Raw genomic sequence first — 72,089 nt, 5'->3', positions numbered from 1 at the left:
CTTGACATGACTTTCGAGTGTGTCTAGTCTTGAGAAGACCTATAATCCAAAAAAGATAAATTCCAAGCACATATTTTAGGGTTTAAAAGTAACGGCGATGATTCGTAGCTCGAATTCGAGGCTCGAATTTGGCTCGAATTCGTCGTCGTCGTCGGAGGAGGAGGAGGAGGAGGAGGAGGAGGGAGGAGGAGGAGGAGGAAGGGGGAGGGAGGGAGGGGAGGGGGCCATAAAAATGGCTGGAGGAGGAGTCGGGGCCGGAGGCGGGGCTGCGGCGTGCTGCGACATGCTGCGACGTCGGAGCTTCTGCGACGATCGGCGGCGTGCTGCGACGGGGACGGCGGGCGGAGGCAGCGGAGGAGACGAGCTCCTGGCGACGAGGACGGCGGCGGAGGCGGGGGAGCTCCCTCTCTCCTCTTCCCCTCTGTTCCTGGTTTCAACGAAGAAGACGAAGAAGAAAAGCAGAAAAGAAAGAAAGAAAAGGAAGAAAAAGAAAGGAAAAAAAAAAAAAAAAAAAAAAAAAAAAATGTAAAACGACGTCGTTTTACAGATTCGAGCCAAAAGTTGAGCCAATTATTCGAGCTACAAGGAATTATCCTAAAAGTAATGATTGGTGGCTATAAATTTTGTGATTTAAATGGTATAAAAATACTAAAATAATATCGTTTTGAGTACAAAACAACTCCGAAAATGCCAAAACGATATCGTTTTGGCATTTTCAGACCATTTGAGCCACAGAATTTGTGGCCACCAAACATTTTCCTTTGTTTAAAGTATATATTATATTTTATGATTTATAAAATTATAAATTTTTTTATCATATATAAATATTTATTTATCAATTTTTTTTATTTAGCATAATTAATTAAGAAAATAAAATTTATAATTATTTTTCAATACAATAATAAAATTACTTAAATTATTAATTGAAACATATTTTAAATATTATTAAAAACTGTAAATTAATTTATTAACAAAAGATACGCTTTGTTATGAAATTAAAAATTTCAAGAGTAAAAAGTAATTTTTAAAATCACAAAAAATTATTCCTATTTTAATCAAACCTAAGGAGTGTAATTATAATTACCCAAAGAAAAATGAATCTTGGGTCATACCATACCATACACCTTCACTCAAGTTTATCCAAGACAAAAAATAAATTAATAAAATAACAACGATAAGAAATAATAATTAAATCATAATTAATGCCGCAAAGAATTTATACATAATCTCCTATTTTATGGGTTTATTAAAAATTTATTATGATTTCTTAAATATGTGAGATGTTTTTTTGTGCCAGTTTACAAAGGACTTAAATGCTATTTAGGGGGGGGGGGGGGAGTTGTGGTGTGCTAAAGCGTGTAGTTAGAAAATTGACTTTTTATGACTAGGATTGGTAATATAAACTATAAAATATAAAATTAAAAAGATAAATGAATCGTAGAAATTACACGCACACAAGAAATTCAAAAATTTACGTGATTCATTCCTAAATAGGGTTACGTTCACGTCTGCTGCGATTTTCATTATAATAAGAAATTATTACAACTTTCTACCATACATGACATATCCCCTCATCTATTTATACGCATATAAATTAGAGTAACACAAAAGTAACAAGAAATTATCAAAGTATCCTCTGGAACCGTCATCCCTTGAGAGAGGCTCCTAAACCCCCCCTCCCCCATTAGACTTTGTATTCAAAGTTATTTTGAGAATTGACTATTTTGGTTGAATTTTTAACTTTTTAAAAAAGACATATAGAAAAGCAGATAAACAAGTTTACTATTTTGGTAGTAACTTATCGACTTTTTGGGTAAAATAGTAGGTTCCCAAAATAGGCCTTAGTGTACAATACTAATTAAAGTCCACAAAACCTAACACCTGTCTCCTTAAGCTGTGACGGGTTACAAAAAGGCAATCTCTGGATTACGTGAGGTTGTTGCGTCTCTGACATACTATTGAGAGTTCTTACTAGTCTCCATCTAGGTTTGAGAACCTTATGGACAGTGAAATCGAAGGCAATTAGTGTTGACACTATGCATCATATCGTAGCGAGAGATTTAGGCACACATTTGCTATGCCGCCCATTGTAGCATATTGTGGTGTCGTTCTAGATTGAATAGATTGGGCTATCAGTAAGTCATAATAAAATAATCCCAAAAATCATAATTAGGACATTGGTACACATATTTTTCAAAACTTAATTGCAAAATGAAAATGAGATTCACACTTTGTGAGATTTATAATCCAAAATTTAAGTGTTTGTGTTACTTATTTATTTATTTGTTTATTTATTGAAAGTAACCCTTACTTGGCACGACACGTTGTTTGGAAACTACCATTTGTATTCCAAACAATTTCAAACTCACATCTAGTAATGTGTTGACTTTGGGATTATAGATTTTCAAAGTTATGGTTACCTTTGGGCTTTGTGTTAGTTTAGGTAGAACTAAACTTATGGAGTGATAGATAATATACAAATAAAAAAGGATGTTCAAGTGATAAATTCAATTTCAGATTTTCTTTGTTCAAAAATCTAAGCATTAAAATAGTATGTCTATGAGGACATCATTCTACAAAATGACCAATTTACCCTCAAAAGTGCACGGGGCTTATTTGATTGAAACAACTGTGTTTATATGTTCAAATTATATTTCTCAAAATTCAATCTCTCTCTCTCTCTCTCTCTCTCTTCCCTCTAAATCCTAAGAAATGCCTCTTCTCTCTCTATTACCACCGCTACATCTACCTCCACCATCGGCATCACCAGAGATTAATCTAGAGTGCTGCTATTAACACCCCATCAATTATTTTGGACCTCCTACTTTTTAGCTTTTTTTTATTATTATTACAATAATAACCTCAAATGAAATTACTAAAAACGATATCAATAATTTTGGGACACCCTATCTCACAGTTAAGCTCACACACCCATTACATCATGAGTTAAGGTTTATGAGAGTACCCACCTCCATCACCACCCATCTATCTTCCTCAAATCCCACCTTTAACATCTACCCACCCTCAAAACCTTGAAAATCGTTTGGCGGCAATGGTGGCAACCATTTGATTACATACATTTCTTCGGCAATGACAATAAGTGAATTTTTTTTGGCAACCACAACTCCATGATACGAGAGGAGTACAATAATAAAAACTCAGAGAAGGTTCGTAACTTTGATGGTATTCTTAGCTCAGAGGAGATTGATCTTATAAGGGTAAGTTTCTTGAAAAAAAAAAATGACAAAAATAATAAAAATTGTTCGCCATTTTTTCGGGACTAAACGCCCGAACATATGACCAAAATTCAGGCCCGAACATTGTTTATTTGTTCAAGAACAGATAATCGAACATTGCTTATTTGTTTAGGAACATATAACCAAACATTATTCATATGTTCGGACTTGTTTTACCGATCACATTTTGAAATTTAATTTGAAAAGAGGTAACAGAAAAAAAAAATCAAATACATTCACAAACCTCGTAAAGTGGGTGAGGTTTTCAGTGCAGTTCAATTGTTTGTAAAATTCACGAGATGGGTATTGCTGTTAAGTTGCATAGGAAGACGTTGAAAAGGATTAGCAAGGCGAATGTGCTTACTTGTAGCATGATCATTGATTCACTATGAATCATTGATTCATTGATTCACTATGAAGCAGAGCAAATGTGAATAGGAAGATGTTTAAACACCCAAATTTTTTCCATTGGTTTTGGGAGGTTTCACTATCATAGATTTTGTTAGAGTTTTGGAAGAGAAGCTTTTAGGGGTATGAAGGGTGTGAGGGTGCATTTAAATGGATAAAATATTTTTACAAGGATAATTTTGGTATTATTTGGGAGGAGAAAATAAATTTTAAGGGTATCAGAATTTATAAATGGAGGTCCAGAGAAATGGGGGGTCTAAAATAATTGATAGATTGCTAATAGTAGCACTCTTAATCTATGGTTAATCTCGTATCTCTCTTAATGCTCTATCTCTCTTCTCTGCCGCCACTGTTTTGAGTCCCAATGACTCTTGCCACCAAAAGGAAAGATTTTGGCAGCGCCGTCGGCAATGAGGTGGTACACAGGATAGTTATACGTTAGAGCTTTATCAAGACGACAAGTCAAGTAGTCCTTACGGTTTACTTTGACGATCCATGGTCTTTTCACAATCTAGTTCACGATCTTCAATCACTAGTTTCGAAACAAGTCATAGTTGTTGATGAACTACTGGAGAAACGAACTAGCGATAATTGGATCGTTGGTGGAAAAGTAGAACACCACACTATGCTGGTCTCAGACGAGGACTTTGAGATTGACTGGGAGTATTGGTCAGAAGATGTTAGGGTTTTGAAGCTACTTATAGTGAATTTTTGATTTTTGATTGCAATGCTTGTGGCTTTGGATCTAAAAAGTTAAGATTTGGAAAGATTTTATGGTAGATTTGGAAGTAAATGTTCTTGAGCACGCTGGATCTAACTATTTTCTTATGATTTTTGTTTTGTACAAACATATATTAGAAGCTTAAGAGAGCTTCAAGCACAAATTGTTTTGTACAAACTCAAATCTGTCGATCGCACCTCTCTCTTTATATATATATATATATATATATATTTGAGCTCAAATCTACATTAGATCTGCTGTTGATGAAGATGATGACAATGATATGTTTTTCTTTTTTTCTTCTTTATTATCTATTGTTGATGGTTGATTGTTGGTTGTTGTGATTGTTATTGCTATTGTTATTGATGATGCTGATGCTGATGCTGATGATGATAATGAAGCATATTGGAACAGATAGGAGGTGAGAGAAAATGATTCTAATAGATAGTGAATTCATATGATAAATATATTGCAACAGGTAGGGGGAGGAAGAAAAAGATTCCAACAGATAGTGGTAGGGATGCAACTTGGACGGGCTCAACCCGAGTAACTAGAACCTAGCCTAAATTTTTTTAGGGCTTGGACAAGATATTTTCAAATTCGGTATGGGCTTAGGCAAAAATTCAGAAGCCCAAATTAAATTTGGACAGGCTTAGGCATAGACATCAAACAACCCGAATTATACATATATATATATATATATATAAATATTAAATATATATATATATATATATTATTAGTCATTGCATGATATTAAAGTAATTTAGATTATTAAATCATATTGCATATATATTATATATACAAATAACATAAAATCTTTTTTTTTTTTTTATTTTCACTCATAACTTGTAAAGACTACTATAGCAGCATCTCTCTTACATCATATAAATTATTTATTTTGATGGCATTAATGATTTTCTATATACATATAAAAAATGTAAATAAAGTCAAATTTTAATAATTTAATAATGTAGCTGCAAAAAAAAAGTACAATTTGGGCAATTCGGGCAACTCGGGTTTAACTCAGGTTGAGTTTGGGCATGCAACCTCGGATTACAATTCGGGCTTGGGCGGGCCTAGGCATATGTCAGCACAACTTGGGCTGAGCTTGGACAACCTCCTAACCCGACCGAACCCGCCCGAGTTGCACCCCTAGATAGTGGATTCATAAACAAATATTTTTGACAGATACAAAAAAAATAATAATAAAATTAACCAAATAATTGTTTTTGAATAGTATATATCATTTGTTCAAAATGAAAATTTAAATAGATAAATTTAAAATTAGAATTTCAACTGTGAGAGAGAGAGAGAGAGAGGGGGTGTAATAATTGAACAGATAGCAAAGTTTTATATAGATCATGGGAAAATTTGAACAGATTGTTAAAAAACAGTCAACAAATTCATTAAGAGGTAAAATTGAAAATAAAATATCTTCTAAAACTAACAAAAGAATTTCTCATCAAATTATTTTATAAATTATAAAATTTTCACCAATAAAAAATATTCACTAGACCTAAAATCTTATATCATTACAAAGTCATTTTTGTAAAATCCTTTTTTTAAAAAAAAAAAAAAAAAAATTTCTATGTATAAACCATTTTCAAAACTGATATATATTGCCGTGTGACTTCCATGATAGTTACACCCTAAGTCAAAGTCAAGCCATCTTTGTCCGCTTACGTAGACTTCCATTGGGCCATACAAAGAAATGCCTGCTAGTAAATTTATTTCAAGACCAAGACACCTTGGCCTAACGTAAAAAACGTTTGTCACCCTCCCAAAATGCAACTCTCACTCTTTTTAATATATTACTATTAAAAATATAAAAAAAAAATTAAATATAACAATAGTCAATATATCAGTCGGAGTCGTGAAAGTCCTCCTTTGTAAGAGTCTTAATCATTTTCCTATATATTAGTTTAAAAAGGTCTGTGCGAGACACGAGTTATTATTACAATATATTTAAGTTTTGTATTTTAATAATTTTTTAAAAATTAAAATATTATTCTATAAAATTGAATAGAATAAATTATTAGATATATAATAGAATTATATATATTTTTTTTATCGACAAAGAAAATCTTTATTGATAAAATAAAAGCATACAAATAAGATACAGAACATCAATAAAGAGGAACTTGGAGCTAATTATGTGGTATGATATGTATTATTTTTTGATTTATTATACACTTAATGATGTAGATACTAATTCTATTACCATATTATTTTGAGTGAATTTATGAGTATTTAACATTTTTCTTAATTTATAAAATATATATATATATATATATGGTGTATAACTTTTCTTAACCGATAAATATAAAACATAGACTAAGGCCTCGTTTGAGAGTAAGCTTTTTGAATAACTTTTTGGCTAAAATATGATATAAAAAAAGCTAATATGTTTGTGATGACTTTTTGATTTTTTACGCAAAAATGTGCAAAAAGTAGAGTGAAAATAGAATCTTTGACTTTTTTGTATAAGTTGTTGGCTTTTAAGTTTTTTTAGTAACTTTTTGACTTTTTGACTAAAATCACCACTTGCCAAACGAGGCTTAAGATAATTCTCCTATCTAAAAAAAACTTTTAAAATAATTTATTGAATTAATAAAGAAGCAGAAGAAAATATATATATATACAAATGACTAATTTTATTAATACATAAATCATACTCGCATAACAAATGACCAATTTTATTAGTAAGTAAATTAATAATTTTTAATGATATGAAAAATATTTTTTAGTTAACTATTTTGTTAATAAATAAATTATTAAGTCAATTAACAGTTTTTAATGATATGAGAAATATTTTTCAGTAAACAATTTTGATGATTAATTATTGTATAGGAGAATAGCTTTTTTTTCTTGCGTACTGTGTTAAATTACAATTTATAACAAAAGATAGTTGTAATTTCTAATATTATAAAACCGATTAATATTTTAAACAAACCTTATAGGTGTATTTGTAATTTATTAAAAAATAAAAAATTATATTTTATAATTGACTAAGAATGTTTGTATAATTACGGAAAAATCTATTTCATAATTGATCAAGAATGTTTATATAATTACAAAAATTCTTGTTTCATAATTGACCAATAATATTTGCGTAATTATGAAAAAATCTTCACTCAACATATAGGCCACCATTAATAAATTATTCAAAATAAAAGGACAAAATCAAAAATAAAAAAATAAAAAAAAAATTCAAGCAGCTAAACTGTTCTTATATATATATATATATTTATATATATATAATGTTTTTCTATTTTGTAAGTAGCACATTCTAAGATTTTTCTTTTTTTTTTTAAAAAAAAAGTCACATCAGTGTTTATTTTTCATTTATATATAGAGTTCCACATAAATTCAAACCCAATTTAAATTATATTAACTTTACTTGGATTTTAATTGAGAAATACTTCTTTTTCAGATATTTTTCATCATGAATTGAGATAATTCACAAATCCGATACCAATTTCTTTTGAAGTCTATTTGAGAAATATTTCTTTTACAAACCCAATTTGACTTTTATATGAAATTTAACTACAAATTTTATATGGATTATACTTTGATTGTGCAAAATCTATGCTATATTATTTTATATAATCACAATTCACAGGAGAAAAATCTTGCACAACAATAATACTCTTGAAGAATCTCTGAAGTTTGGATTTACTACATTAGTTACTTTTTCAATTACTAAATAGTAAGTTCTTATATATTTTAACATCATATTATAAATAGTTAATCTCTTCACGCATTGAGATATATTTATCGTTTGGATGTTTTCATTTATTTTTCTTTTTGAGTTTAGACATTGTTATGAGATTCTTTATTGGTTAGTCATTGTTGAATTTATTTATATAGTTTATATTTTAATTTAATTAAGAGTTTTTATTTCATAATTTTATATTTTGAATATATATCATATAAAATCATTACATGATCATTCAATTGCAACATATTTATATTTAATTTTTGCAATAAATTTTATATAGTTTGTATTTCTACATATTTTTTATTTCCCAAATGAATATAAAAGAAAAATAAATAGTTAGAATTACTTTTAATTTTATGTTACTAATTTTTCTTCTAACTTAATTGTTATTTTTAATATCAAAATGAGTATTTATTTTACTATTTTATAATTTAATATATATCATACAAAATTATTATATGATAATTACACTTTTATAATACAACAAAACTAAAATTATCAAAATACACAAAGAATTTAACTAAAATTAATATATATAAGTATTGAAGTAACACTTTTATAGAATGATAGTGCCAATCAAAATAAATAATTAAAATTATACTCTAATTTTAATTTTAAATTAAATTTAAAATGAAAATTATTCTTTTATAACACAAACCGTACCATCATATTTTTTTTTTTATTTTTAATTTTTAAATAACATATGCTTTGCACATGTCAACTGTCAGTAGAATAATTAAGGCTAAGTTTGGCATATTGTAAAAAAGTCAAAAAGTCAAAAAGTTACTCAAAAAGTTAAAAAGTTAACACTATTCACCAAAGGTCAATAATTACGGCTGCACAACTCTCAATCCTAATTTTTCCCTATAAATCAATTTTTACAATTTTTTATTACACATTTTTCCATAAAAAGTCAAAAAGTTAACCCAAATATCCATATTTTCTTCCTCAATTTTTTAGTCCAAAAAGGCAAAAAGTACACTTATTTAGGACACCCCAAACAACCCCTTAGTATGTTCTAAAAAGTATATAAGCCCTTCAATGATATAATTAAGATATGTGCTAGTTGAATAATATGTATTTGGGTAAATTATACTCACTTTTATTAAGATTTATAAAAAAATACATTTAATCACACACATTTGACAAAATTATATAAACTTCTCTTTTAGTATGATTAATATAGTTGTATAAAGAAAAAGAAAAGAGATAGAGAATAGAAAATTTCTGTTCATTAAGGCCTCGTTTGGGAAAAAAATTTTTTAGTAATTTTTTAACTTTTTGACTAAAATCTGATGTAATAAAAACTACTATGTTTAGGCTGATTTTTTGATTTTTTACCAAAAGATATGTAAAAAGTAGAGAAAAAAAAAATCTTGGACTTTTTGATATAGGTTGTTGACTTTTTGATTTTTTTAATGACTTTTTGACTTTTTAGTTAAAAAAGTCACTTGCCAAACGAGACTTAAATAATATTGTGTTACAATACAATAAAAGCCCTATGGTTCGTTTGGGATGTGAATTGACTTTTTGACTATTTTAACTTAGGATTAAAAAGTCTCGTTTGTGATTATTTTTTTTGGCTTTTTGATTTTTGTGAGGGAAAAAATGAAATGATTATAATTTGAATGTGAAATTTTGTCTTATTATTTCTTTTAGTCTATTTTGGTTTTTTTGGCTAAAAGTCCCAATTTTTTTCTTCCCCAAACGAGCTCTATATATGGTGAATAAAAGTAGGCAACAAGAAGAAAAAAGATTGAGAGTTTTAAATCAAGAGGTCTAATCAGTGTGTTTAGTTTGAGTTTTTTGAAATAAATTTTTTAAAAATTAAATTTTTTGATTTTCATATTTTTTTGTTTTTAGTGAATATTTTTGAAATTTTAAACATTTTTGAAATTTTTTTAGATGCACCTTATTTAGATGTATCTAAAAAGTAAAAAAATTTTGAAAAAATATTTTAAAAAACTAATAAATACATAAATATATAAAAAAAATACTGAATTCTCGTTTTTTTTTTTTTTTTTTGTATTTTGGGTATTTAGTAATTTTTTAAAAGGTTTTTCCATAAAGTTTTTACTTTTTAGATACATTTAAGTTAGGTATCTCTAAAAATTAAAAAAATTGCTTAAAATATTAAAAAATTCTGTAAAAACAAAAAAAAAAAACACGAAAAATAAGAAAGTATAATTTTCTTAAAAGCGTTTTTAGAAAAGTAGAATTTAATTGATGTGTGGATTTTATGTGATGTGATATTTTGGCATTTATTTTTATTTTTTTTTAAAAAAAAATTCTACATTATTAATATTCTTTTAAAATTTCCAAATTAAAAGGATATATCATTTCTGTAAAGAGAAATATAATAACAACCTTAGATCTGATGTCAAATAAATGCCACTCAATCTAATGATAATGGTAATGGTAATGGTAATTGTGGGGATATATTTTCTGAGTATCAACACGTGGCCAAGGTGACGCCGACGTGTCAGCCGAGGTGCCACGTATCTTGGTTATTATGCCGAGATCATCTCGGATAGGCCGAGGTTACCTCCGAAGATATAGGAATCCGAGATAAGCGGATGAGGGACAAGAGTCCTAGAATGGGAGAAGACTTCAGTTTGGGTAAAGATGAGACTCTTAGAAAGTTTATCCTAATCTTACTAGGAGTCTAAGATTAGCAGTAATCCTGAGTCCATAGAAGTTAGGCTTCTATTGGGACTAGGTTTATGTTGGCTATAAAAGAGAGGCACCCCCATGGGTCTAAGGTATGCTTTTGATACTCAAGCTTGTGAGTTTAGCACTTGATTTATCTTTGAGAGATATATTGACTTGATCGTCGGAGTGCCCCCGGGCGGACGAACCACCGCCGGAATCTTCTCTTTTTGTTGCAGGTCAACCAGGTGCCATCTATTCTGCCGGTGCTCTCCAGCTGGTTACTAAACGGGCAGTGTGGTCAGAAAATCACCCACACAATTTGGCGCCGTCTGTGGGAAAAAAAGAAGAATAGATGGCCAATGACAGACAGAAGGATCAGATTGGGGACAACGCTCTTACTGGGAGTGGGAGACCTATCAACCTCGACGTTGAAGGGGACGACCGCAACACAAAAACTAGTGACCAGAGTCATAGAGTGAAAGACGCCGGCCAGAAAGGTGACGTACCAAAGACAACAGATCGAAGCGGATACTACAACGAAGATGACCTCCAAGTATGGAAGGATAGATACCTGCGGAGGAACGAAGACCCTACCAGAAGAGATGCAAAGACAGGGGGCATGAGCACTCCCAAGGAGATAACATTCAAGTATAGAAGAACTCATCCTAAGTGAGCAGATCTCGGATTCCAGATCCTGGATCCCGGATCCTAAAAGACATGATCTCGGGCTAGATGAGTAGGTCTGAGAAGAGAAGAGCTCAACCTGAGTGAGTAGATCCAAGATTCTAGCAGACAAGATCTCGACACTTAAGTTCGAAAAGAGAAGAGCTCAGTGAGCAGATCTCAGATCCCAGAAGATAAAAAAAGAAAACACACAAGGTTGGACTGCAGTTAGCCAGGTTGAAGACCTTTTATAAGGTTCGCAAAGGAGTATGTGGAAGCTATGCAGGGGGCAGAGAGAAGAAGAATATGTTTACCACTTGTTGAAATTTGCAGCAATTTACAAGTTAGTTAAACCGATATGATGTTTATCACTTGTTGAAATTTGTAGCAATTTACAAGTTGGCTAAACCGATATGATGTTTACCACTTGTTAAAATTTGTAGCAATTTACAAGTTGGCTAAACCGATATGATGTTTACCACTTGTTGAAATTTGTAACAATTTACAAGTTGGTTAAACCGATATGATGTTTAACACTTGTTGAAATTCTGTGTGAATTTACAAGTTGAAGTTAAACCAAGATGATATTTAACACTTGTTGAAATTCTGTGTGAATTTACAAGTTGAAGTTAAACAGATGTGATATTTAACACTTGTTAAAATTCTGTGTGAATTTACAAGTTGAAGTTAAACCGATGTGATATTTGACACTTGTTGAAATTCTATGTGAATTTATAAGTTGGTTAAACCGATATGATATTTAACACTTGTTGAAATTCTGTGTGAATTTACAAGTTGAAGTTAAACCGATAGTTGAAGTTAAACCGATGTGATATTTAACACTTGTTGAAATTCTGTGTAAATTTACAAGTTGAAGTTAAACCGATGTGATATTTAACACTTGTTGAAATTCTGTGTGAATTTACAAGTTATAGTTAAACCGAGGTCATATCGAAAGGAAGATGGTTTAACACTTGTTAAAATTTTGAGAAAAATTTACAAGCTGAAGTTAAGCCGAGGTTATGATAAAGGGTGATGGTTAAAACACTTGTTGAAATTCTTGAGAAAAATTTACAAGTTAAAGTCAAGCTCAAGCAATATCTGCGTACTTGCCGAGACTACCAGGTTGTCAAAACTTGAAATATGGAAAACTGAAGTCTTGATAGAAGACATTGAGAAAGTGACCAGTCCTAAGCAACACTTGTGAAAATATTTGTTACAACATTTTCAAGTGTTAGGACAAGGCCAAGATGAGCAAGATTAGAAGTTGTGACAGAAGTATTTTACCCGAAGAGATTGCACAGTCAAGGTGTACTTTGAGGACATGCAAATTATTCTAAGTGTAGAATCATACAAGAGCAGAAAAAAGAAGACATTTATTTAAAGAAGAAATTAGAGAAATGCATTTAAAGAAGAAGAAGGCACTTCGGCCTGAATATTGAAAAATAAATTATTCAGACTACAAAAATGGCACGTCGGCCGGATTAAAAGCATACAAAGAAGGACAAAGTACAAGGTACAAGGTACAATGTACAAGGTACAAGGAGTAAAAGAAGGAAACAAACTACTCGGCATCAATGGCAGGATATAGAAGACAGTTGAGAAGACTTCTCAGCAGCCTTCTCGGCCTCGAGCTCAACATCGATCTCCCGAAGAGTTTGATAAAAGCTCTTCTCGGCGATTGGCACCTCGAAGTTTGAAGGCAAGGATTGAAAGCAAGAATCTAGAAAAAGACACAGAAAACAGAAACAAGAATGTAATTCGTAATCAAGAATGGTGATGAAGCTATCAGGAAATCAAGACAAAAATATTGCATAGGTGTGTCAAGCCAAGAATAGTGGCAAAAATCAACAGATGTGTGAATAGTGTGTATTCAAGAAGATAATTTGGAAAACAACGAGTAAAACAGCAATGGTGATTAACAATGAAGTAGAGCTTCTTGGAAAGCAACAAGAAATAAAACCAGGAGGAACAGTGGCTTACCAGAAAGAGGGAAGCCGGAATGAGAATTGCCGAAGTCTGACGACGGATGCAAAAATGACAGAATGACATAAGCTTCACCGGAAGAGAGGAACGAAAATAGTTGCAGAGCTTGAAAGCTTGGAACAATGACGGATTTAAGCAAAAGAGCTAAAAAGAGAAAAAACCAGAGGATTGAATGAAAAAAGAGAAAAATTAGAGTCAAGAAGGCGACAAAGTTCAAGAATAAAGCCACGTACACAGGCACTAAGTAAGTATGTGAAGAGCAAGAAAGTAATGACCTAGACACGATGCTAGCAACAGAAAGCGGATATGGCAAGAACAGTGCCAGGCGTTCAAACAATTCAAAACTTGAAAACAGACGAAAATAGAAGACAACAGAGGGCAAGTAAACGGATTCAGAAGAGTTATGAAAGATTGAACTTAATAAAAGAGTTTATGAACCTACCAAGAGAAATGAACGCCGATATGAAGATCGCCGGAGTCAAATAGATGACTGGAAGTCGGGAACCCACCGAAGAATGTGAGTGGAGCAGTTGCAAAGCTCTTGGAGTTTACGAATTAATGGAACAAGAACCTCGGCTAGGAGGTATGATCTCGAGCAGCTTGGAAAGCATGAAGCTTGATACTTGACAGAAGTGGACAGTAAAGACCAGGGAACTTTGAGGTCGGCGAGTTTGATCTCGGACAGAGGGGCACAGATGAACGAACAGTGTACGTTCCATCACCTCAGAATGCCGAGGTAATTGAACCTAGGGGCAGTTGTGGGGATATATTTTCTGAGTACCAACACGTGACCAAGGTGACATCGACGTGTCAGTCGAGGTGCCACGTGTCCTGGTTGTTATGCTATAAACGTCCTCGAACGTCCCGGGAGGATGAATCCCGTTCTGTTCGTTTTGGGCTCACTACAGTTCGGACTTTCAAATCGTCATGGTTCTTAATCTAAACCAAAGAGTCCAAATCCGACAAATCGTTTTGAAAAACAGATTTTTGTAAAGAAGTGCCAAACATGGACTGCTTTTCCAGATACAGAGTCGCCACCTAAATATTTTATTTTGAAAGAATTTAGGAAACCCTGACTCGTTTGCCTAAGGCCACGTGTTCGTCATCACCAGAGTTGCCTCGGCTCGGGAACTTGGGTACGATTGGGGAAGGTCAGCTATGAGCACCCCTTCTCGCCCGATCCGATGATCGGCCTCTACTAACCATGATATCTAGTTTTGAAAACATTATGCGTTCTTATTCCGGTTATTAGCCTAGATTTACTACGTGATGCGCACAGCAAACAAGTATAGACTAAGTTGCCTAAATTGGAACGAAACATGTCATGTTTGTTTATTTGAAAATGGTTTGATGGTGTTACCCACAAGTAGGCTTAAGACATGAATTTTGCCACCCTCAAGTGGGCTTAGAAAATATAATTTTGCTACTCTCAAGTAGGCTTAAAACTTGTATTCAATGCATTGTTCCAATTTAAGTAACCCAACCTCCACCCACAGGCATTCAGGCAGTTATAACACGTAAGCACATAGCCTCATGGTAAGCATGCTATCATGGCAACACTCACACTCATGCAAGGATGCTAAAGCATAAACACTTACCGAGTACTCTAAGCCAAAACAGAAACTAGTTAGTAATCAATGCATGATCCTAATTCATGTTAAGATGGCTAATGCAACACGTGCAAAATGCTACTAAGATATAGGCTCGACTATTCTAAGATGGCATATGAGATGCATAGATAACATGTGTTTAATTTGGAATTGAAGTACAATGCAGTTAGTATGATGCGCCGAGCCCGGTGCATGCAAGACAAATGAATGATGCAAACATGCGAGCATAAGTATGCTAATTGAAACATGCCCTAATACTAACCATTGAAAGCAGGTAAGTAAAAGGGAGAAAGAAGTGGGGGTTGGAAGACATGCACATACGCACCCACACTTATTACAAATTCGCCCTCGCTCGGAGGAACCAAAAGAATATACAAATTAATTAACCTACAAACTAATTAATTATTACAGACCACCTAACTGGTAGAAAGCAATAAACAGCCTCGGGAAGAGGGTCCGATGCATGCGTGCTCGGGTTTGCTCAGAAATCCGTCGCCATGCACAAACTGCCTCTGTTTTCCTTGCTCTGCTCCTATGAAAATTGCACAAGTCCTAGGGTACACTCCATGGACACTGTGGAACACCACTGACTAAGGGGAATCACCACCGGCCAAAGGGAGTTGGTCATCGACCAATTATGGAGCTATCGGCCACAAATATTTGGTCGATCGGCAGTATAGATGGTCGGCCGGCCAAAGATTCCTGCAGAAACCTGTTTTGACAGCAGCAGAGGACAAACAAGGCATGACAAAGTATTTTCAAAGCAATGTTTGCACCAACACCCTCATTATCATGTTCGTGACTCAAAGGAGGATGGTCCTCGACCCTCGGACCACCAATCGCGCATTTCAATGCGTGATGGCCCAAGAAGCCAAAGCATGCAATTCAATATTGGAATGAAATGCATACAAACAAATAAGGGGCCCAACCTCAATCATGGTTAATCAAAAGGCAAGGCATGCATGCCAAATGCAACCTAAGCATGTGAGCTAAGTATGCAACATGAGCATGGGCGCAAGCAATGTATACTAGGCACAAAACCTAAGCTAACAAGCATGCAAGGCACGGAACCAAGCCCAAGTACTTAAACTATGGTCATGTGACACATGAAGCAAATGACCAAAGTGAAACAAAACAGCCCCAAATCATGCCAAAACAAGGTCAAAGACACACCTAGATGGCATCTAAATGGCCTAATTCTAAAGGCATGCAAAAGGGCAACACATGGAGCATAAGACACCAACCTCTTAAAGTATTAAAGGAGCATCAAATGCAAACATACAAGCATGCCATAAGGACTGAAATGATATGGCAAGTGGTTCCAAACCACTAAAATAATGCAAATAGAGCATGCTAGAGGGTTCAACATTCAAGGCCTACAAGGGAGATTACATGGTAGCTATACAAAGCAAAGCATGGATGACCCAAGCAACCAAAAACAGTCCTCAAGCACACTAAAACATGCATAAAAGCTTCACAAAGCCAAGCCAAAACAAGTAAGCATAGTGGTCTAAATGCTAGATACATGTTAAGGTAATTTCATGGCATTACAAGACAAGTATGCAAAGAAAGCATGGTGTGTCTAAACCAACTTAAAATAGAGGTAAAACATGGCAAAATACTACCAAATACCTACTAAGACATGGTCAACATGAACTTAAGAATGATGCTCACACATGAGGCAAAAATGGCCAATATTGAAGGCAACAAGGAGAGGGGACCCTCTCCTTCTTAGGACCTTAAACCACCATCCTCACCACTAAAATCCCTCAATATTTCAGTGGTGAGGAGGCCCAAACAAGATGGTCCCGGAACTCACCAAAATAGCACAAAATGGGGCCAAATAAGGCCTAAGAGGGGGTAAACAATCCCAAACACAAAAGTGGTCTTAAACAAACTTCAAAATCATGTAAAAATAGAGCTTTTATCAGTTATACACTAAGCTCAAAACAGTGTTCAAGATAGGCTAAAAACTTGTGCAAAAACGGGGAATAAAAGAGGGAGAAACTCACCCTTGAAGACCTTCTTCAAAATCAGCACTCCAGTAGGTTTTTTTGAGTCAAAACCAAGTCTTGAGTCCCCACAAGACCCTCCAAGAACCTTAGATGAGTGGTGGAGGTGTGTGCTTAGGAGTTGTGGTGCAAAGGGGCCAAGAACTATGGACTTTGGAGCTTGGAATGTAGAGATATAGAGGGAAGTGTATGGTTTTTTCCTTAAACAAATTTCTTGGAACCCTTGCAATGGAAGAGGAGCTCTTCTTTTATAGAGGAAGAAGGGTCCAAGCTTCTCTTAGAAGCTTGGAGCAAAAGGGCCAAGAGGGCCAAGCTTCTTGGAGAAGCCAGGCAAAAGGGCCAAGTTTCTTGGAGAAGCTAGACAAAGGGTTCAAACTTCTTGGAGAAGCTAGACAAGGGTTCAAGCTTCTTGGAGAAGCTAGAGGAAAAGTGCAAAAGGTTCAAGCTTCTGGGAGAAGCTAAACCAAGGGTTCAAAAGGTTCAAGCTTCCTCAAGAAGCTAAAATAGGGGGTTCAAAAGGTTCAAACTTTCTCAAGAAGCTAAAATAGGGGTTCAAAAGGTTCAAAACCCCTCAAGAAAAGGTCTCGGCCAGAAAAAATGGCTAATCGGCCAACAAAGTTGGCCGACCGACCACAAAATGTGCCGACCGACCATCAATAGTGCTGACCAACCATCACCAGTGGCCGGTGGCAAGGAAACAAGGCCGGTGGCCTCAAGCCATGGCCGGTGAGGTGTGGGGATGGCTTACAAGCTATTTCCCACCTTCAGAAGCAAAACAATAAGTGTTTGATGCAAAACCAAACACAAAACAAACAAGTCGAGAGGCCTTGAGGCAAGGCGCATAGCCGAAACCTCCGAGAACTCAAGACGAACACGAACAGGGATGATCATCGAGTGTTCAAACGATGATGTCCAAGTCTTGAGGACGGTCAAAAATGGGGTGTCTACATATGCCGAGGTCATCTCGGATAGGCCGAGGTTACCTCCGAAGATATCGGAATCCGAGATAAGCGGATGAGGGGCAAGAGTCCTGGAATGGGAGAAGACTTCAGTTTGGATAAAGATGAGACTCTTAGAGAGTTTATCCTAATCTTACTGGGAGTCCAAGATTAGTAGTAATCCTGAGTCTATAGAAGTTAGGCTTCTATTGGGACTAGGTTTATGTTGGCTATAAAAGAGAGGCACCCCATGGGTCTAAGGTATGCTTTTGATACTCAAGCTTGTGAGTTTAGCACTTGATTTATCTTTGAGAGATATACTGACTTGATCGTCGGAGTGCCTCCGGGTGGACGAACCACCGCCGAAATCTTCTCTTTCTGTTGCAGGTTAGCCAGGTGCCATCTATTCTGCCGGTGCTCTCCAGCTGATTACTAAGTGGGCAGTGTAGTCAAAAAATCACCCACACAGTAATGGTGATAATGGTAATGGTGCGGATACACAACATAAACAAAGATAAATATATATATTTTAATACAAAATAGATGATGGTATTATTTTTTTTTTACTTGGACCATTAACAGATTATTAATAAAAAAAATTCAATGCCATGTAAATTAAAATATTCAAAAAAATCAATATTATTATATCAAAATATAAAATTAATTATATTTTTTTCAAAATTCAAACGCAATTAATGTAATTTAACACTATTTATTTATCTAAGTTGACGTGGACTCCACTAATTTCTCATCTTTGTTTTTCCTTTTTCACATTTTCTCCTTTCACACACACTCTCTCCCATGCAATAGAGGTTGGACCTTTGCTCTCTCTCTCTCTCTCTCTCTCTCTTATATTGATCTCGTTTGATAGAGTTGTAGGAAAGTGATTATAATTTATAACCTAACAGCTTATAGCTTATAACTGTGAACATAAGCTGATTTTTAACTTATAAATTAAGCTTCACCTCTCCCACTCAAAGAATAAGTTGATTTTTGACTTACAAAAAGTTATAAGTTGTATTGTTAAGCTGAATCAAACACATCAAAATAACTTAAATTAAGCTAAAAGCTGAAAAAAAAACTGGAAATAAGCCCTATCAAATAGGGCCATTAATATACGCTCTTTAGAGCTAACACATCAATTAATAAACTTCATTTTTGAGTCATTTTAACAATCCCAATTGTACAAAATAATCCTCCATTATTGTTGTTCTTAACCGCCAATCGTAGTTATTATTCTATTTAAATCATATTATTTTATTTAAATCACATCATTGTTTTATCACATCACTTCAAATTCAACCCGTACCTAACCCATATTTTATAAAAAGTCAAAAAATACACTTATTAAGATCATCCCAAACCACCCCTTAGTATGACTCTCTTTCATATTTTATCCTTTATATTTTTTTTATATTTTAGTTTTTAAGTTCCATTGTGAACTTATATTGATAATCTAAATCATTGATTTTGTAATCTCAACAATTTAGATGGTTATGCAAAAAAATGAGTTCCATCAGATATCACTAAATATATGAATAAATTGCATATTATTTTTTAAAATGGACAGTAATTGTTAATTCACTACTAAAAAAGGTATTTTTTGTGATCGTTATAAGCCGTCGCAAATAATAGAAATACAGTCACAAAAGATTTTTTTGCGACGGCCCATGCAACAACAAATGGGGGTTTCGAATGTGGAGTGGCAAATACTTTATGAGACCGCAAAACAGCAGTAGCAAATTATTTGCGACTGCCTAACCTACTTATGGCGACTGATGTTTTGTCGTCACAAAAAAGAAAAAAAATGTCAACGTATTAGCGATCATCTTATTACTGTCGCAAATAATTTTCAATAATATTTTATAAATAGTACAATAATAACTTTTAGCAATTAATATTTTGAAACAAATCTACGAAATAAAATCTGAAAATAATAGCACAAAACTATTTATTTGAAACAAATTTGACAAAACCATCTTTAATTTTAGGTTTTAAAAAATGCTCTTGAAGCTGCAATTCCTTGTAAAAATACATAGTCCAAGAAGCTAGCTACAGAAAGTGTCAATAACTAATTGTTCTTGCCAAATAATGATACAATTAGCGACGCAATGCGCTCTTCCAACTCCTCTTTGTAGCCTTTTTTTTCTTGTTCTTGTTCATGAGAATCTGGACAATAAGGACAAAACAAAAAAAATAAAAAACAAAAAACAAAAAACAAAACAAAATAAAACAAAACAAAAAGGATAAGAACAGTGAAACACACTAAGGTTATCACTTTTAACATGACTGAGGGGTATTTAACTTCTTAGAAACTTCTTTGTTTCAGGAAGTAGGCTTTGACACATTTACAATAGACTAAGTAAGAACCACTTACATCTCGATATAATAGCTCTGTTTTACTCAACTTTTAGAAACCCAATCCATCTTCCTTCACCATATTAAGCTTACAAGCTGCAAGATGGAGAAAAAAATGGAGAGAAACTAGTTAGCATCCATCATTAAACATACAATTAAAGTTGGAATGTTTCATAATTCTAACAGCATGCTAGCAATGATTTAACTGCAATCATAAAGCTATAAAGTTTCTGAGTTTTGCTTTTATTTACAATTGAAAAGTTGTAACATGAAGGTTTGAACTTATTCAGCTAAGCAAATGATACAGTCACAAAATGAAAATCACTCAAGGAACTACTTCTCTACCAGAATTCTACAAATGATGAGACTAAGAATTTTGTTTAATTCCACAATTTATGGCAAGTAAAACTAGGTGACAAAAATATCTTTAAATGGGACAATAGAAAAATGATAGATAATATCAAAATCACATGAACGAATATCATAGATAATAAGACAAATAGAATATAAAAATCACAGATCATGCTTTTAACTGTTATACTAAGCAACAATTTTAGTACATTTTATAGTATAACTTGAAAAATCATATAGTAATATGCAACCAGGCAGCATAGCAAATAGCATAAGACCACAGCAGTAAGGAATAGATAGAGCAGCAGCTGGTAGTAAAGCATATAGCATCAAGATACAACAAAAGGAGCAGAAAAATCCTGCCGGGATAGGCTTCAAAAACAGACCATATGTAATAATCATCCACTCAATACAACATCCAAAATTAGATATCCATAAAGGTAAGCTAAGTACAAAATTAGCATAAATTAAAAACAGCAACTTTCCTTTCTGAGGACCACTCAAAGAACTGGTGCAATTTTGCAGCCTTAATGTCCTCCGGCCCTCATATGATGAAATGTTTAATAAATTAAAATTTGACAAGTGTCGGACACATGTAGGGTTATTTGAAATGATTTAAATAAGTATAATTTTTTAATTTTTATAAAAAGATATGTAAATAATAATAATAATAATAATAATAATAATATGACAAAAAAAAAATATAAATATAAATAAGTACATTTTGTAGTTCTAGCCAAACAATGACAGCAATGCAATTTTAAGTCAGAAGTACTTCTCTGGCTTTGTTTATGTTGCAATGTGCCTGTTTGGCAGAAATTATTTACAGCTTATTTCAGCTTTCAGTTTAATTTAAGCTATTTTGATGTGTTTGGTTTAGCTTATAGCTTATAGCTTTGTGGAAGTCAGAAATCAGCTTATTCTTTGAGTGGGGCAGGAGATGCTTTAAGAATAAGTTGGAAATCAGCTTAAGCTGAAAGTTATAAGCTATAAACTGTTTAGGCATAAGCTATAAGCACTTTCCCACAGCTCTACCAAACAGGGCTAATGTGCACTGGGTGTAAATCACGTGTCGAATTATCATTGAATTTTTTTTAATGTTTTTATTTATAAAAAAATATAGTTTGTTTGGCATCATCTATCATAGGATATTTTATTTTTTATTTTTTAGATCATATTATTTTTTTATATATCTTTTCATAAAAAGTTAAAAAATATATTTATTTATATCAATCCTAACAATCTCTTAATCTCTTATATTTTTAATAAGATTTCTAATAAGAGTGTTAGGTCCATTATGCAACCTGTAATAAACCCCTTTGCATCACATTTTTGTTCTATTAAATACATTGTCAGCATCAAAATATGTGCTTTTATATCATTTTTGTTTCAAATATCTTAATTGTGACAATTTAATCTTAATTTATTCAAATTTTTTTAATAGTCTAAATTGCTGTTCAGATTTTGTCCAAATTTGAACAAAAATACCCATCCCTTTTGTTGAACATAAATAAATAATTAGGGACCAAATTAACAAAATTAAAATTTTGAATACTAAAATGACATAAAACATATGCTTTGAGATTAACAATGTATTTAACCTTTATATACGGCTATGATCTTCAAAGTATATCTTCTTGTCACATTAGTCTGCTAAATTTTAATTTTGTTAATTTCATCCCATAAAATTTTAATTTAAACCAAATTGATCCAATGACAAACGACTGTCTAAGATCATTAACAAAATAAGTATGAAGCTCATCAATGATTCTAAAGTGTGCATTTTGTGTAACTTTAATCTAAGGCCAAGTTTGGCAACCCAAAAATAATTTATCTTTTTATCTTTTTTTCATCACATCACCTCTCTACTTTTCCGCACATCTTTTCGTAAAAAGATAAAAAGTACACTTATTTAGGTCATCCCAAACAAGAGTAATATTATAAACTCATTCTTATCCACTCAGAAATTACTTAAAAATTAATTTCTAGCACACCTCACATGAATTTTACACTATACAAATTAATCTTTACTACACAATCATTCACATAGAAAATTCTGGGTGGATAAATTTGGGTTTCTAGACTTTTTTTTTTTGATCGGCAAAAAAGAAACTTTATTGATGGAATAAAAGTACAAGTTAATAGGCACATTACATCAATAAAGGGAATGAGAGTGCGCCGCATCACAATGGGCTAATTGATCCTAACTAGGTTGGCACCAAAGGCTCATCTTATCATTTGCTAGCACCCTCAGAGTTGGTAAGAGACCAACAAAAAGACAACACAAAACAAACACCAAACAGCTATACAGATTGCAAATTTGATCCAGCTTGCATATTAGATCCAAACCAAACATAGAAGTCCATCATATTTGATCCAGATTGCAGACCCAAACCAAACAGACTTGCAGCCTTAACAAACTATTAAGGCTCACTTAACCAAACATAGCTGCAACACACACAAGCTTCAGGGCACCATCTAATCACAGCTAATCAACAGACCAGATCCAGCTCAACTAGTGACAATAGCCACCAGACCATATAAATAGAGCAGGCAGGCAGCATACAGAGCAGACCATCAGCTACACCTAAATTGTCCCCAATTGAACCTCAGCATTGACCCTCTGATGCAGGCCAGCTGATTTGATCCAGACTAGTCCACCTCCATGACTGAAGCAATACTTCACCATGAACACCACCTGCAGAACACAATGCACAAAACTGCAGCTGCTACACACACTTGCTACAGGATATCAGTAAGACAACAAAACTGTTAAGGCTCACTTAACAGTCCTATAAGGCACCAAATTGTCCTCAATTGAACCTCAAGTAATGAACCTCCGATGCAGGCCAGCAGATTTGATCCAGACTGGTCCACCTCCATGACTGAAGCAAAACTTCACCATGAAGACCACCAGCAGAACACAATGCACAAAACTGCAGCTGCCACACACACTCATCTAACCCAAGCAGACACCCAAATCACAGCTGAGGAAAAGATTAGCAGCCTTGAGACAAGACCAACCAGATCATCATGCAAGCAGTGAACCTCAGAGTCCAGCCAGCAGAATTCACCCTTCCCCTCCACCATATACTAACCATTTCCAAGCCGAATCTCCTGAATGTTGCAGATAATCTGTTGCACTGAGTAACAGCAATCCTGGATGTAAAATTTGGCCCACAATGCAATCCTTGTTTTGATTAATTCACATAGCTCCTCCAAGTGCATTTGTCTTTCACAAAAAACTTTCTCATTCCTGAATTTCCATAACGACCACAATACCGCAAATGGTATAATTCGCCAGATCATATTCAGATTACTTCTCCACTTGAAGCCCCTCCACCAATTAAGAATCCCTTCCACTATTTGTGGGATTACCCAAGTCAATCCCCACCACTGCATCAGATCACACCAAATTCTCCAAGCAAATGGGCACCATATAAGGAGACGAAATACGGATTCAAGCCCTTCATTACATAACACACACATAGCTGAGGCTTTTGGCCCCAACACACCAATCCTCTGTAGAAAACCAGTTGTTTTTAATCTCCCCTTCCACGCTAGCCAAACTAGACTTTACCTAATTCTAATGTTTAAATTTTATCAATTTTATCCCTCACACTTTAAAGTTATTCTTCTTCTCATCATTTGTCTTTAGGGTAGTAATGTCACAAATTTCATAGTTACAAAGGGGTAAATTACACTCACCTCCTCTAATATTTAAAGAAAATACTGATAGTTTCTACTTTTGAAATTGTTTGGGACAAATATCAACCTATGTGAAGTAGGCCCACCTATGCTTACATGAAATAAGAATTAAAAAATTAAATTACTAATTAGTAATGCAATTTACCCACTTGCCAAGTTGTTCTAATATGTGTACATTTGCATGAGTTTTCTTCCAAATGTGACTTATGCTCATTTAATAAAATAGGTGGCTTTCATTAGGTGAAACAAGTAGCATATTAACCCATATAAAGACATGTAGTTTTCATTAGAAGGGAGGCAACCCCTATTCGATACATTTATTTGTATAGTCTTATTTATATTTTTACTCCCTATCTAAATTGATAGTTAGAGTGCCCTCTGATTGAAAACCGCCGGTCAGGTGGCACTACCAGTTTATTCATTTGCAGACCCAGAACAATGTGATTTGCCTCTTCTTTAAATCTCTCGATTAATTAGTTTGAGGCAAAAATACTCTCCACATATGTAATTTATATCATATAATTACATCAGCCTCTTTCAATATTTTAATTCATATAACACTTTAATCATTATAATTGAAAAGATGACATTATCATTTATTTTCTACTAAAATGTATATTTACCATTTTTATCTTATATGTTTACCCATTATATGCATTAGTTTTAATTACTTTAACCTTACCAAATGGAAGTTAGTGTAATCACACTAAACTTATGAGATTAAATATATTTTTCTCAAATCTGAAGAAATATAAGTGTAATTTACCCTTATAAATTATATATGTATTTCACTATAATTCTTATAATGATTTGATTTTTTACTTAAAATAAATATTTTATAGACAAAATTGATTTATTTAAAAAAAAAAAAACCCGTAAACACACATTTTAATGGTGCATTGAAATGCACTTAAAATTTCAATTATAATGATTTATAATTTTCATCAATTTGAGTTATAACCAAAATCAATTAGTTGGTTACAAAAAAACCACAAGATCTCATAAACAAAGCCACTTTGATTAGGGTAAGGTTAGTGGACTACTGGAGGTAGATGTTGGGCCTTGTGGATATCATTACAAGACTCATTTTGACGATTTAAATCGTTGATTTTATTAGGTTTTATGTGTACCTTATTCACACAAAAAAAATCTTATTGATTCAATAATCAATAGTTATATGCTTTTATTATAGTCCAATTCAAAAAATGAATGATAATTATAATTTTAAAAATAGACTATTTATATTTTTTTAAGGCAAATATAATAAAATTATATAGTTATGATTATTTGATCAAATTTTTTTTTTTTTTTCTTTTTTGGGGGCAAATTATACCCGTGGTCTTGACATTTTACGGTTTAAACTCTAAGGAAGATTGTTACATGTTTTACGTTTTTTCATTTTTTTTTTTAAAATGGAAAGCTCATTATACTTACTATTAGATGATATAGTAAAACCTATCTATTACAAATTGCAATCGCTAAGGTTGTGTTTGGAGTATGGATTTGAGTAAGAATTCGGAAAGAAAAATAAAAAAGATAGATGAAATGTGAATGGAATATAACTACATTTGACATATATTCCACACATTTTTTTTTGGTTTTCATTTTCAAATCATTATCCAAATTCATATTTCAAACATGGCCTAAAGGACCTCATAAGTGAACACCACATAACTCATAACTAAAATCACACATTTTTATAACTATGATATATATGGTACACACATTTTAAAAGGAATATACTTTCCAATTTTTTATTGTAAGAAACAAAAAATTATGCATAGTTAGGAGTGTAAAAATGGCTCGCGGCCCGTGGGCGGCCTGAGGTGGGCCCGACCTATTTAGACTCTTTTGGGCCTGGGCCCAAGCACCTATACTTGGGCCTGAGCCATCATTTTGAAGCCTGTCTCGGCCTATGGCCCAGCCCATTGGCCCGCTTAAGGCTTACTCAAGGCCTAGCTCAAGGGCCGGCCCGCTCGAGGCTTAGTGTCTTTTTTAGTGAAAAATAATAAAATTTTGATAGAAATAATTTAAAAAAAAAAAAAAAAAGAGTCAGGTCCGGCCCATTGGTCCGCCCAAGGCCTGAATATTCCTGGGCTTGGGCTTGGGCCTGGGCCTAATTTTTTGGCCCGTGAGTCGGCCCGGCCTGGCCTGAATTTTGGCAGGAACCTGCGAGGCCGGATATGGGCTAGGCTGGGCCAGATTTACACCCCTATGCATAGTGCATACCAATTACAAACCATTATGACTCATGCTATTTCCCATCAAGTAATGTTACAAATTCAGAAAAATTTACTTAGAAATTACTTAAAAACACTAACATGTGGTTTAGATTAATTCTGCTGCACATGAACCTCACAATACACACTTTTTAATCTCCGCCACATGCTCTATTCTTGATCAAAATTTGGGACAGTAAGGCCTTGTTTGACATTTTTTTAAAAAGTCAAAAAGTCACTATCCTATTTAAGTCACATCATCTTATTTAAGTCACATCATCTCTCTACCATATCATTTCAAACCCAATACATATTTCATAAAAAGTTAAAAAGTACACTTATTTAGAACATACCAAACAACCCCTAAATCTAGATTCCTAAATTTACCTGTTTTCTATCACCTAACACAGATTTGTAAGCGACACACTCTTCACCAATCAGCCAAGCTATGTGGCACCACATGATCGTGCTGTTGCAGCACCAAATAATTGCTCATAAAAAAAAAATTGGACACCTTGTGATGTGTAAATGATGTGTAAAGGTGTACTATATTTCGTGCAACTTTCCACAACTTAACGAACCGGACGACCTGGACCTGACTCTCTCTCTCTCTCCGTTCCTTTTTGGGCCTTATAAATATTCTCTCTTCTCATCTACATGAAAAATATTAGACTGCTTGAGCCAGGAAATACATATCAAGAACAGTTGGATATAAAAAAACTGGTTAGTTGTTCTTGATAGGCATATATATATATATAGATAGATAGTATAATTAATGAGATATGGATTCAAGTTATGTAGTAGACACATCTCTCGGCATCAATCTCAATGTTAACCCACTTCCACTACACGAGGACAAGACTCATTCTTTTCCCAGTTTGAAGCACACTGGAGGGTTTGATGGAGATTTTGACACCAAATTACCTATGAAACAAGAGGTGCGTTTTGCTCTCTCTCTCTCTCTCTCTCTCTCTCTCTCTCTCTCTCTCTCTCTCTCTCTCTCTATCTCCTATGCTTTTTTAATTTCTGTGTAATTGTTGGATCTTGATGCATGGTTGGGCAGTTGTTTTCTGGGGGTTAGTCTTGAGAGGTTTGCTTTGGATTTCTCCCCTTATTCGTGGTCGTAATTGGGTTTTAAAAGCGCTAGAAAATACGAAAATTAAATCAAATTTCCTCCTTTTTGGTACGCCTTTAAACATATCGTTAAAATTTTCACCGGAAAAAGGACGACTTTAGGGTAAATTATACTGATCACCTTTGAAATTTGAAAACAAATATAGACTTTTTTTTATAATTTTGAAATAATTATATTATGCTTTTTTTTTTTAAATTTTAATTTATATAACATTTTACCTCTTTTTAATAATAATTTATCAATTGTATAAATAAAAAAAATAATATTGTCATATATTTTTTATTGAAATATATATATTTTTATTTTTATATATTCACATAGTATTTTATTAGTTTTGGTATATTTGAATTTATTAAAAAAATTAATATAATTATGTCAAAATTATAGTGTCTTAATAAATAAAAACAAAAAATGAATTATGAATAAATTTTCATTAAAAGTTTGAATACATAATATTAGTGCAAAAAGAAAGGGAAAAATTACATTTTAGTGGAGTAGAGACCAAAAAAAATTAGGTTTTTAAGATGGTGCAATTTTATTGTGTGTATAGTGCAAATTTATTCTTATGTTTGGTATATTTTTTTCTGTGTATCATGATTACATAAAAAAAAATATCATTTATAATACAATTATTTTGTATAATTTATAAAACTATTATTGTGTTTGGTTTGGATTTTCTGGATTAAGTTTTTTGAAAACTGAATTTTTTGATTTTCGTATTTTTTTGTTTTTAGTGAATATTTTTAAAATTTTAAATATTTTTTTAACTTTTTTAGATGCACCTTACTTAAATGTGTCTAAAAAGCAAAAAAATTGTGAAAAAATATTTTAAAAAATTAAGAAATACATAAAAATATAAAAAATATACTAAATTCTTGTATTTTTTTTTATATTTTTGGTATTTAGTGAATTTTTAAAAGATTTTTTTTATAATTTTTTTACTTTTTAAGTGTATTAATGTTGTGTGTGTCTAAAAAGTAAAAAATTTATATAAAATATTAAAAAAATTTAATAAAATAAAAAAATACGAAAAATAAAAATATAAAATTTTTTAAAAATTATTTTTAAAAAATAGGAACCGAGCAAGCCATTATTTCGTGATTGTCTCTTATATTTATAATTTTCCCAAAAGAAGGTCGTTGTGTTGCGTTTCGTTTACTTTTGATGATAGTAGGTAGTCTTGTCTGAAAATGACTTTTTTGCCGCATAGATTGTCATGTTTACGCGTATTTTTAGTACACAGCTTTTGATTTTGTCATTTTATATGCACACTATTAATTTGAAGTGATATTTAGTCCTGATTTTGAATTTTTAAAAATAATTTTTTAATTTTAAATTTTAAATTTTTTTTTTTTTTCATTTACCATCTTAATTTCAAATAGCGTTTGAAGTTAGTAACGGTTTGTGTAGGATATGGGTTAGTGTTTTGGTTTTTTAATTTTTTTTGATTATTTTAATTTAAGGTTAAAAAGTCTCGTTTGGAATAAATTTTTTGATTTTTTAATTTTTGTAAAAGAAAAAAAATAAAATGGTTATGCTTTGAATGTGATATTTTGTCTTATTAGATTAAAAATTTTATTTTGTCTTTGTGTGGTTGTTTTAGTAAAAAACAAATCTCACTTTAGCTTATGCCAAACGAAGATTTAGTTTATTTTTAGACTGATTTTGGTAATTGGAAAAGTATATTTTTTCGAACTCATTGAGTATAATATTAATGTAAAAAATTAAAATGATCGAATATTAGTAATTATATATTTGAATAAAATTTATATTACAAAAAATAGATTGACATTTTTAAGATTATATTTGTCGGTCATTTTTTTAAAATAAATATAATTCAAACATATAATTACTAATATTTAATCATCTTATTTTTTATATTAATATTCTACTCAACAAGTCTTAAATAGTGAACGGTTCAAATCACAGAAATCAGTTCTAAAATGGGTCTGCCAAATGCCAAACTGTTTTATTTTTTTGTAATTTTTTAATAATTTAATCATCTTTTTAACTTTTTAGATCCCCTTAATAAATACAAAAAATAAAAATAAAAAAAAATATATTGAAATTTAGTATTTTTTAAAAATATTTTTTCACAAATTTTATACCTTTTAAATGTATCAAGACTAAAAGTGGATCTAAAAAGTAAAAAAATTAATAATTTAAATGAAAAACTTTCACTAAAAAAAAAATATGAATTAAAAAAAATTATTTTTAAAAATTCTAAACCAAACAAATTTATTGGAACTTACCTTCACACTCTTAACAATATTTTTCTTCCAAGATTATGTTATGTGATGCCTAGAAGCACTTTCTAAGGATTCGTTTGTTAACGGGTTTTATTTATTTATTTATTTTTATTTTTTTAAATTAAAAACAAAATTTTGTTTGATATATTATTTATGTTTTCAAAAAAAAAAAAAATGAATTAAATTAAAAAAATTTGAAAACGTAAAAAAGCTGTTTTATCTAATTTTTTGAAACAAGTGTTCACTTCCACCTTTCTCCTCCACCACTTCTGGCAGCCACCACCACCTCCACCACCACTTCCGGCCACGGCCACCACCTCCACCTCCACCTCCACCTCCACCTCCACTGGCCAGCTGACGTTGATCTCCAACACTTTAAAGTGATTCTTTGACCACCAACTAGTCATTACCATAACCTCGGGCCACCTTGTGACCTCTGGTCATAGCCATGACCTCACACCCACACGGATGATTATCACATCCATCCATTCTCCATCGTTGGCCACCACTTCTAACAATATGCCAAACATGTTTTTCTATTTTCATTTTTGTTTATTTTTTTAACATTTTTATATCCCAAACAAGTTATCTATTTTTTAAAAACACAAAAACAAGAAACTAACAATATTTTTGTAGCAATAATTTTATTTTATTTTTATACTCTTACTCAAGGATGATTTTGAAAAAACTTGAAAAAATTATGCCATATTATATCAAAGGGCAAAAATTTATTTTATTTCCTTTTGATTTGAGCGCAAAACACTTTACTCCTATATGGTTCAAATATAGTATATATATATAAAAAAAATAAAAAAATTCTCTCTATAGTTTTGAACCAAAGTGCAATCATTAACGCCATTAATCATAAATGTGAAATCTATACTATATATTAAGCAAAAAGGGATTTTTAGCTCTGAACTTTGTGGGAGTTTCAATCTCCCAATCTAAATTTTTTGATTTAAAAAAAAAAAATCTTAGCATTTATTAACTTCTCCCAACTTCCAAGTCTTACCCTCATAATAACACTTTAATGCATTAAGAACAAACATAAAAAAAAAATCTTTGAAATCCAACACATATGAATTCCTTGAAAAGTCCCAACACATATGATTATTATCCCTCATAATAACACTCTAATGCATTAAGAACAAGCATAAAAAAAATTTCTTAAAAAGTCCAACACATATAATTATTATCAAACTATTAAATTTTAATATAATCTATACTATACATTAAGCAAAATGAGGTTTTTAGTCTCAAGCTTTGTGGGAGCTCCAATCTCCCAATCTAAATTTTTTGATTTTTTGATTTAAAAAAAAAATCTTAGCATTTATTAACTTCTCTCAAGTCTTACCCTCATAATAACACTTTAATGCATTAAGAACAAGCATAAAAAAAATTCTTTGAAATCCAATATATATGAATTCCTTGAAAAGTCCCAACACATATAATTATTATCCCTCATAATAATACTTTAATCCATTAAGAATAAGCATAAAATAAATTTCTTGAAAAGTCCAACACATATGATTATTATCAAAATATTAAATTTTAATATAATATAATTAAAAAAAAGACATTTAATTCCTTGAAAAGTCCAACACATATGATTATTATCAAAATATTAAACTTTAATATAATATAAAAAAGGAAAAAAAGAAGACATTAAAAAAAAAAAAACATTTAAAAATCACAATTCACATATATAGATAATTGTAAACTCAATCCGTGCATAACACATGTAATATGCTAGTGACTATAATACTCTAAAGTTCTATGTCCTTTTGTTATTTTTTTCTTTCTTCTCTCATAATCCTAATTCGTAAAATTAGATCAAAATTAATCGTAAATCCTTAATTATTTACTATAATTTCTAAATAGTTAATATAATTCTCAATCCTTAATTATTATTGTAATTACTAATTTTTTAATCTAATTTTAATTTAATTATATTTTAGATCAATCCTTAATTAGTGTTTATTTTATATTTTAGAACAATATTTAATTATATTTCATATTTTAAATCAATTCTTAATTATATTGTAATGGGAGCTCAAGTATATTTCAGACTTATTTGGCAATACCTACAGGTGTTTAAGTATTAAGGCCATAAGGACGTGCATTTTTTGTTAGATAGATTTACCGTTGTATGTATTTTGTGCTAAACAATTTAACATCTCATAACTTGAGTTTTACAAGTCTGTTTAACCGTTGTTAGATAGATTTAACATCTCATAAACAATTTAACCGTTGTTAGATAGATTTACCGTTGTATGTATTTTGTGCTAAACAATTTAACATCTCATAACTTGAGTTTTACAAGTCTGTTTTTAATAAAATTGATTTTTTTTTAAAAAAAAAAGAATAATATGAATATAATTTTTTTTATTATAAAAAAAGGGAATAAAATGATTTTTCAGGCAATCAAAACAAAAACTAACATTTTTTGAGAAAGGAAGCATTTGAAACCAAGTTTAGATGGATAGATCTCGAAAAAACACATGAAATCAAAAAAATAATTTGTCCAAAACGCACTATCGAGCGTAAAGTTATGATAAGTTGAAATTTAACATCATAAACAGTTAAGGTACAGGAAATTCTATTTCCACACACTTGATTAACTCAGTGTATATTTTTTCTCTAAATTTTTTTATTACATTTCTATCCTTCAATCAAATTACCAACACACCCCTTCCTTTCTCCCTCCCTCCCTCTCAACTTAACCCTAACCTTTGCCATTGCCAACCACCGGCAGTCACCTCCCTCCCTTCCGATCATCACCACCTTCATAGACGTCTGTATACTATGCAAAATCTTCATATCATTTTAATTGTCAATGTCAAAATTTCAAACAGGCGCATAGTATAGCCATTAAACTTCCACAAAATATTTAAAGGAAAAAAAAATATATTAATTTGCTACAGAGCCTTCAATTATTAGCTTCAATTTTCTTAATTAAAACTGTAAAACTGTCACTTTTAAACAATCATCCTAAAAATTGTGCAAAACAATCATAAAATTTCAGGTAAAGAGGAGGGTGAGGCTCAGATTTGCTATGATATCAGGCTGATGATGGAGTTAAACTCCACCATGGCTGCAACAATGGTTGCTTAGTGAGAAAGAGAAAACCAGATCTAGTCTCTCTCCCCCTTATTCTCTCTCTCAATGGCCTTCTGGGTTGCCCTGCCATGAAAAAGATCCAAATCTCAAGGCTTGATTTGAAAACCTAGAAAAAGCTATCACCACAGCCTTTTACAAAGAAGATAGTACAGTTGGTTGTTATGGGGTTGATGATGATGATGATGATGCAGCAAAAGGGTTGAATTACTCTAGAGGATCTGGATTCGATGAACCAAACCGAACCAAACCCAACCCAACTCAAAACCAAACAGAGCTATGCATACATATATATATATATATATAGATACACGGTATAGAGTACTGAGTACATACATACTCACGCACCCAAAGAGTTGTTGAAATTTAGAGATGAAGATGAAATCCTGGGCTTCTTTTTCTGTATTGAACAGATTATAGAGAAGGGCAACCACCCTCAGAAACTTCTCATCTCTCTGCTTGAAGAAACCTCATTTCATCATCTGGGTTTCAATCTCCTAGAGGAAGAAGCAGTAGCGGGAAGGGAAGAAGGCTGGGGAGGGGCGACAGCCGTGGGAAGTTGAGAGAGGCTGAGAAGGGAACGGCGCCGGTGGGAGGTGGTGGTTGCCGGCAATGGTTAGTGCTAGGATTTGTTAGAGAAGATGAGGGCAGTTTAATATTATCTAAAAATTATTGATATGTATTGAGATAAAATTAAAAGTTTTAATTTGTGTATAGTGTAAACTGAGTAAATGGTGTATACTAAGATAAGTGAGGATCTGTAGATAGAATTACCCTTAAGGTACCTGTATGTCCAAAGTAAGGTACCTATCTGTCCAAATTCAAGTACTTATTTACATAAGTAGGCCAAAATATTGGCATACATAGATTGAAATAATTTAGACAAATAGGTTCAAATATGGAGACAAATATGTTCAAAAAAATTTGAATAGATATGTAAAAATATTGACATACATGGGTTAAAATAATTTTGATAGATAGGTTAAAAAAATTGGGACATATAAATTAAAATAATTTGGACAAATATGTTGAAATATGGGGACAAATAGGTTCAAAAAATATGCACAAATAAGTAAAAATACTGGCATACATAGGTTAAAAATAATTGGGACAAATAGGTTCAAAAAAATTGTACAGATGGATAAAAAATATTGGCAGACATGTGGTAAAATAATTTTTACAGATACGTTAAAATAATTTGGACAAAAAGGTTCAAATATGGGAAAATAGATTCAAAAAATTTGCAGATATGGGTAAAAATATTGCCATGCATAGGTTAAAACAATTTAGACAGATAAGTTAAAATAATTTGAACAGATAACTATCTTAAGGTGTAAAAAAAAATTATGCTATTAAAACTTCAATAGGTCATAACTTTATACGTAGTACTCTGTTTTGGACGATGTTTTTTATTCTTTGTATTTTTTCAAGATTTATCCATCCAAAATTGTTGAAAATAATTTTGAGGGCTTACTTTCTCAAGAAATGTTTTGCTATTTTGATTAGCCAAAAAATCAATCCATTAATTTTTTTTTTAAATTTCATAATCAATATTGATCTTGTTTGAAAAATCTCGAAATTACAAATCTACAAATATCAATTTCATTAAAAACCGGTATGTAGAACTCAAGTTATGAGATTTTAAAATATTTTAGCACAAAATACACTTAAGGGGCAAATATTGGAGCAAATATATTAAAATTACTGGGACAAATATGTTAAAATAATTTGAAAAGATAAGTTCAAATATGGGGATAAATAGGTTAAAAAAATTTGCAAGGTAAAAGGATTGGCATACCTAGGTTAAAATAATTTGGACAGATAGGTTCAAAAATTTACGAAAATTTTAGGTTCAAAAAATTTACAAATATTCGTAAAAACTTTCGTATATATGTGGTAAAATAATTTGTATAGATATGTTGAAATAATTTAAGAGATATGTTAAAAGAACTTGGACAGATATGTTCAAATATGGGGGGACAAATAGATTCAATACATTTGTCATACATAGGTTAAAATAATTTGAACAAGGAACTATTGGAAGGCCTAAAAAAAAATCGTTTATGGTTTTAAAACTTCAATAGATCAAAATTTTACGCCCGATAGTCCATTATGGATGACTTTTTTTATTTTATTTTATGTATTTTTTTCAAATCTATCCTTCCAAAATTGCTGAAAGAAATTTTGAGCAATTACTTTCTCAAAAATATTGTTTCGTTATTTTGACTAACCGAAAAATCAATCTATTAATATTTTTTTTTCTAAAATTTCATATTCAACATTAATTTTGTTTGAAAGCTCTCGGGAAAATAAATTCATAGATATTAATTTTTTTTAAAGCAAATTTGTAGAACTCATGTTATAAGATTTTAAATTTTTTTAGCTCAAAATACACATGAAGGACAAAAATTTGAACAAATAGGTTAAAATTATTGGGACAAAATGTTAAAATAATTTGAACAAATAGATTCAAATATGAGGACAAATAGGTTTAAAAAATCTGTATAGATAGGTAAAATATTGACATACATAGGTTAAAATAACTTGAATAAATAGTTATTCGAGGGTGTAAAAAAAATCGTGTTAAAACTTCAATAGGTCATAAATTTACGCTCGGTAGTCCATTTTGAACTTCTTGATGATTTTGAACTAAAGAGTTACCGTCAATTTTTTTGGTAAAAGTAATTGAAAGTTTGTGACACTCTTCCAAATTGAGAGTCGCAATGTAAAAATCCAACACCAAAGTAAAAAGAAATTGAATCAAATGTCAAAAACACACTAATCATCATCTTCTTTTCCAAATTAAATCATAATCCTAACCAAACGGCAACCTTAACCCTAAATATCATCTTCTATCAACAATTAATTCAATTATTTTAAAATTTTATTAAATGAAAAGTTAGGTTAAAAATTAAAAGTTAGATTAAAGTAATTTTCTAGTAATAAATCAGGGTGTTTAAGTTAATTTATAATTTGATTTGTTAAATATATATATATATATATATGTACATGTTTAATTTAAAATATTATTAAATAATAAATTGGGTTAAAAATTAAAAATTAAATTATGGTACTTTTAGGATTTAATTTTGTAGTAATAAATTAAAGTATTTAGGTTAATTTATTTTTAATTTGATGTATATATAAGAAAAAATATTATTGAGAGGTCTTAACAAATAAGAAAAAATATATTAGACATATACTACATAAAGTTAGAGAGGGATATGTTTCAGTAAGAAAAATGCTTTGGACGATCAATTTTGGATCCCTAAACCAACCACAAGTGATGTGTCATAAGTCTCATCACTGAGTAACCTCACTAAAATATAAAAATTATTCAATAAATGTTTTCCATGTAATTAGGGGTTAGTTTTGGAAAACCAAAATTGGTGGGATATAGCATTACTTGTTTCATTAATTTTCCCTAAATTATCCAATACAAGCATGAGCCTAGCAACATAACCGAAACTTAAAAGGCCCAACAATGCCTGCTTGCCCATGCTAGAACCGTAATGTCCAGCTTGTTATATTCATACCGGACAATTTATATCACTGTTAAAAAAATGGAATCAATGAACATACATATCAATCCATGGTTACAACTTGAAAAATTGGCCCAAGAAAAAAATTGCCCGTGAAAATTGGTATGCTGCCAATAATTTTAGTTTTGTTCTGCAAGCCCAACATCTTTATGTAAAATTATCACAGCTACTATATATAACAAGGTTGTTTATAGGTTATTAAGAGGCGGTGTTCTTTATTGGTACACAAAATATGAGATCAATTAGGTGGGTTTTACATAGTTTTGGGATCAATCAGCCCATCACAATGTGATTCATAACTAGGGTCCCATTTGGAGACAGATTTTTTTAAGTCAAAAAATCACTACAAATTTTCACATTATTCTCTTTATTTTTTTGCATGTCTTTTTTTATTTAATTTTATTTTTTATATATAAATAAATTAAAATAGCAATTCTTAAACCACCCCTAAGAAGACAATCTGCATAACTCATGTATACACCTTTTGAGGGATTGTATCATAGAATTTTGTAAATTTTAAGACACAGGAGCCAGAAATCAAATCCTTATCAACTACAAATTTTTGAACTCAAATGACACTTAAAGTTGGCTGTCAAGTTTTGAACTACAAATAAATTGAAGTCCCAAAAATCTGCAGGTTGATGTGATGGTTGAAGAGCTAAAAAGGGTCAGCACTGAGAATAGAAAGTTAACTGAAATGTTAACAGACATTTGCGACAAGTACAATGGTCTACGATGCTGTTTAATGGAATATTACACTAGCAACAATAATAATAATAATCTTGGGAAGAGAAAGGTTGAAGATGACAGTTTTGGCCATACCATCAAAGTTAACGGAGATAGTGATGAATGTTCATGCAAGAAGCCAAACAAAAGCAACATTACAACTGTTTCGCGAGTTTGTGTAAAGACAGATGCATCTGATAGAAGCCTAGTAAGCATTAACTACTGCCCTATTTGTTTGACAATTTATTTATTTTCGTTTAACTTTAAAATGCTTTCCACTTTTATGTCAAGTTTGACTGCGGAATTAAATTGAATATGATTATAATTACAACAAGATTAAGTAATAAGATTATTATTGTTAGAAATTAAAAATAAGTTATGTTTATTTGTATTAAATTTGCAAATAGAGTGCTCTACTCACAAACCCTACCTCTTTATTTTGGATCTATAAAGCACGGGTATAGATACGAATACTGATACAATACATATATGTCGATATGGTAAAATAAAAAAAAAGTAAGGTACGGATACGGCTATGTATGTTTGTAAAAAAATATTTATTTTTAATTTAGAATAATGTAAAAATTAGTTAAATGATTTAATTTGTTAACATCCAATCTACAATTCATATTTAATGCCAAAAGTAACGGTATAAATAAAAATTAAATGTCATTATATTAAATAATTTACAAACTATAGCTTCATTTTAGAATTATGCTAAGCATAAATAAATAAAAAAGAAGTTTAATGAAATTAATTTTGTCTTTGTATTACAAAAAAAATATTATTTTGACCGAGTTATGGTATAACTTTTGTATATATTAGATATGTCTGGTTATGTAAAAAATTAAGAATAAAAAATTTGAGTACGTTTTTGTGTACTCAATTCATATATAGAAGTACAATAAAAGATACCAACAATTAATAAGAACCCAATAAGGGCATGTTTGATTGGGTGGATTGGAGCATGGGATTAGGATTATTAATCCGTGGGCCTAATTATCCTATGTTTGTTTTAACATTTTGATTTAGGATTAATAATCCAATGGATAATTAATCCAACAAATTTGTAGGATTATTAGTAATGGGGTAGGGGTGAGATTATTAATCCAATGGATATTAATCCAATTGGATAGTGAATACCACACTAATTTAATAGGATTATTAATACTTCACTATTAGTATTGTGAATCAAACATGACCTAAGAGTACTATATGTTTGTCAAAATACCAATACTTCATAGTTTTGGATCTTTCGGACTCTTTCACCTACAAAAATTGCTCTCTACTTTGTTTTTTTTCTTTGAACACCCATCATTATTCCAACAATTTTTTTTTTTTTTTGACTAATACTAGAGATCATGAAAAAAATATCATGAAAATGATCATGAAATATTTTATACCTTTAGATTGTAAAATAAAATACTACATACTAATCAAAAATGAAAAATGTTCATGATGAATTTCATGATATTTCTTTTATTTCCTTAACTCATTTCTCCATCAGCCTTCCTTCCTTGCCGTTCAACCTCTAGTACCCCATTTTCCTTTTTGCACACCACCACCAAGATCCTCATCATTCTCTTTTCCTTGTGACTGCAACCACTTTCTCTTCTAATTCCGGCAACTGCAGTCGCTTTCTTTTGTAAAACTCTAGTCACGTCCACCCCCGCTATGACCCAAATCCTCCTCCTCCAAAACCTACCCCCCTACGAAACCCTCATCATCTTCCTCCTCTATATCCTGTTACCTCCTTACATTCTTCATTTCTCCTCATCTATCTTCTTCTCCCTCATCATGATCTCTCTCTCTCTCTCTCTCTCTCTCTTACACACACACTTGTGAAACTGCTAGAGAGTTGGGGTGGTGTGCAGAGGGTAGGGGGTTGCAAGGGTTGCGGGAGGGGCTAAAGGAGGCTGGAGGAGGGATGGGACGACGGTGGATGGGCTGTGGAGGGTTGCTGGAGCTGGGGATGGCAAGGAAAGGTTTCTAGCCAGATTTGGTGGCCGTTGTAGTGCGGTTAGGATTAAGGTTAGAATTAAGATTTGAGTGATTAGAATTAGATAAAATTTGAATTTTAAGTTAAAGAGTAAAATTCTAAAACAAATAATAATAATAATTAAAAAAAATAAAATGAATAGGGTGTGTGAGGACTATTTACAACACTTGTGGTGATATTAGTTGGTGGAAATTTATGAAATTACGTGAAATCATTATATAAAAAGTGATTTTATTATTTTATAAAGTGCAAGTAAAGTGGTATTTGCATTTCTAATCATATGAGATTGGATTGTGAACCCAAACCTCTCATGGAAAAGCTAGTCCCACCTTTTAGGGGATTAGCAATTCTACTAGACTCATACTCGTAGTCTCATGTTATTTTTATCATTGGTCATTACAAAAATACATTTTAATATTTTTTTAAAATATTAACTTATTTAAAAGTTTAAGTTATTAGAGAGATGGATAAATTTATTATTTATATTATATTTTTAACACACCTCATCACTTGTGGCCGGAACTCTCTTCCATAAGCATGCCAAACATATGTAAATATTTTAATTTTTGGATAGGTTTTGAGATTTGAACACAAGACCTATTGTTTGCTTTAATTTTTTTGATCGGTAAAGAAAAATTCCATTAAAAACATGAAATTTACAGGTACAAGGAAATAAAATGCATTGAGAGAGATTTGAAGAGTAAACACTCACTCTCCTACTACTGCTACTCGCATTCTAACAACCAACCCCTAGCTTCACGATTTTAAATTTTAAAATACAACTAAAAAATAAAATACACCATACACTTGAGCCCCACCTAAACCACAGCTACACACAGAAACACCCCACCTAAACCACAGCTACTCCCTCTTGGAACACCCCACGCCTGACTCATACTCTTGATACACTCTTGAGCCCCACGCCTGATACACACTCGATGCATTGCTACACACTTGATACACTCAACCACCATACTAGCCGGACACACAGACTCCTATTGTTTGCTTTAATATCATCATTAATAACAAACTCATCTAAAAGCTTAAATAATTGGAAATTAAAGAATGTAACTGTATTATTTTTATTATATTTTTAACATAATCGAATCAATATTCTCTACTGTGAACCGATCATACTGATTGTGATTCAATAAGTTATGAACTGATTATAAATGAATATGTATCCCAAATCAATTGATATGCATATTCATCCACACAAATATACAAACTTGAATGGGTATAAAAAAAAATAAAATCAATCGATTGATGTATTTCAATTGATGTTTAGAATCATTATCACACTGAGGTTATGTTTGATTGTCAAATCAAGTTGACTTGTACTATGAGTATGGTAAAATTAAATAATAAGATTAGTATAGTGGTATTAGATTAAAGATGTAAGATTAATTGTGTTCGTTTGTGCACTAGCGTGATGGTATTAGGTTGGCTATTTATTTATTTTAATTGATAGGACACCCCACCTAACAACTAAGTCCAAGCCCAAGTCCCACTACTAGTGGCATACAACCCTTAACACTACAAATATCAGACTCTTATCCAAATAATTTGAATCCGTAATCTCACATACAAGTGATGTTATATAATCACTAAGCCAAAGAACCTGATTGTGTGATGATATTAATTAGTTGAGATTAAATTTATGATATTAAGGGAAAGCCCTCATTATACAAAAAGTTTGTTTTTGATTAGGTGGGAGCAAACTAATCCTTCCATTTCCAATTCTGTGGTATGAGCTGGAAATGCAACATTCTATGAGATAATCCCACCCTTTGAGTGAATTTATATTTTGATGGGACTCTTAATGATGTAGAGGGAGATTGAGATAATAATGATATTAGAGTTCCTTGATTCAAATATAAATATCGGAAGAAAATCTTTTTTTATACTCGTTGATTCAAAAGGAATACTGAGAATAAAGAATCAACAATAGTTGATTTGAAATGAATATCCAAGATTGGAAAAGTGAGTGAAAGCTTGGTAGTGTATTAATTTTCTAAACTAATCAGCTGTAAATCTTACAATAATTATTTATAACGAAAAGGAAACCTAACGAACTAAGAAATAATTAAAATTGGCAGTTCCCTGACTAACAAAGAAAAAAAATAAGGAAATACAACAACATCGGCAGTTCCCTAATCAGAATGACATTTTCTATCAACTTACCAAATTTCACTTGATTCTAAGCACCAGTTGCTTGATTCCTACTAGTCCCTTTTACCTTGTTTGGCCACATGCCTATCCATTTAGTTTAAGAATTATATTACCAAATACATTGTGTCACATAATCTCATACAATTCATCACAATTAAGCATGATTTATATAGGACATTACTAATACAATCTCCCTAACCCCAAACAAGCAATCAAACATGGAATGAAGGATGACAAAAGATTCTACACTTCCTCAGTGCATGAGTTATATATATATGATTCACAAATGTAATAGTGACAATCTTAAAAATATAATTTATTTTTAAAATAATAAGATTAAGATTGTAACATCATTCTGAATATTCTGCATAAATTTTATGTTTGAATAACTTACATTCCAAGTACTAATTTACCATATATTTCCTTGGATTACGTCATAGTTGCTGAAGGATGGATATCAATGGAGAAAGTATGGACAAAAGGTTACTAGAGATAACCCATCTCCTAGAGCTTACTACAAGTGCTCTTTTGCTCCAAGCTGCCCTGTTAAGAAAAAGGTGAGCCAAAACTTTCACTTTCTTCCTTGTTACAAACTCATAAATAAGAAATTTTAATTTGTTTCAATCACTCATCAATTCTCTGAACTTCAGGTGCAAAGAAATGCAGAAAATCCATCTGTTTTAGTAGCCACCTATGAGGGAGAGCACAATCATCTTCACCCTTTGCAAACTGAGTTGACGTTGAGCATGAAAGAAGTTATAAATCCTGGTTGCAGTTCAACCTCAGTCATCTCTTCAAGCCCCACATCCATTCTTGATTGTATTGAACTGGATTGTGCGATACTGAAGAACAAGTCCGTCCTAGATAAAGAAAAACCAATCACTACAACTGGTTTTGCTCGACCAAATGGCTTCAACTTCTTTGACAATTGGGAGAATCGATTTTAATGTAGTATTTTTTTTTTTTTCTGGTTTTTTGTGGGTTTGTGTTGTCTTTTACCGTTGTCAAATATTTGTTTAGATATTTTGTTATTCTGTTAAATACGAATGTGTGTATTGTCATTAAAAAAGAAAAAGAAAAATAATAGAGAGTGAAAATGGAAAATAATAGGCACATGAAAGTAGGGAAAACATGGTCACAAAATATATGAGAAATGAGAAGCAGAGAAATGTTGGAGAATTGAATAAGAAACTTGTGTTGGAAAAAATTTATCCACACCAAATGAGCAGATGAGAACAGCAACATCAACGTCAGTGTGGTTTCTTATCACTTATCACTTACAACAATTGTTAGTAATGGGCGCTCATGTGGCATGACCATTTGAATTTGAATTTGAATTTGAATTTGAATTTGAATTTGAATCTTATCTAAATAGGTTTTGAAATTGAATTCAAACCTATTTAGGATAATCACTCAGGATACAGATATTATTTCCATTACTGATATAGATAGATAATAATAACACATTATATATCTGGTATATGGGTTATGGGTGATTAAGAGAGAAACAACGTATGATCTGAGTTTTACCCATATACTGACTCTCTCCCCAAAACAACGATCAAGTCATTTGCACTGTGATTTGTGTGGGTGATATTCATTCTGTAATATCACTTCACTGCTGGGTTGGTTTATCAGATTCTGGAAGCACGTGATTTACTCACGAGATCCTTCAATTCAGACTCTGTTTATAAGGTATGACCATAATTTTTATTCCGCTGCGTTATACTTTGTTTAACATTGGTATCAGAGCAAGTTGATGGATATTTTCGTGTTTCCTTTAATAATGTATATATTTTTATATGTATATGTATACATTATATACATGAATATTTGTAGAGGAGAAAAAAAAAATCTACTTTTATCAGATTAGGAGCATAAATATATTTTTTATGTTCATTAATGTCTTTCTTCATACGATAAATGGTTTTATTTTGAAAAAAGGAGTCCGGCAGTAAAAAATCGGACCAGAAAACATCCTGGAAGGCGGCGCGTGGTCTGCACGCGCCACCTGACGTCGTGAGCCGCTCCCACGCGCTCCTACGTGCCAGATGCTCTGCTGACGCGCCTGCACGCGCGCGTCCGCGGCGTTGTCCACGCGCGCCGTGCCCTGAGCCGCGGGCTGAACCGCGCTCCGAGCCACGTGCTGAGCCGGTCTCGCTGAGCCACGCCGTTTTCCTCCGCCGGCTCGACTGGCTTGGCTGCTGATGTGTTAGGCACTGTTTGTTTTGTTTTTAATTCTGAATCGCATTAAATGGTCATAATTAATTCGTTACATATTTATTTTATGCGTGGCTTGTACTGTTAGACTCAGAATTAATTTTTCTACATTCTGTAAAATTTTGAAAATTTTACGAAAATATAAAATATTTTTTCTGTGTTAATAATTCATGTTTTATGCTTTAAAATGCTTCTGGTATTGCATAAATAATTTTCTGGGGTTGAAATTTTTATTGTAGACTTCTGAAAGGTTTTACTATTTACTGGTAATATTGTTTCTATTTATCATTTTCTGAATTTTTTATTTCTAATTTTATGTGTGTTTATTAGTTATTTAAAATTCCAGAAAATTTTAAAAAATTCCAGAAAATTTCAAAATGTTGTACACTTTAATTATGGCATAATCTGAATATTGAATACAACATATTTTTTGGGTTTGTAATATGTTGTAATTAGAGGAGCATGATTATTTATTTATTTATTTATTAGAATTCCATTATTAAATGAATATAGCATGAGTTATTTGTAAATTTACATTAAGATGCTATTGTATGGAATTTATCATGCTTTGTATATGCCATAGTTAATGGGGGGTTATTCGGTTGAGAGAAATCTTTGTAGATTAACTCCCGAAAACCAATATTTTGCGCATAAATTAAATTAAATTTTGGATAATTGTCACCTGTGGCGCAAGAGATGATTACGAGCATAGCGGATTTTCGATCTTGCGACTTGTGTAATATTGTCACTATTTAATTTAGATTTTTTGGGCAAAATTATATTATGCTAATCAAATTAATCCTAATGCGAATTTGTCTCTAAATTGATTTAGCTTATGGAAGTTAATTTGGTTGACCTAGACTTAGTAGAGATGTTCAAATGTGAACAAACTAATCCCATTCTTTAGATGAGCAAAAGTCTTAGAGACTTTAGGTCAAGTCTTAATTGAGCCAAAGTAAGGAAACATGACTCAAAGTCGCCGTGGTTTTGTTGCCTTGTTTGGCATAATAAAAACTAATGTGTGTGCTATGGCTAGCGGCACGCTACGTAGTTTTGGTTGGCAAGTTTTGGAGTTATGAAATTAGTAAGCCCTCAATAGATCTGTATATGATCTTGACTATTGAGCTGCGCGGATTGACTTTGTAATTTGACTTGTAAATAATGTTACATCATTGGATAAAGTAACATTCATGAGTCACGTCATCCAAGAAATGCGAGCTTAAATAAATTAGTCATTAAGTGTAAGACGAGTAGCCAGTTTAAGCAGTGTTTTGCTCTCTACCCAATTATTGGGAGTGGATGGAGCAAAATTTCATGCACTATAATAGTGTGCGTTGAAATATCACGTGAAGTTAAAAGATTAGCGCTTAGAAGCTGCAAAATCTATTAACACTAAGTGAAAAGATTAGCACTTAGAAGTTGCAAAATCTATTAGCATTGCCAACTTGTCTAAGTCTGGACACTTACTGTTTTCACACTTGAGTGTGAGACATGAGGAGGGGCTTCTTTGTATGATTCCTTAGCTAGGCTAACGTTTTTTTTTTTGAATAACGTTTAGCACTAAGCGCAAACGTTGCGGCATAGTGATGAAAAGATCAAGGCTGACAAGGTTGTTATGACTCTAAGAATTTGACGCATCGCTTGTAAGAGCATTGTGTTGAATTAGACTTTTTGGCCTAATTCGCGCTTAAGTTACTTCAGGAGCTGTCATAGTTGATAGCTTATTCTCTCCTTCTTGTGGATAGTCGAATTAATTGCAAGTAACTATGAAGCGAGAAACAGAGATGGCATGAGGAGTATCGTCATCTTTCAACTAGATGTAGTAAAGTGTATGGAGAATAAAATTGACTTGAAGGTGCAAGGGATTAGCACTTACTAGTTAAATTTGCGACTTAGGCGCACTTGATATCTCCATGACATCCCTTTTATGATCTAGTGAATATGACTTAGTCGTGAGTCATTACCTAGTTGGGCCTAAACCTTTAAAACTTGTCTTCGAGAACTCACACATTAAGATGATTGGAATTAGTTTATGACATTGGTCATGAACCAATGGCTTATTATACTTAATCACATTAATGAGATGATGACACGATGGTTTGAGTAGGCCTTCTCGGGCCCACTCGCTTATGACATCCTGCTCTCATATGAATGTGTAACTTCGTTCGCAATGGGTGCGCACAAGTAAGTAGGAAAGCCGTAGAAGGTCATTTGTATTGGCGCATTTAGTCCACTATGATATTTTGTGACTAGATATGTGTGAGGGTATGATAGCTAAGCCTCAATCTCGACACATTTATAGATTACGATATGCATCTGAGTCAAGACTATTTGATCTCCCATAAGTCAAAAGTTTTGAGATGATTTTTGACATTGCACATATGAGGTCGAGATCAATTAGATAAGAGCTTTTGTGCTTTTAGTTTTGACCAAGGTGGCGAGTATCTATGTGAGGTATTTTTTTAGAAAAACTCTGTGAAGAGAGATGGATGCTTAGAAAATTGATTATTCTTAGTACTCAACAACACAATGGTGTAGTAGAGATAAGGAATTAAATATTGTTAATGTTAGGTGGATAATGGCGCAAAATGTTTCCCAATTGGGAATTGCACTAGTTTGTTGCCTATATCCCTAACTAAGTGCCCTCTATATCAGATTTTACACTCCATTTGAGTGATGGGTTAGCGGAGAGCCATCTATGGGCGATCTGTAACCGTTAAGCAGCTTATCTTTATTTTACTTCTCATAAGATTGCGAAGTTCAGACCTAGGGTTCTATAGCGCATTATTGTATGCTGTCTTGTAAACACAAAGGGTCGTGTGGCGCATTATTGTATGCGGTCATGCAAACCCTCCGGGTCATGTGCATATAGGTAAGTAGCTTTGTGGTAGTGTAACTAAGTCACATAAAGTTTTATTAGTAAAAGTGACGTGAATAGAGTTTTTGGAACTCTATAAGATAGAGAATTCTAAGCATAGCGCTCTATGTAGCCTAGTTGAGAATGAAAAGAAATTTCCAATATCTTAGGGACAGTGGGAGCGATGTGCCTACTAATGGATTACACCATTAGAGAAGAATACTCTACATTCTTAGTTGCGTGATAGCGAATGTGAAAATTTTCCACGTCATCACTGGGTGATTGAGAGGGAAACATTCATGATTGCTCCGCAAGATGATAAAGAGCCTAGGATAATGCCTAAGGCTCTAGTCCCCTATTTTTAGAAAGTGGATCAATGTTGTGCAGTTTAAGACAAAGTCTTTGAGGATTAACCTTTTTATAATTTGGTTGACTTTCCATTATGACGCAAAACTGTTATAAAGTTATGCGTAATTTGGATAGTCATTGTTAAGGCATAAGGCTCGCTAGATACCGAAAAGTCGCACCATTGAGGAAAGTGTAGACCATGAGAAGACTTCCTCCTGGGGAGTGAGGTTATTTTGACTTAGGCTATGATTGACATAAGTTCGGAACATTGATTTGTGGACATTGTGACCCAACTTTCTCGTTAGAGAATTGGATAAGTAGATCCGTAGGGATTTACCTTCTGCTTTTATGGTGAAAAGTTAGGAGCGCAAAAAGGTTGCTAGTTCCAATAAATCTTTTACAGCCTAAAACAGTTATCCATATAGTGGTTCTTAGATTTTGTCAAGCCATGATAGGCCAACGATGATCGATGAAAACCACTGAGGCATGATCAATGGTCCAAAAGAAGTTTTTCCTTACTTAGTCATTATGAGCCAGGAATTTATAAGATTGTCGCCACCTAGGGTGGGCAGTCTTCTATTTTAGATATGATGGACATGGGTGATGTAATTTATATGCTCGGATGTACGATCCTTAGGGATTGTTTTAGGAAAATTCTCGGTTTGTCTTCGATGACTTACGTAAGGAATATCCTAGAACGATTCTATATGCAAAATTGCAAACCCATTGACTTATCTATCGGTAAAACACAGAGCTTTAGCTATTGAGTGAATCCTCGGATTGTCTTTGGAAAAAACAGATGACCTATATTCCTTGATCTTTTCTTTGTTGTGGGAGCCTAAAGTACGCTATGTGGGCGTATTCGGCATGATAAGTGTTATCTTTGGTAAATGGTCAACTGAGTTGTTTAGACATTGACCTTGCTCATTAGACTGTGGATAAAATGCTTTACTAGTAGTATATTGATTTGCTCCTTGTAAGATTCAATGCGCTAGTTGGGCGCATCTATGCTAGTTGGGCGCATTAAGAATGAACGCAAATTGGTCACCAAAATATCTTTAGAGAGGTGATTGCGCAAGAGGTAGTGATCTTAAATTACTTCATGTGAGGCGCACATGGTGGATTCCGTTGTATATACTTATCGCAAGAGGTGCTGATAAGGCTTATGTTTGGAATCTATAATTGCGCAAGTTGTGGTCAATTTTTTTTAAAATCGATCACTTATTTTGAGATGATGGGATGTTGACACTATTATGGTTTGTGTCATAATGATTAGCAAATGATGATGTCAGCAGGCAAGATTGGCTCACTCAAACGAGCAATCACCCTTGGCGCTTGGGAGCGAGCAAGGATGAGACTGGTGGCTTATTTTTATTTGGAGCCAAGAGAGGCTTAAATCATCCACTATGTATGTCGCCTTGGTTATAACCAAGATGAGGTCATGTTAAGGACCAAACATGGATGTTAGTACCCGCTTTCCATGTTGTGCCTGTTATGATTAGCCAGATGCGAGATCACATTTGGCGCCTAGAAGGCGAGCAAATAGAGAATTCGGGTTAGGCGCTAGAAAGCGACTAGACTAATATCTGTACGGTGTATCGAGTATGACGTCACTCTTTATGGAAGAGTTACTCCACCGTAGCATGTATTCATACTATATGTGCTTGGTGACTGAGTAATGAGGTGAGAGAATGGATCCCTGTTTCCTCACCGTGTGAGTCTTACGTGTCATTATTGATATGACTTCACTATGTACCCTTTTGTGACTTTTTACTATGTCATAAGATAAGGGGTTGATGTTCTGCTACTTTGGTATGTTGCCTATGGTCATGTATGATTTGGCCTTAAGGGACATCACTGGGAAAGCGGTCAATCCTAAACTAAATGACATGAGGGCAAAGGGAAGATCATCTAGTATTACACCACCGTTGTATATTCACTGTCGGCAACTCACATCGCTCTGTATGAAAAGCGAATTGAGTGTGAACATATTGCAAGAATTGAGAGGGTCAAACATGCTCTTTTTGAGGGATTAGAGATATTTTTTTTGGACCGGTGTAATTAGATGAATCTGGGGTATATGAGACACAATCTCTGTTCTTTTTGGGTTGATGTCTCTATACTAACTCATATTGAGTTTCTAGTATAGAGCTCCCACATGCAGGTGTTCTCAGCGGTCGCACGGTGCATTGGCTAGTATGAGATTGTTCATTTTTTGGGAGATTGAGATAGAGATGTGGCAGTGTCATGCCAACTCATGTGCGAGTGGGAGATGTTAGTAATGGGCGCCCATGTGGCATGACTATTTGAATTTGAATTTGAATTTGAATTTGAATCTTATCCAAATAGGTTTTGAAATTGAATTCAAACCTATTTAGGATAACCACTCAGGATACAGATATTATCTCCATTACTGATATGGATAGATAATAATAACACATTATATATCTGGTATATGGGTTATGGGTGATTAAGAGAGAAACAACGTATGATCTGAGTTTTACCCATATACTGACTCTTTCCCAAAAACAACGATCAAGTCATTTGCACTATGATTTGTGTGGGTGATATTCATTCTGTAATATCACTTCACTGCTGGGTTGGTTTATCAGATTCTGGAAGCACGTGATTTATCCACGAGATCCTTCAATTCAGACTCTGTTTATAAGGTATGACCATAATTTTTATTCCGCTGCGTTATACTTTGTTTAACAACAACAGACACGAGTCCTAGTTGGCTGGGGTGGTGTTCACACTCTTCAAAATTTCCTGGTGCTACTCAAGAAGTCTTGCCGGTGTGAATACAAAAAGCTTGTTGATTAAATGTGAGTGTGCCAGAACTTGTGAACCTAGTTCAAGTTGTAGGAATTGTTGAACACTTCTGACTTATAACATAGAGAAATGCCTGTGTGTGGTTAAGAGGAATCGCCACTGATTTAGATCTTACTCCAATGAAGAAGACTTTTAACAAATTTATAGGTGCCAAAGATAATTAAACTAAAATCGGTACTTGCATTGATTGAGAATGAAGTAAGATTGATAATCTAAGATAACTAAGGTGTGAAATTAAAGAAACTAAGCTATGATGCTAAGCTAAGATAAATAGGCTATGAAAACAAGATGAATTCAAAGACTCTTGGTCAAGTTGATTGGTGATGGACCTTCTCAAGTGTTGCACTTGGAGCCCTTTATATAGTGTTGCGGAAGCCCATAATTCTGCTCAACTGCCAAGTACATGGCAGCTTTTCCTAGTGACATCTGTCCTTCATCCTTAATCTCCTAAAACTAGAAAATGGTTTTGACCTCCAATGGCTAAGTCCAATCCTTGTACCTTTGACTTGGTCCACCAAGCTCTGGAAAGCCGCCATGTGCCCCTCTAGATTTGAATTTGAATTGACTTTGCTTGATTTAGGGAAAAGGCTCTTTTGTTGTTGCATAGAATCCTCTTCTTTGTGATGCATATATATCCTTAAGGAATTCAAAAACCAATCTTTCCTTACTTGGAAAACTAACCCCTTGACTGTAGTATGCATTGATCCTTCATATCTTCACCAATTGCCACGTGTCCATCAAAAACCCACTTGCCTTGATTTTGGAAAAAAATGGTTCTACTTTTGTAGCCTTATTGTTGACATGTGATATCTTCAAATCTTGTATAAGCCTCATCATTAGCAATTTCTTTGACAATCTTCTTAAAGATATGGCACCAAAATAGGAGATAAGACACTTAAGCCTTGTTTGGGGTGTACTAATAAGTACATACTTTTTATTTTTTTATATTTTTTTTCATCACATTATCTCTCTACTTTTCTGCACATCTTTTCGTAAAAAGTCAAAAAATACATTTATTTAGATCATTCAAAACCAAGCCTTAAATAGGGGATAAGCCTCAACAGCCTCCTAATTCTTAGGAACGGTTAAGGCTTGCCTCATCCACCAAATCTAAATTATTTTATTTAATTAATTAATCAACCAATTTCCTTCGTTAATTAATAAAATAAAATAAAATAAATTTCCTTTGCTTAGGTGCCATTTATCTTTGGTGGGTCCCAAAGAATCTTTAACTCTTCATCATCTACCGACACGTGAAATAAAAAATTGAGGAAATTGGCACGTAAGCAATTTTTGTCAAAAATGGTACAAACAATACCTCTTTCAAGTACATTCTTAGTTCTGTCAAGGAATTAAAATGATTTACTTGAATGCTAACATCCATTTTTTCTCTTGATTTGAGTCCCAATAATAATGATTCTCCTTAATGTGCTGGACCAAAATCCCTTGCGAAATAGAGCCTTGAAGATCGGAGTGTGAGAAACGAGCTGACGACCATCATTACACTTGTCATCAGTATGATGGTGTCCCTTCACCCTTTAGGATTGACAGCGTCTATCAGTGGCAGGACTGATGACGTCTTTACAATAGTGGAAGTGACTTGGACTCCTTAATGGAGTGATTAGATGAGCATCTTCAGGTCAAATTCACAAAATTTCAATCTTACCACCAAAAATTGGCGCCACCTTCATTGAGAAGTTAATCCATCTAGCGCTAAGGCTTATAAATAGCCTCAACTGCCTCCTTGATTTCATTGTATACCTCTTCTTCATTTTGCCAAGAATTCCCTCTGTTTTTTTTGCTCCCATGGCTTCCAACAAAGCTGCAAACTTTAAGAAGGAACTAAAATTCATTGGGCCTAAGATCGATGCCCTTATTAATGATAAGAAACCTTCAATCTATTTTGAATATTTGATCGATCTCCCCAATTTCATCAGTTCATATTTGAAATGCAAGCTAAGGCTTGGTCTTGCTTTTGCTGCTAGCTTTCCTACCTATCTTAATTAGTATTACCCATGCCTTAAGAAGAAACTACCATTTTAACACTCTGTTTTTGCCGACTGGAGTCACTATAAGCTGTCCTCACCCTTCAAGGTTTGGCATTCTCCCAAACATGAGTACGTCGCTTGGCTGGATTGTGTAGCTACTGCTAAAGGCCATGTTTGGAAAGAAACAGGAAACTATGATGCAATCATGTTGAGCCGAGGTAATATTTGACTTGACAAAGCCCTGTTCTTTTCTATTTCCCACTTCTGGTCCATCTCTACCAACTTATTTCATCTAAAGACTGTTATGATGGCCTTACCTTGCAGGATACTGCCTTTTTAGCCAATTTTTGCCTCCATGGAGACGAAGTAAAAACTCTCATTGTCTGCAAGGATATTGCCTATGTTTATCCTGACAAGAAACTGCTAACTTACTCCTTTTTCCTACTTGCTGTTCAGTCCCAGAACAAGCCAAAGCCCTCTCTCTGGGCAAAGAACTTGCTCTTGGTACACTAGTTCTGGCTCACCTTTATAGAGAGATGATAGAGTTGGTTTCTTCATGCTTGATTAACGGTTCTGGACTGTTCTGACTTATGCAACTCTGGCTTTGGGCTTATTTTCTAGAGTTTGCTCCATCCATTCTTGCCACGTGCTACAATGTGACTGTTTTGGCTTCCGATTCTTAGAGGCCTACTCTAACGCCCATGTGTTTGATGAATGTTTCACTTTCTTTTATAGAAAGTTGATATCTCGTGATGCCTTTGCTCTCCTTCCTTTCACACGTGATTATGTCCCTTCTTGGCTCAGCATTTCTCCATCCAAAGCCACTGGTCAGAAAGATGAACAATTTGAAGTTTGGGCCAACTTCCTAATCTGAAGGGACCTTCCATTTGGCCTTAGCTTCACGCCAAATAGCATATAACGCCATGTAATTCGCCTGTCAATTTGGCATGTCTCAAATGATCCATGCCCCTCCATACTGGACTCAAAATGACACATTTAAAGGCAGACTTGTTATGAGCAATGTAGACATTGAAGGACTCAGCTCTATTTTTCCTACTCTAAAGCAGAACTTCCATTTCAAGGTCTTCGATGAAGCTTCTGATGCCACCATAGAATTTGATGTTTGGTAGGAAATGTACATTATAAACAAAACTTCCATTAATCTGAAGGCACTTCTGATTTGCATCTTCCTAGACCGCATTGCCAAGATTGAGGACTCCAAGGAGACAGTTGCCCCAAGTCCTGCCCCTTCTGGAGGACAGAAAAAAGGAATTATTTCCTTCCTTGATCGTTTCAATTCAGTCCTTTGCTTTGAGGAATTCTTTAAGTATAAATGGAACCCTTTGAAATTTGAAGAGATGGAAAAAATTTGGGAGGAAAAATTAACTGAAATTTCTAACAAATAGAGAGATAAGGCAAAGCTGGCATTCCTTAAAACTTATCAAACCTTAGGTACCAAAACTCCTACCTTAAAAACTTTCCTAAAACCTTACCGCAGAAACATTCCTCACTTCCCTGATACATTTCCCCCTTGCTTGATACATCCTTTGTTTTTGCTGACACTCTTCGTGAGGAAGGAATGAATGCCTTCCTTTTTGAAAAGGAGAAAATAACTGTTGCAAAGACCAATGTTCATTCCTAGGAAGTTGACGATGCTATTAGATGAAGAATAATCACAATAGTTCCTATCCCCAATGCAGGTCAGCTTCCTCTCTTTCTACTTGATTCTGACAATTTCTACCCTCTGGCCTTGCAAGAATTCACCATCATTTTCTAGCAAAGGAAGATCTCAACTTTTATTAATGAATTGAACTTTTGTCTCTAGGCAGGTGCCACTCCACCAGCCAAAAGAACCAGGTCAAATTACAAGGCAGAAATTGTTGCTAGCCTTTTCAATTCTTCTTCCCTTAAGGTAAGAATTTTCTATCATTTCCGACTTCCTTTCTTTGTACTTCTACTGAGCCTTTATTCTTTATCCTAGAAATCTCATGAGATTGTGGTAACCAAAACAACCAAGGTTCCAACCCAAAAAACACTAACCCTAACCAAACGAAAGAGGTTCGAAATGATAGCTCGCAAAGGTTACACTCCTTTGGTGGATTCCTCCAATTCTGCCATAACGCAAGTAGAAGACAACCATCCTAAGATAATTTGTCTACCTTCTGTCAACAAAGTAAAACTTTTCACTTCACAACCAACTTCCTTCTTTAGTTTCTTTTTGGCCTCTTTCTTACTTCTGATCTTTCTGCACAGGAAAAGGCACAAGAAATAGCAACATGTCAAAGTGAAATTACTCATGCTTTCAAAGCACCAGAACTTGCTCCATCTATCCCAAAGCCAACAGTGGACTTGGATGTTTAATTTGAGGCTCTATCTCAAAAAGTTACTCCAACTGCTTCTGGAGCCTCTGTCAGTGGAACTGCCTCCTATAGCCAAGTCATGCCATCATCAAACAAAGTTGAGAAGGCCAACAATGATTCGAAGTCTTTGCTAGCCTTGTCTTTTCCAGATGTTTTGCACCCAGGACAACTCCCAGTTCTAACTTTTGTTTTGAAGGTTCTAACTACCTCTGCACCCTTTGACTCCATCCTTCAACTAGCTCTTCAAGAATTTCAGCAGCAGATTCTTGAACTAAGCTAGATTTGCCTTTCTCTTGTTCGCAAACAAGGAGAAATTGATGAGAAATTTCAACGGTTAGCTTATTTCCAGAATCTCATAAAAGAGTATGTGGATTCCTATAAAAAACTGAAGGAAGCTACAAATGCTAAGGCCAACCACATTGTCTATTTGAAGGACCAGATTGCCATTCTTCAAGTCCAGCTGGAAAACACAGAGAAAGACACAGCAGTCTTGGCTGTCTAGAAATAGAAAATGTACACAGTTTCTTCCTTAGTGAGTGTTGGATCCTCAAAGCTAGACATCAAACTTCCTAAACTTGCCAAGACTCGTGCCGCAACCATGGTTGAACTGTAAGTTATGTATGCCCCTTGGAACATTCTCAAGACTAAATTGACTAGTCCCTTGTAATTGCCTTTTATTGCACCCTAAAACTTTTGTTTAGCTTAAGAATCTATAGCACTTTTGTCATTGTTCAGCCCGTTAAGGCTGTTTTTGCTTGTCAGCCTAGTTCTAGACCAGACCATTTGGAACACATTTGTACATGCTTAACTTTGTTCGACCTATTTAAACCATTTTTGATCTAATGAATGCACATAACTTTAAGTTGTTGACTCCATCATTTCCTACATTGTTGGATAAAATTTCTTCAAGTACTTGTCATTTATTGGATGCTTTGTAACTCTCCATCTAAATCTTGCAATTGGTAGGAAACTTCTTTACAAATTCTGAAAACTTGAAATGGATCCTCCTAACTCGAAGACCATTTCCCAAACTTAGAATCTTTTGCATCAAATGGTAGGACTACTTAAATAAGTGTACTTTTTGTCTTTTTACGAAAAGATGTGCAGAAAAGTAGAGAGGTGATGGGATGGAAAAAAGATAAAAAGATAAAAAGATGGATTATTTTTGGGTTGCCAAACTTGGCCTAAGTCATTTTCTACAAAATTCTTATTCCTGACTATTTGATCATAAGCTCTAGCTACTCCTCGTTTTTGCACTAAAAGTTTTTCTAGAGCTGCTAACCTCACTTTATCAAGATCTTCAAGTTCCATAAACATAGCTTGATTGTATTGTGCAGGAGTTAAACTATTTTGAAATGCAACCCCTAAGGACTTCACAGTAACCTCCATAGGTAGGACTGCATCATGCCCAGAAGTAAGAATAAATGGTATAATTCATGTTGCTATTTTTTTTAACGTTTTGTAGGCCCACAATGCTTTTGACAAGACTTCATGCCAAATCCTAAGTTTGTCCTCAATCATTCTTTCAATGATGCCTTTCAAAACTTTGTTTGTTGATTCTACATGACCACTGCCTTAAGCGTTATATGGAGTTGAATGAGAAAACTTTATACCATACTCTTTGGCGAAAGCCTAGGCTTTCTCACTAAAGAAAATTGTTCCCCTATCGGCCGCAATATGTTGAGGTATGTCGAATTTATGGATAATGTTTTCTTTGATCATCTTAATGATGTCACTTTGATTTATTGATTTCATAGGAATGGCTTTGGCCCACTTTATAAAGTAATCCGTAGCCACAACGGTAAAGGAATGACCCTTAGAAGATAGGAAAGATCTTGCTAATCATGTCAAAAGACCAACCTCTAAATGGTCATGGTTTAACTATGGAGTTCATAGAAGTTGTTGGAGCATGTTGAATAGACATCCTTGGGCTAGTCTAATACAATATGAACGAATAGTAGGCCAATAATATTCATACCTTCTAATTAACCATCTCATCTTCCTTCTTACCTAGTGAGCCCTACAAATTCCTTCATGTGCCTTAGCTATCACTTTGATTTCTTCCTCTTTGGAAAGGCACTGCAGGAGCAAGTCCTCTTAGGACTTTTCTTGCATAGTTCTCCCTCAATCCAGACATAATGTGTTGCTCTCTTTCTAGTATTTTTGTCTATAGGAAGTTATGGATGTTTTAGGAATTGGGTTATGGAAAAGCGCCAATCTTGCTCATAAATCTCTGTCATGTCTACTTCCAGGATAGGTTGCTCTCTCCTCTTGACTGAAGGAAACAATCTTCTTGGATGGTGATGGTTCTTTGATAGAAACCTTGAGGAATCTTCACCCAATTCGCAACTTGAGCCATTTCATTGGCTTCATAATTAAATCTTCTAGGAATGTGTTTGAGTAAAGCATCATCAAAGTCTTCAAGGAGTTGTCTAGCTTCCATGAAGTAAGGAGCCAAATATTTACTATGGCATTTGTAAATGCCCCCTAAGTGATTAATAACAAGCTGTGAATCTCGAATCACTTTTACTATTCAAGCTCCCATTTCCTTTAATATTTCCAAATCGATTATCATAGCCTCATATTCGACCTGATTATTCGAGCATTCAAAATCAAACTAAAAAGAGAATTGTGTTTTTAGGCCTTTAGTAGAAATGATTACGATCTCGTATCTAGAAACTAGATTAGTTTTAGAACCATCAAACAACAAAGTCGAAGAAGTGAAGCAAGATAAACATGAGAGCAAGCCGAAACCAAATTCATCGCTGATTTCTAAACAAGGATGATCAGCAAGGAAATCTGCTAAGGCCTGGCTTTCACAGCCTTTTGAAGAATGTATTGAAATGAAAATTCCATTAGAGTTAAGGCCCCATTTACTAATTTAGTGTCTCATTATGGGCCAAGAAAGTAAATACTTAATGAAATCAGTTTTGCACACTAAGTAAACCAAAACAGGAAGCATGTAGTGCCTCCGTTTTATTGCATAAAAATAAAGTGCAAGACATATAATTTTTTCATAGGACTGTATTTTCAGTCAACAGGAGTCAAGAGCCTGCTAAGATAATAAACTGCTTGTTCCTTCCCACTCTCATTATCTTGCATTAACAAACTCCCAATGAGCTTCTCCAAAACAGAAATGTACAACTTCAGAACTTTATTCTTGACAGGGTGAATTAGGATAGGAGGCTGTGCTAAGTACCTCTTAATGACCTCAAAAGCATGCTGGTGGTAAGGAATCCATTTGAATTGTTCTTTATCTTTTAACCTCAGCAATTGAGAAAAAACTTGAACCTTTCTTGCCAGATTAGAGATGAAATATCTAAGAAAAATGAGTTGTCCCAAAAGTTTCTACAGTTTCTTCTTGCAAGTAGGAGGCTTAGCTTCCTAGATTGCTCTTATCTTGTTCTTGTCAACCTCAATTCCTCTTTGATGAACCTAGAAATCCCAAGAAATTGTCTATTGTTACACCGAAGGCACATTTCAAAGGATTCATTTTCAAGTCGCAATCTTTCATCCTTTCAAAAGATTTCTGTAAATCTGCTAAGTGTTCCTCATAGGAATTAGACTTCACCACCACATCATCAATATATATCTCCATAAATCGGCCTATTATGTCATGAAAGAAGGAATTCATGATACGTTTTTAAGGCTAAAAGGCATTACAACCCATTCATATGTTTCCAATGCACCAGGACAACGGAAAGCTGTTTTGGATTTATCATCTTTTTCTATGATAATCTATTTGTATCTTGAATGGCCATCCATAAAAAACAGAACCTTGTGCCTAGCAGCACCATCAACTAACAAGTCTACTATAGGCATAAGGTCCTCATCCTTAGGGGTGGCCAAGTTCAAATTCCTAAAATCTATACAAACTCTAATATTTTCATTCTCCTTGACTATAGGTACCGTGTTTGATAATCATTCTACGTATCTAGCAGTTATGATAAAAATAACTTTAAGCGAACACTCCAACTCATCTTTGACTAGTAGAGTTACCTCATTAGACATCCTCCTAGGTGGCTATTTGTACGACAAGAATCCTTCCTTGATTGGCAGACAGTGCTCCACTAGTTCTCTGGATAATCTAAACATTTTTCTATAATCCCAAGAAAAACATTCCTTGAGCTGACACAAGAGTTGAATAAGTCTAGTCCTGCATGGTTTAGGAAACAGTTGGCTAATGTAGACTGGTTTGAACATTTCTACCATTCCCACATTAATTTCTTCCAGAGGGTCCTGAACTTCTACCGTGAGGCCATCTAACTTGGCAAGAACTGCTTTTATAATTCTTCAAATTGGATAAAATCTTTGTTAGGAATGACTTCTTCAAAAATTACTTCGGCTGAGTTTACCGGAGCTTCTTTTTTATCTAGACCCACTAATCGTTTCTACGCTAGGTAGGCTATCAACCTGGCCATCATGGCTTTAAGGGCCATGGCCTTTTCCGTATCTAAGGGCCTTGGGTCCATTCTTAATCCAGCTGTTGGCCTATTGATTTCTAAAACTAAGGGGCCAACTAGCTCTTTGTAGACACATTCCAACTTTTCTGCTGAGGAATGGTTGGATGAATTCATGCTTTTTGGACAACCATACTTGTCATTTCTTGAAAACTTCATAGGTTCAATTTCTTTATTGTAGAGCCTTGCATTTACATGATTTGCAGAAGCTACAAACGACTTTCTTTTTGCCCAGACTACTTTTACATTTTTATCATTCCAAAATATAAGGCCCTAGTGAAGAGAGAAAAGGACAGTCATGTAGGCATGTATCCAATCTCTACCGAACAAAACATTATAGATTGATTTAGAGTTAATGATAAAGAAAAGAGTAGTTAGGGTTTTATCTCCCACAGTTAAGTTCATGATCAAGATTCCTTGAGAAATTGTTGACCTCCTGCAAAATTTGTAATGCCGGCGTTAGCAGGCAAAACAAATCTTTCTCTATCTTTCCCAGTTTTTGCATCATGGCTTTGTTTATGAGATTGGCTGTAGAGCCATTGTCTACCAAGAGCCTGTTGACTAGAACACCATCTAGCAATTTTGTAATGTATAAAAGACAAAGGTGATTGCTGGCTTTTGGATATGGCTTCTTAAAAATGACATTTGCTGAGGCTGATACATTTCTGTCTTCAGATTCATCCTTCAACACAATAATGAAATGACTAATTTATATAGGCTGGAAGGACTTCTACTGATAGGAATCTTGCAGAATTTCTACTATCGCTCCATGCTCTTTAACATCTCTGTGAATGTGAGATGGTTTTCCTTCCTTAGCCCTGAAAAATTGAGACAGGACAAACACTATATTGCACGAAAGTTTCTGAGTTGAAGTAACTGGTTTACTTCTAAAGATGACCATTTTCTTCTCTGTCTTGCCCCCATTGCCTTGTGGTTGGCTAAGATTTCTAGTGTATGAGGTTGCTTGAGAAGGACTGAGGCATACGTTGCTGATTGCTTCTAAACAAGAATATGATCCTCCTACACAGGACTGGGATCAACCGATTTTTTCTTAGGATGGTACTTCTTCCTCACCTCCTTCCTTTCTGGAGATGGGGCCTTGAATTTTTGGTTAGGTTGATCTTCTGAAACATCCTGTTGAACTTCTGAATCCTCCTGCTTTGCTACATCTTTGCCCTTGACCAATCTTGTTGCTTTTCTTTTTCATTGTAAGCAATGTTTCTAGGATTTTTACAAAGATAACTGGGGATGAGAAAACTTAGGATGTCTAACATTTGTCCATCTTCTTGGAGGAGTTATAGGAGGTTTAATAGTTCTAGCTTAGCCTTGGATAGGGACTGTGATCTTCAAATTCTACATTCCTTCCTGTAAATTGGCCCTAACAAGCCGAAGTCATTGAAAAATAGAAACTCTCTACTTGGATTCTTTTATCTTGTTGGCAGGCTAATGAGACTCTGCCCCATACTTAATGATCACACTCTTGATAGTTGGTACATTTCTCTAAGGAACATAGCCACACTAAGTACATGCTAGATTTAGGACTGGAAGGTAGAGTTCTTGCTGGTCATTCTTATGATTTTGAGACCAGGAAACTCTTCTGAACACTCTCTTTCCTTGTGGATAGGACTCATCATAGAATTTTTTTATCTGACTCCCTTCCCTTGTATGAACGAATTGGAATGCTGTTGGGCCGAGAAGAAGCCTTATGATAATCTTTCGCTTAGGAGTCCCTTGTAGCATTTTTGCCAGGCTGATGGATGCTATGTTTGTGCGAACTCTTTTGGAAAAGGAGCACTATCTACTTCCATTGTAGGCTTTTCCTTTTCAAGAAACTTGAACTCTTCTTTGTCAATACGATCTTGAATAGCATTTTTGAAAACAATACAATTATTAGTAGCATGATTCCAGGAATTATGAAACTTGCAGTATTCCTTGTTCTTGACTTCATTAGTAGAAGGAATTTTGTGACCCGTGAAGAATCTAAACATCTTGTATGCCATTAACTGGTCAAAACCTTCTTCTGCCTTGGTGATATCGAAAGTGTAGGAATAAGTTGTCTTGGCTGTAGTGGAATTCCCTTATGCCTTCATTGGTTCTACCTTGACAAATGCCTTGCACACATAAGGCTTTCTGTTTAGGATTTCTACCACAGTAACCTCATGGTTCAGTTTTGTGTCTGTATTTGCCACCGGATAATTAAGAACTCTATAATAGGTGCCTTTCGACGCATTCCTTCGGTCTTGCTCCTCTCCAAGGAGTTGTTCATACCTAGCTGCTCTCGCGGCTAATTTAAAGAGATATTTGAATTCCATGCCTTTAAATTTCTTGCAAAGTTCGAAGTCAAGGCTATTTTGAGCCAGCTTCACATACTCCATTTTTGGTAGGACAATGTAACACTTAAATCTAGCTCTTTTGAACCTTGCAATGTAGGCTCCTATGTCTTGCCAAGAACCTGGATAATTTTTGACAAGTCAGCCATAGTAACTTCTGGTTGGAATATCTCTTTCATTTGTTACCAAGAATGGACTGAGTCTGGTTGCAAGCTAATGTACCAAGTGAAGGCTGTTCCAGTTAAGGAATTTGCGAACAAACTCAACTTTAAGAAGTCATTCTATCCTGCCTTGCCACATGGTACAATAAACCCCGCAATATGCTCAACAGTAGAATGATTATCTTTACTAGAAAATAAAACAAAATCAGGAACTTTATACCCTCTACAAAAATCGTAATTTCTGTTGATTGCTTCTGAATAAGGCTTTCGATAGATTGGCTTGCCAACACGTCTGAGTGCAGGACCGAGTTGTTCCTCGATGAGATCCATAACTGATCCCTATTCATGGCTGGATTTGGTTGATGTGCCCCTTGATAAGCGCCACGTTGTGGTTGGTCGTAGAAATTTTGACCCCTTACTTTAGGAATTGGCACAAAATTATGCCCTTTCTATTCTAGAATCGAAAAATGGGGATGTTCTCTCTGTTTAGGAATCAGAGCAAAGTTCTGGCCTTTTGGATCTAGACAAAAATTATGCACTCTTTGTTTAGAAACAGGAACTGTAGACATCCTATTTTAACCAGCTCTAAGACTTGGGCACTTTTTTCTGAACACTCAATGATGAAAATTATAATGTGTTAATATATGAATTTCTCAGAAAAAAAAAATCAGATTTAAGCTTTAATCGCAACTTTACACCCGTTTTGGCCAAATTAGTTTAGCACTATTCAAAAATCTTTTTATACATTTTTCTTATCCAGAAAATTTAGCAGTTTGAAAAAAATTGGCTCTTCAAAACATCAATGGGTTTTGACTATTCACAATTGGCCTTTCAAACAAATGAATGGGTTTTGACTATTCACAATTGGTCTTTCGAACAAATGAATGGGTTTTGGCTCTTCAAAATTGGCTTTTCAATAAAAATTGGCCCTTCAAAGCGTGAAGAGGTCTTGGTTTTTGGCCTATATATAGAAGACCATTAAAGTTATGGGGGCTAGTGAAATTTTTTGATTAGAGAGAGGTCTAAACTTTGATCAAAGAAAGAGTTTATCACCATTTTCCTACATTTCACTAATATCCACTGATATATACCACCTAAAACTTCACCAAAGCTAAAACTTGAACTTTCTTGCTGAGATTTCAACAACATACTCCACAACCTTGAGGGCGATCAAAAAAAAGTTTGTAAATTAGAAAAATTCAACATTTCCCCGAAAGGAGAATTTTTGAAAACTTTCATTTAATTTAAAACATGACATAACTTGTTTAAATACTTTATTCATATCTTTTTTATAACTGTTTAATTGCTTTAACGGGAAGGCTGCACCACCCATGTATCTGCTGTAATTTACTGTTGTATATAAACTGTTGTAATTTATTGCTTTAAATAAAATGTTGTAATTTACTACTTATATATACATTGTTATAATTTTACCACTTTAAATGGTCGGTCGAACCACCTAATTTATTAAAGATGTGACCCCATCGGATGATAGTGATCGATAGTGAATATTAATCTCCGACGGTGAATAGTAACCTCCAGAGGTAAATAATAACCCTGACGATGAATAGTGCCTTTGGCGATGAATAATAACTGCGGACGAAAAATGCCCGGTAAGATGAATAACGACCAAGAAGAGTGAATAGTAATTCTCATGGTAAATAGTACTGTCGGCAGTAAATAGTGTCCTGGGATGAATAGTGCTCCTGCAAAATAAGTTTCCCCAGACAGAACAGAGCAGTTTTCCTGTGTCGAGCAGAACAGTTTTTGGTGGTCTCCGAGGCACATGAAGCTTTTGTTTTCTTTTTTAGTTTGAAAGAGTTGTGAGGTTTTTATTTTGTTGTAATATTCTATTCTCTCTTCAAAGTGTTGTAATAATTTCCTGGCCCGTTCCTTTCTATCTTGTTCTTTTACTTGCTTTCTTTATTTGTGAATATGCATCATATTTTGTTTTTCGATATATCCATGCTTTGCATCCATGTTTCATGCATCTTGATTCGGCTAAGTTTGCATTTGTGAATTTAATCAATTCCTATGTGATTATGTGCACTACCTCATGTTCTTGAGATGATTCACATGTCGTATCTTAGAAGCCGAATCTTTAGTTGCATCTTAAGAGTGAATTGCATTAGGATGTTGTATATACGATCATGCATGTTTTACTAACTTTGTTTTGTAGCTATTCACGGAACGTCGGTAAATATGTAAGTTTTTATGCTTTAGCATCCCGTTTGTGTGTGTTTTTCTTATTATGTTTAAGCATCCTACCATGTGGCTACTTGCTTACTTGATATAACTGTATGAATGTTTATGGATGGAGGTTATGTTGCTTAATTTGGAATAATGTTGATTTTTCATGTTTGTAAACTCAATTTATTTAGGTTGTACATCTTCAAAACTCTTTCAAAATATATGAAATCAAATTATTCCAAAACAAATGACATAGTCTATACTTGTATGCTTCACAGAGTAATTTTTAGGATTTATGAAATAATCAAAATATGAACATATAAAGTAAATAAAATTCATATCATGGTTTAGTAAAGGTCAATCTTTTGATCGGGTGAGCGGGGGTGCTCAATTAAAGACATTCCCCTCTTATACCTAAGGTTTCAAATCGAGACAACTTTGGTTATGATGAACAGTGGCCTCGGCACGAGTCATGGGTTTCCTAATTTCCCAAAATATTAGGTGGTGACTTTGAGATCTGATGATGCAGTCCATTTCTGGCAAAACGTTTTGCAATAAAATGGATTTTCTGAGAATTGCCAAATTTTGACTCTCCATCTTTGTTTTACATTACACTAGTGAGACTAGATCAAAGGGACCGAGGGTCCGAACTGTTTAACGCGCATGGGTACTTCCCGGGCATGTTACAGGAACAAAGTTCTACCCCATCAGTTCATGAATCGAAACATAATTATGGTTTCTGTCACACCCCAAACCCGGGTATGGCCGACCGTGGCCCGCAAGGACTTAGCCCAAGGCACACGTAAGCCTATACATGAACCCAAAATCACAAAGAACAACTAAACAATAGTCCAATAATAAATAACCAAAACTCAATCCAGTGACATGCTACAATTATAGACGGCAAAATCAACCGTAATCAAAACCATCCAAACTTATGCAATATAAACAGCCCACATATCAAAATAATCCTAAATGAACCCCAATAAAAATAAAAAATAAATAAATATGCACAAACTTGACATAATACTCTAAAATAAATGAATGTTCTAGAGGTCCATGCAATTGAGTCCCCGCTACGCCATAAGTCCACTCTAAGTCCTTCTAACACCTGGAAGTGATAAACAACTAAGTCAGCTGATAGCTCAGTGAGTAGCAACATGGATAGTATATACAGTTTTGAAAACAGGGTTCAGTTAAAAAATAAGATATATATCACAAAACTAGATTGGCATACAGTTTGGTAACGAGAATCTGTTTCAAAAAGAAGGTTCCACAGTTCAATAGTTAAAATACTCATGTCTCTCATGAACATGATAAATGACATTTTCCACTTAAAAAAGATTACAACATGAACACCAATAATTTTTTTGGTACCAAGAAAAACAAGTAACATTCTACAAAATTCTCAAGGCTATAAGCCCCGTTAGATCCAATACCGAACTAAGAGTAATCCTCAGGGTGGCAACTTGGGCCTTTTCTTTAAGACGATCTGATTGAAGGTTACCTAGCTTAACCTAGGTCTTTTCCTTACAATCGTTGAGCACTAGAATCATCACGGCCCAACCCGAATCTGTTCCCTAGTGGCCAGAGTCACCACACACAGTGGAATAATTTCCCTAGACTAAAATACATAGATGGTCCCAATAATTAATACACATCAGTTTCACAAAACATGGTAGTTCACCATTATAAACATGAGGCCAAAACACATAGTTTACAGTATGCCAAGTTCACAAATGTGTTTAGAAATAATTTTATTCCATTGATAATATAATAATTTATCAAAACAGTTTAGTCATGAAGTAACAATTTAATTTTCCAACAGTTCAGGGTAGGGGCACATTTATAAAAATATGTAGCATGAAACCACTCACCTGGAAATGAAATAATATAATTCTCGAATAGAGTATTAAAGTTCAACTAGTGCCCTGAACCAAGTATGAAAACTACATGTCACTACTAATTTAAAAATACTAAAGAATAAGAATTAAGTAACCCCAAACTAAAGCCCACTAACATGGCTCAACCCAACTCACCGTTACTCTTAAATATTACCTAAGTTCGTGTTCTTCAAGGTCTAAAATCACCCAAGACATGGGTTTAAATCGAAACCTAATTAAAAGTAACTTTAAGATAAAACAGAATTTTAAACTAGTTTTCCCAATTTATTCGCTAACTTTGAAAATTAAAAACGCACTCCACGTTGTTCGAAAAATTCTAAAACCCTCCAGATATCAACTAATATATCCTAAGTTTCAAACCCAATTGGTTTTATCAAAATAATTATTTACAATTAATTATATATAAACAGGTTGTTTTCTGCAGCACTTTAAAGAAATTAATGGCTCTCTTAGTATACATGAGCAATCAATGTAAGGCCAAAAACGTATGAAACTAGACTCGTAACCGGTTCTAATGACGGTGATTTGATAATTTTCAGATTTATATCCAAAGGGAACAACACTCCCGAACTTATTGTTTAAAATCAGTTTTCTGGATAGATTTGAACGCATTAGTTTATATGGATTTTGACTCCCAAAAATTATGAAAAAATTCAGATATGCAATTTAATATGTAATTAATCTACTGTAAAAATTTCAGTTCAAAATTCATTCGTTTGATATGGTTTCTTGATTTTTAAAGTTTGTGATTCTTTATAGAATTTTTAAACTAAGAATTTCTCCCATTCTTTATACATAAATTTAGCTCCTCAGATTTCTTAACAGTGTATATATATATATACAAAACATATAAACCTACAACCTTTCCATGAATGAATAAAATAATTATAGAATAAGGATGAAGAACAAAGAAAGAAGAGAAAAAAAACCTAGGAGGGTTATTCTTTGATGATCACACACAGCACAACACACCCAATTCCATCCTTAATTAGTTGCAACCTTTTGTTCCTCTTCTCTCTCACGGCTGCTGCTGCTGCTGCTAGGGAAATTGTTAGAAGAGCTAGGGTTTTGTTTTGTTTTTATTTTATACTAGTGGTTGGGTACACCTAAAGCATGTGTAGGTCAAATAAATAGATAAATATACAAAATATATGTATAGGTTATATGCAACTCAAATGATAAGAGCCTTATTTATTAACCTTGTGGTCTAGAGTTCAAGTCACACCCTTCTCTCTTTATATATATTTTTAATAATAAATCTTGCCTCTTAATTAAAGACTTTCACCATAAATTTATTTTAGGTTTAAAATTAATTAAAAGACCTTCCAAATATTTAATTTGCACTTTAGGATTCACTATCAAAATATTTGAGATTGTAATATTATTATTATTTAATTATTTACTTAATTTTTATATTCGGGTTCTCACATTCTCCCCTACTAAAAGAAAAGTTTCGTCTTCGAAACTAACTTGAGTAAATCATAAGAATAGATATGGGTACTTCTCCTGTATCTCGTCCTCTCGTTCCCAAGTCACCTTTTCAACTAGATGATTACACCACAGTACCTTAACCAATTTAATGGCATTTGTACATAACATTTTTTTCTATCGAATCCAAGATCTGAATAGGCATCTCCTCGTACGAAAAATCCTGTCTAATCTAAAGCGGCTCATAATCTATCACATGTGACGGACTGTGCACATATTTCCTCAACATAGACACGTGAAACACATTATGCACTCCTGCCAACCTAGGGGGTAAAGCAACACGATACGCAACCTTACCAATCTTCTCCAATACCTCAAATGGACCAATGTATCTAGGACTTAACTTTCATTTCTTTCCAAACCTGATGACTCCTTTCCATGGTGATACTTTCAAAAATACCATATCTCCCACATGAAACTCTAAATCTCTCCTACGATGATCAACATAACTTTTTTGTCTACTCTGAGGAATCAATAATCTCTCTTTGATGGTGATAATTTTCTGTGTAGCATCCTCCACCAAATCAGGTCCCAACATTTGCCCCTCACCAACCTCATACCAACACAAAGGAGGCCTACACTTCATCCCATACAAAGCCTCATAAGGAGCTACTCCCAAACTAGAATGATAACTATTATTATACGCAAACTCCATGAGCGGCAAATAATCACCCCAATTACCTCTCCAGTCCAAAGCACAAGCCCTCAACATATCCTCAAGGGCTTGAAGAGTCCTCTCTGATTAGCTATCTGTCTGAGGGTGGAATTTAACCGAATACCCATAGCTAACTGTAATGCACCCCAAAACGTAGACACAAAACAAGGGTCTCGATCTGATACTATCAACACAGGTGCACCATGCAATCTAACAATCTCCTTCACATACAACTGTGAAAATCGAGCTAGAGAATAGTTCATTCGAACTGCAATAAAATGTGTTGACTTGGTTAATCTATCAGCAACTACCCAAACTACATTGTGATTACTACTAGTACGAGGTAATCTGCACACGAAGTCCATGGTAACATGATCACACTTCCACTCTGGTATAGGTAAGGGTTGTAGTTTCCCCGCAGGTTTCTGATGTTCTACTTTAACCTGTTAACACACTAAACACTGAGCCAAAATTCTGCAATATCTCCTTTCATACCATTCTACCAAAAATGTTCATGAAGATCCCGATACATCTTAGTGCTTCCAAGATGAATGCTGTAACTAGAACTATGTGCCTTCGTCATAAACTCCTTCCTCAAATCACCACCAGTAGGAACACAAATTCGGCTGCGGAATCTAAGCAACCTATCATCACTAACCACAAAGTCTACATGCTTACCCTCTGCCATTTCTCCTTTAATACACTCACACTAGGGGTCAATCTCCTGAGCTAAAAGAATCCACTACTTCAAGGTTGGTTGAACTATTAACTGACTTTCATAAGCCCTATCACTAGGCATGACAACCTCAAGCCTCAAATGTCTTATGTCTTCCACCAAAGAACTCTCAACAGACAAAGCCACTACATCTCCAACTGCGACCTTCCTACTCAAGGCATCTGCCACCATATTTGCCTTCCCCGGATGATACAAAATATTCACATCGTAATCTTTTAGCAACTCAATCCATCTTCTTTGCCTCAAATTTGGTTCTTTTTGTTTGAAAATATACTTCAAACTCTTATGATTAGTGTAAATCTCACATGACTCTCCATACAAATAATGTCACCAGATCTTAAGAGCAAAAATCACTGCTGCTAACTCCAAGTCATGCGTACTCTCATGTATTTTCAACTATTGTGGCGCATAAGCACACCTTCCTATGCTGCATGAGCACATATCCTAAACCTTGTCGTAAAGCATCACTATAAATCACAAAACCACCCCCATCTGCCGATAAGGCAAGGATTGGAATTGATGTCAACCTTTGTTTAAACTCTTGGAAGCTACGCTCACAATCATCATTCCACTCAAACTTTACCCTTTTCTTGGTGAGACTGGTAAGTGGCAAAGCAATATGGGAAAATCCTTCCACAAACCATCTGTAATATCCATCAAGCCCTAGAAAGCTGCGTACCTCTATCGTCGAAGTAGGTCGTGGCCAATCAACAATTGCCGCCACCTTCGTGCTATCCACAAATACCCCATCTTTACTCACCACATGACCCAAAAAGGATACAATGCTCAACCAAAATTGACACTTCTTAAATTCTGCATACAGTCTCTTCTCCCTAAGGATTTGAAGTACTACCCTCAAATGCTGCTCATGCTCCTTTTTACTCCTCAAATAAATTAGGATGTCATCGATAAACACTACCATAAATATATCTAGCTGCGGTTTAAATACTCTGTTTATCAAATCCATGAATACAGCTGGTGCATTTGTGAGACCAAAAGGCATCACCAAGAACTCATAATGCCCATAACGGGTTCTAAAAGAGGTCTTAGGAACATCCTCATCCCTTACCTTCAACTAGCGATAGCCTGACCTTAAGTCAATCTTAGAGAATACTTGAGCTCCTTGCATTTGGTCAAATAGGACATCAATTCGTGGCAAAGGATACCTATTCTTCACTGTGACTTTGTTCAACTCCCTATAATCAATACATAATCTCATAGACCCATCCTTCTTTTGTACAAACAACACAGGTGCTCCCTAAGGTGAAACACTGGGCCTGACAAAACCTTTGTCTAACAACTTCTGTAACTGAGTTTGTAACTTCCTCAACTCCAACGATGCCATTCTATAGGTCTCTTAGAAATAAGTGTTGTGTTAGGGACCAAGATATCGGAAAATTCCACCTCACGATCTGGAGGAAGACAAGGTAGATCCTCTGGAAAAACATCAACAAATTCCCTCACTACAGGCAGCTCCTCTAACTTCTACTCTGGCTGTTTGATACTCACCACACAAGCTAAATAACCATGACACCCTTTTCTCAACATTTGGTTAGCCTGAAGGAAAGAGATAAAACAGATAGAAGACCCTTTCCTATCTCCTTGAAAGAAAAACTCATGTTGTCCTGGCATTGCAAAAACTACCCTCTTTCTAAAACAATCAATAGAGGCATGATGCTTCGTCAAACATTCTATCCCCAAAATAACATCAAAATCCTTCATCTCTAAACAAATCAAATCCACTGGAAAAATCCTACCATCCAAGTTTACCTCACAAGATCTACAGACATCTCCCAATACTACTGTTCCACCTAATGGAGTAGACAAGGTAATACAAACATCAAAGGCACACAAGGAATAGAAAATCCGTGTAGATATCTAGGTGCCAACTCTTAACCATCAAACTACAATCAAGAAAGATTAAACACAAGCTTAAACAAAACTAACTTAACCATACACTACTAAGGACTATAGAGACTCGGAACTCGAAATGCAAGACATGTAACTTGATAAACCTATAGCTCTGATACCACAATTGTCACAACCCAAACCCGGGCATGACCTGCTGTGGCTCACAAGGACTGAGCCCAAGGCACACGTAAGCCTATACATGAACCCAAAATCACAAAGAACAACTAAACAATAGTCCAATGATAAATAACCAAAACTCAATCCAGTGACATGCTACAATTATAGACGGCAAAATCAACCGTAATCAAAACCATCCAAACTTATGCAATATAAACAGCCCACATATCAAAATAATCCTAAATGAACCCTAATAAAAATAAAAAATAAATAAATATGCACACACTTGACATAATACTCTAAAATAAATGAATGTTCTAGAGGTCCATGCAATTGAGTCCTCGCTACGCCATAAGTCCACTCTAAGTCCTTCTAACACCTAGAAGTGATAAACAACTAAGTCAGCTGATAGCTCAGTGAGTAGCAACATGGATAGTATACATAGTTTTGAAAACAGGGTTCATTTAAAAAATAAGATATATATCACAAAACTAGATAGGTATATAGTTTGGTAAGGAGAATCTGTTTCAAAAAGAAGGTTCCACAGTTCAACAGTTAAAATACTCATGTCTCTCAAGAACATAATAAATGACATTTTCCACTTAAAACAGATTACAACATGAACACCAATAATTTTTTGGGTACCAAGAATAACAAGTAACATGCTACACAATTCTCAAGGCTATAAGCCTCGTTGGATCCAATACCGAGCTAAGAGTCATCCTCAGGGTGGCAACCTGGGCCTTTTCTCTAAGACGATCTGATTGAAGGTCACCTAGCTTAACCTAGGTCTTTTCCTTACAATCGTTGAGCACTAGAGTCATCACGGCCCAACCCAAATCTGTTCCCTAGTGGCCAGAGTCACCACACACAGTGGAATAATTTCCCTAGAATAAAATACACAGATGGTCCCAATAATCAATACACATCAGTTTCACAAATTGTGGTAGTTCACCATTATAAACATGAGGCCAAAACAAATAGTTTACAATATGCCAAGTTCACACATGTGTTCAGAAATAATTTGATTCCATTGATAATATAATAATTTATCAAAACAGTTTAGTCATGAAGCAACAATTTAATTTTCCAACAGTTCAGGGTAGGGGAACATTTATAAAAATATGTAGCATGAAACCACTCACCTGAAAACGAAATAATATAATTCTTGAATAGAGTATGAAAGTTCAACTAGTGCCCTGAACCAAGTATGAAAACTACACATCACTACTAATTTAAAAATACTAAAGAATAAGAATTAAGTAACCCCAAACTAAAGCGCACTAACACGGCTCAACCCAACTCACCGTTACTCTTAAATATTACCTAAGTTCATGTTCTTCAAGGTCTAAAATCACCCAAGACATGGGTTCAATCGAAACTTAATTAAAAGTAACTTTAAGATAAAACAAAATTTTAAACTAGTTTTCCCAATCTATTCGCTAACTTTGAAAATTAAAAACCCACTCCACGTTGTTCGAAAAATTCTAAAACCCTCCAGATATCAACTAATATATCCTAAGTTTCAAACCCAATTGGTTTTATCAAAATAATTATTTACAATTAATTATATATAAACAAGTTGTTTTTGGCAGCACTTTAAAGAAATTAATGGTTCTCTTAGTATACATGAGCAATCAATGTAAGGCCAAAAACGTACGAAACTAGACTCGTAACCGGTTCTAATGACGGTAATTTGATAATTTCCAGATTTATATCCAAAGGGAACAACAGTCCTGAACTTATTGTTTAAAACCAGTTTTCTGGACAGATTTGAACGCATCAGTTTATATGGATTTTGACTCCCAAAAATTATGAAAAAATTCCGATATGCAATTCAATATATAATTAATCTACTGTAAAAATTTTAGTTCAAAATTCATTCGTTTGATATGGTTTCTTGATTTTTAAAGTTTGTGATTCTGTATAGAATTTTTAAACTAAGAATTTCTCCCATTCTTTATACATAAATTTAGCTCCTCAGATTTCTTAACAGTGTATGTATATAT

General features: G+C 33.8%; 2 protein-coding genes across 2 annotated transcripts; one reads left to right on the top strand and one right to left on the bottom strand.

Annotated features, from left to right (window-relative positions):
• Window positions 1–27,142: 27,142 nt before the first annotated feature.
• On the top strand, window positions 27,143–42,564 carry LOC114263393 (putative WRKY transcription factor 40). The gene is made up of 4 exons (XM_028203914.2): window positions 27,143–27,521; window positions 37,264–37,560; window positions 41,964–42,080; window positions 42,174–42,564. The coding sequence occupies exons 1-4, from the start codon at window positions 27,366–27,368 to the stop codon at window positions 42,468–42,470; spliced, it is 867 nt and encodes a 288-aa protein (XP_028059715.2). The 5' UTR covers window positions 27,143–27,365; the 3' UTR covers window positions 42,471–42,564.
• A 25,870-nt stretch (window positions 42,565–68,434) lies between these two features.
• LOC145800704 (putative mitochondrial protein AtMg00860) lies at window positions 68,435–68,974 on the bottom strand. Its single transcript, XM_082890432.1, has one exon. The coding sequence runs from the start codon at window positions 68,972–68,974 to the stop codon at window positions 68,435–68,437; it is 540 nt and encodes a 179-aa protein (XP_082746558.1).
• Between the last annotated feature and the right edge of the window lie 3,115 nt (window positions 68,975–72,089).

The sequence above is a fragment of the Camellia sinensis genome, chromosome 10 (assembly GCF_055761805.1).
Source record: "Camellia sinensis isolate YWXY chromosome 10, ASM5576180v1, whole genome shotgun sequence".
In the NCBI taxonomy this organism is placed as follows: domain Eukaryota; kingdom Viridiplantae; phylum Streptophyta; class Magnoliopsida; order Ericales; family Theaceae; genus Camellia; species Camellia sinensis.
Note: the sequence above shows the minus strand (reverse complement) of the source record. Positions and strands in the feature narration are given on the sequence as shown.

What these genes read in the sequence shown, in the direction of transcription:
- LOC145800704 (XM_082890432.1), bottom strand. Translation starts at nt 68,974, where the DNA reads ATGGTAGTGTTTATCGATGACATCCTAATTTATTTGAGGAGTAAAAAG.
- LOC114263393 (XM_028203914.2), top strand. Translation starts at nt 27,366, where the DNA reads ATGGATTCAAGTTATGTAGTAGACACATCTCTCGGCATCAATCTCAAT. An exon ending in AATTACCTATGAAACAAGAG is followed by an intron (nt 27,522 to 37,263) that starts GTGCGTTTTGCT and finishes AAAAATCTGCAG; the next exon opens with GTTGATGTGATGGTTGAAGA. An exon ending in GCTGCCCTGTTAAGAAAAAG is followed by an intron (nt 42,081 to 42,173) that starts GTGAGCCAAAAC and finishes TCTGAACTTCAG; the next exon opens with GTGCAAAGAAATGCAGAAAA.